This window comes from Brassica napus, chromosome A10, assembly GCF_020379485.1.
Source record: "Brassica napus cultivar Da-Ae chromosome A10, Da-Ae, whole genome shotgun sequence".
In the NCBI taxonomy this organism is placed as follows: Eukaryota; Viridiplantae; Streptophyta; class Magnoliopsida; order Brassicales; family Brassicaceae; genus Brassica; species Brassica napus.
This window is the reverse complement of record NC_063443.1, coordinates 9,209,194-9,261,749: the sequence shown is the minus strand read 5'-3', so window position 1 is coordinate 9,261,749 and position 52,556 is coordinate 9,209,194. Positions and strand designations below refer to the sequence as shown.

At 37.1% G+C, this 52,556-nt stretch overlaps 5 protein-coding genes, 1 non-coding gene and 1 pseudogene across 8 annotated transcripts; 6 read left to right on the top strand and 1 right to left on the bottom strand.

Moving 5' to 3' along the window:
• The first annotated feature begins 6,590 nt into the window (after window positions 1-6,590).
• TRNAF-GAA lies at window positions 6,591-6,663 on the top strand. The gene has a single exon. It is a non-coding gene; the product is annotated as a tRNA-Phe (tRNA).
• Window positions 6,664-9,480: 2,817 nt separating this feature from the next.
• Window positions 9,481-11,873, bottom strand: LOC106365721 (vesicle-associated protein 4-1). Of its 3 annotated transcripts, none has more exons than XM_022716742.2 (8): window positions 11,414-11,873; window positions 11,269-11,339; window positions 10,932-11,013; window positions 10,721-10,842; window positions 10,497-10,574; window positions 10,306-10,425; window positions 10,141-10,231; window positions 9,481-9,804 (listed from the first exon to the last, which is right to left on the bottom strand). In XM_022716742.2, the coding sequence occupies exons 1-7, from the start codon at window positions 11,589-11,591 to the stop codon at window positions 10,169-10,171; spliced, it is 714 nt and encodes a 237-aa protein (XP_022572463.1). In that variant the 5' UTR covers window positions 11,592-11,873; the 3' UTR covers window positions 9,481-9,804; window positions 10,141-10,168. The 3 variants fall into 3 exon arrangements, with proteins under 3 accessions (XP_022572463.1, XP_013660649.1, XP_013660648.1); XM_013805195.3 differs by having other exon boundaries at window positions 9,481-9,819; window positions 11,414-11,865; XM_013805194.3 differs by lacking the exon at window positions 9,481-9,804 and having other exon boundaries at window positions 9,961-10,231; window positions 11,414-11,863.
• A 4,652-nt stretch (window positions 11,874-16,525) lies between these two features.
• LOC106365722 (stomatin-like protein 2, mitochondrial) lies at window positions 16,526-19,477 on the top strand. Its single transcript, XM_013805196.3, has 9 exons — window positions 16,526-16,992; window positions 17,071-17,314; window positions 17,393-17,542; window positions 18,028-18,085; window positions 18,163-18,255; window positions 18,362-18,460; window positions 18,568-18,659; window positions 18,963-19,022; window positions 19,140-19,477. The coding sequence occupies exons 1-9, from the start codon at window positions 16,835-16,837 to the stop codon at window positions 19,278-19,280; spliced, it is 1,095 nt and encodes a 364-aa protein (XP_013660650.1). The 5' UTR covers window positions 16,526-16,834; the 3' UTR covers window positions 19,281-19,477.
• Window positions 19,478-19,721: 244 nt separating this feature from the next.
• LOC106365723 (flagellar radial spoke protein 2-like) lies at window positions 19,722-20,527 on the top strand. Its single transcript, XM_013805198.2, has 2 exons — window positions 19,722-19,981; window positions 20,102-20,527. Exons 1-2 carry the CDS (start codon window positions 19,871-19,873, stop codon window positions 20,396-20,398), a joined length of 408 nt encoding a protein of 135 aa, XP_013660652.1. The 5' UTR covers window positions 19,722-19,870; the 3' UTR covers window positions 20,399-20,527.
• A 1,084-nt stretch (window positions 20,528-21,611) lies between these two features.
• LOC106363940 lies at window positions 21,612-23,751 on the top strand (annotated as a pseudogene).
• Window positions 23,752-24,286: 535 nt separating this feature from the next.
• Window positions 24,287-25,761, top strand: LOC106362560. Its single transcript, XM_013802438.1, has 2 exons — window positions 24,287-24,907; window positions 25,000-25,761. Exons 1-2 carry the CDS (start codon window positions 24,287-24,289, stop codon window positions 25,759-25,761), a joined length of 1,383 nt encoding a protein of 460 aa, XP_013657892.1.
• A 4,959-nt stretch (window positions 25,762-30,720) lies between these two features.
• On the top strand, window positions 30,721-32,445 carry LOC106365724 (anthocyanidin 3-O-glucoside 2'''-O-xylosyltransferase). Its single transcript, XM_013805199.3, has one exon. It carries the CDS (start codon window positions 30,820-30,822, stop codon window positions 32,224-32,226), a length of 1,407 nt encoding a protein of 468 aa, XP_013660653.1. The 5' UTR covers window positions 30,721-30,819; the 3' UTR covers window positions 32,227-32,445.
• The last annotated feature ends 20,111 nt before the right edge of the window (window positions 32,446-52,556 follow it).

Sequence of the window (52,556 nt, the reverse complement as noted above, 5' to 3'; positions counted from 1 at the left end):
GTTTGCCTTAAATGTTAAAACCTTTAACGACTCAGGAAAAGTACAATATATATAGGTATTTTGATTTTTTTCTGTAATTTAGCGGACCAGTTACCATAGTTGATTATTCATAATCTAGTCATTATGATGTTCGTGTTATACAAGTCCTTACTTAATTAGAAAAAAAAATGTTAAGAAGAAGATTACCTAGTTACATTCCCAACAAGTAAAATAATTAACACACACACTTTATTTGCCTAGATATGAATCTGATATTATTCAGATATAAAAAAAAACTGACCGATCATTTCAAATGTACCAGAAGATATGCCTGAAATGAATATATAATATAAACATGTCCTTTGATAAGATGTAAAGAATCGTTTGGTTATGCAATTGGCCGAAAGCTTCATAAAGCGACATGCAAATCAACCGACACCTCTGGTTGTCTTTGCTCCTTCATAGTCTTCATGAGTCAAATTATTCTTCCCTTTCCCTAATAAAAATTCTTTGTTAACCAAAAGAAAATATATTCAAACATTGGATATGTTTTTGTGCTTTCATTTACATTATTTTCCAAATTTTATATAGTACCACGTGAATCTTGTATACGTGTTTATACAACTGATTAGATAGTTTAGCACTATTACAACAAGCCAGTTGGTGACGATCATACTTATCGCTAAAATGTTAACTTCTTTTGTTAAATAATCCGAGTGAAAAGGTCGTGAAAAAGGGCACACTTTCTTTTATCGAATATTATATAAACACTTAACTGAACGTTCAAAATGCGATAACATTTTCTAGTTGTATTCAAAAAGTTTTTAGACACAAAGTATCCCACATTAGATTAGATGTTGGAAAAGATCCTAAACAATATATAAGATAGATGGGTCACTCCACTTATCACTAATTGGTTTTAAGTTGAAAGTCCATCTAGCTTAACATGGTATCAGAGCCTGATCCACATTGATCTGGCCCAAAGTTGGCTCATCGATCCTTGCCCGAGCATTCCGAGATTGACGCTCATAGAGCCATCATCTCGAGGGGGCGTATTAGACACAAAGTGTCCCACATCGGATGTTGGAAAGAATCCTAAACAATATATAAAATAGATAGGTCACTCCACTTATCACCAATTGGTTTTAGGTTGGAAGCTCATCTAGCTTAACAAAAACTTCAACTAGTCGAATAATTCTCTGAACCATCAAGGAATATCATAGTTTTTATAAGCAAGGAGCAAAGTAGCAACACATCATCAAACCATACTCCTCATCTCGATATTGAAAAAAGCTACAGCGCTAAGACATAACTTATACTAGTGTGCTCCTCTAGCTTTTAGGATCGGACCATAAAGAAAGTTAAGAGAGAGAACTACCGATAAATTAAAGGTGACTGTTAGGTTCTTAACTTCTCACACAGGTCTGCTGCTTCTCATCTACATTCCATGGAGCCCGCCCGTATCCAGAACGAATAGAAGGAGAATAATTGCCATTTTTATGCTAACAGGCTGCTCAACTTTGTTTGGGTACAAATTTGTTTAGTGTATGGCACTCTTGTGGTTGTGGTTGTGGTTGGGCATAAGTCTTTTAGAGGTCACTCTTGTGGACCTTAAAGAGTTAAACGCCTGATATAATACAAACCAGAAATTTCAAAACTATAACTTAACTAGAGAAAAATAAAGAAAAGAAGAAGACCAACTTCAAATTTCTTACTATAGTAAGGACCAAACATGGCAAGCCTGTCATCTAATACAAACATACTTTAAACTGGATCACGATTCTTTGGAAAACTTATCGTCCACAAACCATGATTCATATTTCTAAACCATTTGTATATCATGAACAAAATAAGATTTATCATGAGCTATAATTATGTAACTTTCTTTTTATAGTCAACATCAATTTGGTCTACATGGCCGATATGTAGTCTCTATTTATACTTTATTTTGAGTCATTGTATATTGCTAAGGGGATTGATAACTCTACACATTTGTACCTTGTTGAATCTAAACGGGGAAAGATGTACTTACAATTTATTATGTTAAAGATTTACTTACAATTTTTTTTCTATTATTTTTACAATTTTTTGCTGTTTCTAAAATACACTAAATTTTCTATAAAGATCCTAAACATACTCTATCTATAGTTTTTTTTTTGCTATAAATACAGACATCTTCACCATCTATGCCAATAAAAAAAGACCATATCTCACTCAGAGCCGGTCCTAACAATTATTGGGCTGGAAGCAGATCTAAAAAATGTGGCCTATTTATATCCCTTATATATTAATTGAGGAACATTTGAAAAGATGTAACCTCAATTTTGTATTAATTAAAAGAGGCCCCAATGCATAGGTGGCACTCAATTAGGTAGTCAATTACATTCAATTAAAAGTAAGTAGGTCCACATTCGATTTTTATATGTTGTTAGATATATAAGTTGGTCAAACTATATGATATAATGATATGATATGATATTTTATTTCCTTAAATAAAACCTACGGAATTACCATAAATGACTAATATATATATGACAATTAATGAGTTTAATAATAAAGATTTGATAACAATGTATATCTCCTCCATCATTTTTTGTTTAATTTTATATTATTAAAATAAATTAAACAATCAAATTAGCTATAAAAATAAAATTTAGATTTTTTCGTATATGTTATATTTTGAATTTTTAAAAACGACAATAAATGACTAAAACTATTAAAATTATTATGTTAAAAATTAATGATCAATGGTTTAACATTTTTATTATAAGAAGATACACATGATTTTAAAACCATATGAGTAAAAAATATCATTTAATAATAAAATAAATAAATATATATATATATATATTAAACACTATATACCATAAGATTACATAAATATTTTAATATTAAAACTTTCAATGAATTTTCAAGAACATTTATAAATTATAAACTTATTAAAGATTTCAGATTGAAAATTTTGTTATCGATGATTTAAATATTTTGTTATAAAACGATATGAACGATCATAGAACCGTATGATTATAAATTCTTATTTAATAAATAACTATACAAAATATACTATTCCTAGAAAAATAGGTTGGTCCATCTTAACTTATATTACACTTTTTATTAAACTAACTATCGAATTGATAAATAACGTACCAAAAAATGTTTTGCACTTTCCTTAAATAAAAGCTACGAAATTACCTAATATGATTAACGTATATGTGAAAATTAATTATAATGAATAATAAATATTTGATAGCAATTTTTGTATCTTAGTTCTTTTTTTAATTTTATATTATTAAAATATATTTAAAAATCACATTAAATATATAATAAAAACATTTATAATTTTTCTTATATGTTATATTTTGAATTTTTCAAAACGTCTATAAATTATTAGAAATTTGAAGATCCACACTCTGAAAATTTTGTGATCAATAGATTATTTTTTTGTCATAATAAGTTACAAATGATCATAAAATTGTATTAATATGAACTTGTATTTAATATTATCTACACATTATTTTAAAACCATATGAGTAAAAAATATCATTTAATAATAAAACATATATATTTATATATATATATATATATAGATTATACTATATACCATAAGATTACATAAATATTTTAATATTAAAACTTTCAATGAATTTTCAAAAACATTTATAAATTATAAACTTATTAAAGATTTCACATTGAAATTTTTGTTATCGATGATTTAAATATTCAGTTATAAAATGATATGAATGATCATAGAACTGTATGATTATAAATTCTCATTTAATAAATGACTATATAAAATATACTATTCTTAGAAAAATAGGTTGGTCCATCTCGACTTACATTATATTTTTTATTAAACTAACTATCGAATTGATAAATAATCTACCAAAATTTTTTTTGCACTTTCCTTAATTAGAAGCTACGAAATTACCTAATATGATTAACGTATATATGAAAATTAATTATTATGAATAATAAATATTTGATAACAATTTTGGTATCTTAGTTCTTTTTTTAATTTTATATTATTGAAAGATATTAAAAAATCACATTAAATATATAATAAAAACATTTATATTTTTTCTTATATGTTATATTTGAATTTTTGAAAACGTCTATATATTATTAGAAATTTGAATATTCCCACTCTGAAAATTTTGTGATCAATAGATTATTTTTTTTGTTATAATAAGTTACAAATGATCATAAAATATAACGCATATGAATTTTTATTTAATAAATATTCAAACTAAATAATATATATATATATAAACACTAATGATTTAAAGCAATAAGATTGGCTGATCAATTTAGTCGTCCAGTTGAAATCTTTCAAAAGTATGTGAAAGACTAAAGTCAAAGTAAATATGAATTTAGAATATTAGTTATATTTTACTAACCAAATACCGAAAAAAACCGAACCGAACCAAAACCAACCCGATATTCGGATTGAACACCCGTAATCCAAATGAAACCAAACTATTGTTTCATTCTCCAAAATATAATAAAAATAATGACTTAATCTCGCGCAAGGCGCGGGTCTTATCCTAGTTCACCTTTATAAGAAGAAGAAAAAATTTAAAACAATGTCAATAGTATATGTCGAACTTTCCACCTCCTATGCATTAAAACTCAGCATTACCACTTGACCTATTGAATAATTTACGTTATTATGTGGCCGGTATTGTTAATATTCAGTGGCGGCCGGAAGCACCTGCTTCCCTTGCTTCTGTCCAAGGCCGCCTCTGAATTCTCACTCATCTCTTATTTATTAAAGTTTATAATGACTATCAAGTAAAAAAATTTCCATCTTAAAATCAGTTTAATTTTCAATATAGTGAAATTTTCCATAGATAAGAATGTTTTAGTAAATCTAATAACAGGGCTTTATGGAAAATTGCAAATCTGGCCCAGCTATAAGGAAAAATCTTAAACTCATCTCTGTTTATAATTTGATCCAAGTCCAAGTATATAATATTACACCATCTAATTTATATACTAATATTTTTTTTTACATGACACTTAATTATATGATTACAAATATTAAAAAATATTCATTTTTAAATTAAGTCCATAACTGTTAAAAAGTAAACAATATTTCGTATAACATTGCAATATAATTATTTTTATTTCTTTGTAAAAAATACCAATACCAAATATCTGACAATATTAGTTCTAATCGAAAAATTCTTATCCTAAATCAATAAATTACTCTGTTACCACAAAATTTATTTAACAATAATGATCGCTAAAAAAATAAAACCAACTATTACTTATATATACATACTAATCACAACATCATATAATTCTTCATATAAATTTAAACTAATGAAAATAATAAAATAAAAATAAAAACCAAATATTTATATATGTTATAAAATAAACGGGGAAAGATGTACAAAAGAACCTGTAGTGGTCTTTTCATTTTGGTTGCTTCCAATTGAGTTTGGAGACAAAAAGGTACATAACACCAAAACTTAAAACTGAACTAACTTTGGTTTGATTCTATAACGGAATTCGATTAAACCAAAATAAAATTGAATAGAAGAGTAAAAATCGGCTCGAATCACACACAACAAATAGGCATACAAGAACCACAAACCAACTGTCTAGTTATTGAGAACTCCAGTAAGGTTGTCGAAGGTTTAAGAACAAGATACTGGTATTTTCCTTATTAATATAAATCATAGAATTATCAAACCTTTAGTATCCAATTGATAACGCAAGAGTTTGTTTTTCTTTTTTGCTTTAGTTGCAGTAAGAAGTAATAATGTTATATTATGAAGGACCAAATAAGCCACAACCAACAGGTTTGAACGTAGAAAATGCAACAGCATTTTGCAATTGTATCTTTAAAAAAACTATCAAACTAGTCCATTAATTCTTTTACCAGGAATATCATAGTTTGTGAATGCAAGAAGCAAAAGTAACAACAAATCAAACTAACTTTTGCAGATAGTGGGAAGGAATATAATATCAACTTGAGTATCAGGTTATGGAATTTCTTGTCTTGTATTATCACGTAATAGGTACATATATATCAGAGTACAAAGAGGAATAAGGAAAGCTAATATACAGCACTAAAGAGAGAGCAGTTATAGTGCATAATCTTAGGATGACTAATATATACTTTCTATATCTTTACATTGAGTTGCATCATTGTTTGTGCAGGAACAGTTAAACTATAGAGATCCACTCGACCCAATGGTTCCTCAAGTGCAAACAAAGTTGATGGTTGTCGCCAGTCTCAAAGGTACTTTTTGTCATAACGTTTAACTAATTTAGGGCAGGTGTCAAGGACGTGAAAGGCATTGATTGGCATCTCTAGCTTGCTAAAGTTATGTATCTGTTTTGTCTTTCATTACATAATTTACATCTGCTTCAGCGTCCTTCAAAAATGCTTCCACCATTAAAGAAGACGATGTAGATTCTCGAAGAGCAGAGCCTGAAGATCTAAACAAAATCGACAGCAGTTCAGTATGGACTATTCCTTACACCATTATCTTTGATGCTGGACAAGGAAATATATTTTACTTTTGTAGATCTTGGTTAATCAATGCAAGTAATATTTTAAAATGCGTCAAAATACTAAATCTAAAACGATAAAACACAAAGCGGGGATAGCTCAGTTGGGAGAGCGTCAGACTGAAGATCTGAAGGTCGCGTGTTCGATCCACGCTCACCGCATTGTTTTTATTATTTTTAATTGTTTTCTACTGAACTCTCAAGTTGTGAGCTGTACATCAATTCTCTTGCTCTTTGATTTATGTAACTAAGGATAATCGCAAAGCTCATCTCAAAAGAAATCCTTCAAAACTTGAAGGACAACAACTACACTAGGGAAATTTAAGATTGATATGTCAGATCAATTAGTAGGAACTGAATCTTCTCATAACTTTAAAACTGTGGTGCAGACACAGACTTAGATCTAAACTACTAGTTTAGATTTTGAGGTTCACTATAGTAAGAATGCAAGCCAGTATCAATATAACTAATGAAGGTTTGACCAGACAAATCAATATATGCGGTTTGGTTGATATCTTTCATGAACTCTGATATGATCATCACATAAGCTGGTGACAGGTCACATGAGAAGGACTGAGCTGGCACATGCATAATAAGAAATGGAGAAAGCAGTTATACCTGAGGGAAAGAATAATAGTATCTTGAGAAAATGATTGTAACTGAGATAGGCATGCTAATTTGTGCATCCTGTTGCTTGGCTTCTTTCTCTGTTGAGATGCAAAATTGGGTTGGACTTGCAAGTCCCAGAGATTTGGATTCGACATTGTATATTGTTGGTTTCATTGCTAAAGTGATTGTGTCCTTACCAAACTCAAGGTAGTTAGAATGCATGTCCGGAAAGGAAGTAGCAAGTTAAACCTGATTGCCACTTGGGCTACATGAAGAAGGATGTAACAAGGAGGCATGATTCATTCAAGGCTTTTAAGAAATTTGTTCTATAGCAGGGGAGAAACATGTTTTGATATTGAGTTTTCCCGGTTCAAATATAGAAATATGGAGCTTAGTATTACAATCTCATAGAAAAGCTCTTTTAGCCAGAGGATTATAGATATGTCAAAGCAGGCAAAAACTGGCGGGTGATGTCCAAATAGTCCAGTAGTGGACAGATCTTTTTTTGCGCAACAAGTAACTTGAATAAGTTAAAGGAACATGAGTTTAGCTCAACGGGACATTACATAGGTGGGCCTTGGCAATCGAATCCGCAGGCCCATTTAACGATCTAGAAATGTAAGAAAATCGACAAACAGAAAAGAACGAAGAAATCGAATCGATGTCCGACAAGACGCCGTAGAGTTCTGTCGGTCTCCGTTTCGTGGTGATCGTCGTGACGAGCGCTTGAACATCTGATCGTAGCCAGATTGAAGTGAATCCAAGCGCGAGGCCATGAAGCAAGGCATCCCTCATAGCAAGAGCCTCCGCAAGAATAGGTGACGCAACGTGGTAATGGGATTTACCTCCTCTTCAAGGTAGTGGGAGAGATACTAGAAAAGGTAATACCAGAACCCTCCCCTGATACTTGAGAAATGTAAATTCATGGTTGACATATAGTGAAGTCATCATAATTCTATTTACTCCACCTACAACCCTCCACTAATACTGAGGAATGTCCTTGCCTTCCATGTTTTTAAGACAATATTTTCGATATATACTAAGTTACTAAATTATAATCCGAGCGCATGCACGAAGTGAGTTTTTTATACTAATGTTTGTTCATTAAATAATTTTAACATTTTGCAACACTACAATTTTTATCGATTGTAAAATGATGAATACAAATGTTGGTCTCTAAAATGTATCATCGTTATTGAAGAGTTAACGTATTACAATTCCTTTTAATTATTTTAAGACTTTATATGCATAAAAGTAAATTAATTTTTGCGGCTGACATAAATCACAAAACCATAAAAGAAACATCGATTGTAAAACGACGAATGGGATTAGGTTTTCTGCTCTCGATTTTTTTTTGCTATTGACTCTCCATAAGTTATTTTACTTTATATTTCTATAAAATTGTGCTTTCGTTTTCGTTTATGTTTCACTGATATGAGTTATGTTTCTTCTTTTAACTTCTTCTGTGAATTCAGTGAATTACATAAGTGTCAATTAAAAAAAATGGACATCTGTAAATGTTAGTTCCACTTCAGATACATATCTAAGAATCAAAATTTTGAAAAAAATCACCGGCAAACTCTATTCACAGGTTAGTGTTCAACTCTAATATATCAAACTGTTATAGAATATAAGTGCAGAATCGAAATATAAATGTTTGTCTAGTATATATTCATCAGTTCGGTCTAAAAATCATATAATTCTAAAACAACAAAGTAAATTACTTATTTTATTAGCCTACGATTTTGAGGTTTAGTTACTTAAGAACATACCGATAATATATATATATATATAATAAAGTATTATATATATATATATAAAATACTTTATTATTCTAGTATATGTAAACTATGTATAAAGTGCAGACTTGAAATCAAGAGCAAAAAACCTAATCCACTGTCTAGTATACATATTTTTTTTTATATTTTTATACAATATATAATTTAATTAAATGATATTAATATATATATATATATTATGAATATCTATTAATGAAACTTCATATTCATACGTTTTATGATCATTTGTATCTTGCTTGAACAAAAAAAAAGTTAAATCATTGATCACAAAATTTTTACTGTGAAACTTTTACCATTTTTAGTAATTTATAGTCATTTTAAAAAATTCAAAATATAACATATAAAAAAAATCTATTTTATTATATACTTAATGTAATTGTTTAATTTATTTTAATAATATAAAATTAAACAAAAAAAGAGGATACAAAAATTGTTATCAAATATATATTATTCATAATCATTAATTATCATATATATGTTAACCATATTAGGTAATTTCGTAACTTTTATTTAAAGAAAAAAATGAGAATATTACTTTATACGTTACTAATCAATTTAATGGTTAGTTAAATAAAAAATATAACATATATTTACGTATGGACCAACTTATTTTCTGAATGATTCTAATAATCATCTTAGTGATGACACGTGGCTACGAAAACATGTTGTAATGCTTCAGGATTAATATACATGCGATTTTGATTAGTAAAAGATAGAATAGCTAAAAAAAGCATCATCTTTATATATTTTGTCATGCCGGTTCACTTGTGTGTTTATCGGTTAAGATTTCGTTCGATAAGTGGAAGTAGTGCCACCAAGTCTGCTTTGTGTTGTTGTGTGTTAAGTCGTCATCATCATGCTAGTTGAAGTTGTTAGAGCTGGCAGATTTGGTGATCTGGAGTCAGATCATCTATCAACGGGGGATAACAACTCTACATTAGTAAAACGAATCAAGTATGCAAGAGAATCACTAGTGGTACTACATAAGTCAGAAAGCACAACACGAAAACTGATAAACTTGACTACTATGGTTCGGCTCTAGCTGGATTAATAAAATCGCTTAGACGGAAACAAAACTTGATGATGAGTAACCAGCGTGAATCACACAACAAACAGAGGCATACAAGAAAAGAAAAAAAAAAAAGGGTAGTCATCTAGAAATAATAAAAACACATAAATAGACAGATACAAATTTATGTACAGAAGAAGGAGAAGAGGCGTATCTTTTTACCTCCGCTAATAACAAATCCATGTGCAATTTAGGAAGAAGAATCTATGGAATCGACTTGTTGTCGAGCAAGGTACTTCTCTCTTCGCTCCTTCTGATAGATAACACAAACTTTGGTTACTAAAAAAAATCTCATGGGGAGAAAGAAAGAGAGAGCCAAATATTTACCCATTCGTCAATGACAAGACCCTCCCCGACAACACGAGGCCCTGTCTCTGGTGGAGGCTTCTTTCTTACTTCAACAGCAGCTTCAGCTTCCTCCAATTGACGTGTCAGTTTCTCCAGTGCCTGATAATATTCAAAACTTTACAATATATATATATATGTGGGTGGATGAAAAAACTAGTTAGAAAGCTTACAGCACTTGGGCGGTCCGCATCAAGAAAAATGACCCGAAGAACCCGCTCCACGATTACTTGATCCTTTTGCTCATCAAACTGCACCATAAACAAACACCGGAGGAGAGATGCATCATGATAGATATGAGGGGCCACAACACATCTTATGCCTACAACTTATCTTTTGAACAACCTACAACTACCGAACATAACCTGATAAAGAGAGTAAGAAATGAGGGAGATACCAACTCGGGCACAAACTCAACACCCGGTTTCACTTTGAGGCTCATAATCTTAAACTTAGCCTTGCTCTTCTTGTTCAACTTGTGTTTCTCATTGTTCTCTGGGTGTTCCACGAACTTGAACACTGTCAATGGCAAGAATCAGAGGCGGCGGCTTTGTAAATAAACTAAACAAAGAGGACATGTTTGGTTTCCTTTCCAGAAATCTGAATACCGGTTGCAAAGACGCTCTCCCCTGGAGCCAACACACCACCAGGAGGACGCATGTAACAACTCTTAGGTGCAGTTGTTTGGAACTAAAACAAAGAGAGAGAGAGAGAGAGAGAGAGAGAGAGAGAGAGAGAGAGAGAGAGAGAGAGAGAGAGAGAGAGAGAGAGAGAGAGAGAGAGAGAGAGAGAGAGAGAGAGAGAGAGAGAGAGAGAGAGAGAGAGAGAGAGAGAGAGAGAGAGAGAGAGAGAGAGAGAGAGAGAGAGAGAGAGAGAGAGAGAGAGAGAGAGAGACTTCGTTACAATGACAGACTAAAACAAGTCAACTTGAATGATACATGGTACCTTGAATGCAGTGTGAGATTTGCTAGTGTTCTTAAGCTTAATTGCGCTTCTCACTTGTTTACCAGCTTCATCTGCAACACACACACACAATCCTCTCAGAGAAACGAAACTATTTTTTTAATATAAATAAAGAGGACGGACGTACAAGGGAAATAGAGATAGCTGGAAGGATCTAGTCGGAGACGACGGCGAGCCGGCAGAATTGATCTCGCGAAGGACGGCTTAGAAGAAGAGGCGGTGGTGGTTCTCCTCTGCCAGAAGAACGGGCATAGCAGCTTCTTCTTCTCCTCAGCATTCGGATTCTGACGGCCAGTGATCGCCATCGAGAGTTATAATCAGTTTCCCGGTGACCGGAGAAAACAGATAGGACGAATATCTTCTTTCTTTCTATCAAGAGAGACAAAAGTGTGCGATGTGAATTTTACACTTCTGAAAGTAATTAACAAGAATTGGCGTTTTGTCTTGGAATTTTACGACTGCTCCAGCGTCACGAGTTTGTTTTTTTAAACCGGATTTCAGATTATTTTATTTTTTTATTTATTTCTTTCTCTAAAGTTTCAGTGAAGTCCGTGCAAAATGTCAAGGAAAATGCGCCAAGGTGCAAAATGTTTGTTGTGTGAAAACGAGTTTTGACAAATCAAGTCCACCAAAGTTGTTGTTGTTGGTTTGGCATTAATAGAAAGGGATTGAAACTCGGTGAGTGGTTGCTGTTACACTAAGGGGCTGTTTGTTTCACCTTCTATCATCTCCATCCAAATGATCTATCTATATGATCATTCCAGATTTTATGAGATTGTTTGTTTGTATATCTAGATGATTCATCTAGATAAATCATATCTTTGGTTTGGCATTAATACGAAGGGATTGAAAATCGGTACATTACTTCCCTCATTCGTTCTTTTGTAAGTATTAATATGAAGTTAAGTTTAGCTATCTCTCTTCTCAATGGAGAGAAGAACGAAAGTTATTTTTGTATTTTAGATTTCTATTTGGGATTCTTTTATCTGTTTTGTAATTTTTGTCACTCGGGTTTGTTTTTCCATTTCATCGGATTTTATATGTTTTCTCTTCAGCTTTATGTTTGTTTTCTTTTTTTGTAAATTAGTTCAAGTTGATGACTGGAATTAAGGAATTTTCTTCGAATTTTCTTACAAAAAAAAGAGTAATATTCTTTGCTAATCTTTACTGGAGCAAATGTTCTCTTGCCGTTAAAAGAATTATATTAGGTGGGTTTAGTGTCGGTTGATTTAGATAAGGTAAGGATAAGAAGAATCAGAATCTTTTATGTAGAAGGGAAGCGCTCAGGTGAACGTTCTATCTCCACATCTATCGTAGTTTTATGGACTTTATGCTTTGGTGAGCGGTGATCAGTGTCGGCCCTGACCTAAAACCGGTAAAGTTAGAGCTTCAGGCGTCAAAATATATTAACGATTTAAGGGCATCAAAATCGTAGAAATCACTTATAGTCCAGTGGTTGAGTACCACAATCTAAAGTTAAAGGTTCTCAGTTCAGTTCCGTAGGGGTGCCATTTTTTTAATTCGCTTTAGGTAACAATTTTTACTGAGCCGGTGATTAGAAGTTGATTCGGCCCATTCATCCGGCGACACAACAAAAGAAAAATACATGAAAAGCATTTGTATGAACTATGATTTAATGGTATAATAATTTGGGAACCAAGTTGAGCATAGTTGACGTTGTAACAGGGCATGCCACATTCATGTTTTAGCTAAAATAATGGTTTTGAAAACCGGACCGGACCGGCTTGTCCAACCGGTTGAACCGTGAATCGTCTATGTGACCTAAACCGCTAAAACCGGTTGAAACCAGTCAAAACCAGTGACCCGGTTTAGAATAAGAATCCGATTTTCTAAATTACATCAATTATTTCCATTTGTGTGTTACAGTTTAATGCAATATTCAGTGGTATAGGAACTATTTTTATTTTTACTTTCTTTTTAATTTCAGAGTAAGGAAATTAAAATTTGCTAAAACAATTCTCATTTACGTGCATGAAGAAATATAAGGAAACTTATGATTTATAGAAATAAATCAACAATCTATATATTTGCCCTCACGGTGTGGTGGTGTTGGAAATGGCGATGTGGGTATGTGTTCGGTGAGGAAGGGAAGTGTCGAGACAGAGTAAAGTTCGTAAGAGACAAGGCCAAAGAAGTGATGGTAGCAAATAAGAATCTGAGAGTCCAATACCCTGGTGGGACAAGGGTGGAGAAACATGATTCTCATCTCCTGTCCTTCCTAGTATGTTTGTGCTATGGCTTCATATCAAGAGACTGGTTAGTCAAATTTTCTCATGTGTATAGGGAGGCTAATTATCTAGCAGATAGATTAGCTAACTATGCGTTTTCTTTATCGCTTGGATTGCATTACTTTGAGTATGTTCCAAAGCCTATTGCTTCTGTTTTATTGGAGGATTGTAATGAGATTTCCAGAACTCGGCAAATTTGCCTGTGAAGGTTTTATTTTGAATAAAAAGTAGGAGACTCTTGTCTTCTGCATCCTACCAAAAAAAAAATTAAATGTAAATGTACTTCCAAATCATATGCTTTTCAAAGTATGTTTTATTCTAGTTCTTTTTATAACATTTTAAAATTATATATATATATATATGAGTATATATATATATAAAGAAAAAATCAAAACCCCGGTTCGACCGGTCCGACCAGCTATCCAATGATAATGCCGAGTCAATGTAAGGTCCGGTTTTCAAAACATTGGCTAAAATTCAGCAGAATGTGATCATTATGGCTTATGTAATATGGGCATTATCCATGTGTCTAGAATGGCCATGTTTTTCTTTTGTTGCTAAAATGTAAATTTCATTACAAAGTTCATTATGTTTAATATAGGATAATTTGGACAATGTTTATTGAATAGCATTTTTGAAATTGTTTTTTCTAAAATATAGATCATTTTGAAACAAATTTTGAAACGAATAGAGTATTTATCTACTTATACTCTTCTTTAGCGTTAGTAGGCTAAAAAACATTTTTTTCACTTGATTAGCTAAACATTATGGTAAGTCAAATTCTAAGATTAAATCTAAGCGTTCCAACATTTTTTTTTGAGAACGGCATGGTACTTAAAAACTAATGTATATATCACTTTAACTTTATAAGTTCAATAATCAATTTTATTAATTTTTACATTTAATCACTATTCTATCAATAACAATATAAATGAATTAAACCAAATATTAAAAACCAAATAATATGTTTAAAACATTAAATAAAATAAATTTGAACAGAACACGAGTTTAAATTGAATGATAAAAATCAAATAAACCAAAAGAAAACAAAAAAAAAACGACGATTCTAATACATTAAATCAAGGCATGAGACTTATTATTCGGGATCCAGATCCGATCCGAAATCTGCTCTGAAAATAAGATATTCGGGGTGTCCAGATGTGATCTGAAAATAGGATATTTTATCCGGATCCGAATCTGGATAGTAAAATTTAGGATCCGTCAAAACCAAATTCGGATCATGATATCTTAACTTTAGGTCTAGATATTCGGATCCAAAATCTGTATTTTTAAAATATATTTTTGAATTTTATTAGTATTTATATTTGATATATTAATATTTATACATAAATTAATCTTATAATATTATATTTTAATTTTATAATATATATATATATATATAAATATTTTATAAATATTTAATTTATGTATTATTTAGTATTTTAAAAATTCTGTCTTTTTAATATTTTTTAATTATTTTTTACGGACCCGATCCTTATCCAAATATCCGTGGATAGTATAATATCTAGAAAAATATCCAAAATCTAATTATGCATGCTATGTTTTCAGAAAAATTCCGGTTTTGTTTGTTTCTTTGTAACTATAGAAATTAGGGTGCATACCCATTGTAGGATTAAATGTAGTGTATACACATAGCAAGGCAAGGGCTAAGATATTCTTTATATGATATGTATAAAAACAAAAAATACCCTTCATACATGTTTTATTTTCACCTTCACTTCCATCGTTGATCTCATTCTTCTAAAAATATTTTTATTTTTACAAAATCAATAATAATCTTTGTTATTTTTCTTTAACTTATGATCATTTACAAGTTTTATGAAGTTCTTGTAAAAGGAGTACTTCATACACCGTATAAACATTATATCCAACAATTGCCCATAGTCTTATCACTTTTTTCACATCTTTGTTTGAGTTTAAACTTTTGCTATTGTTCGATATATAAGGATTAAGAAGCAGAGAATGCTTAGAACTATTAGAGAAGATGAACGGTGTACACTTTGTTATACTATTTTATTTGAGAAACATAGAATAGAAATGGTTTTCTTAATGTTTCAAGAGCATATAAATTTGATAGTGTTTGTTTAGCAGATGGTGCTTCAGTATGAAGCTTTTTGTGTCTTTCTTTCTTCTTTTTTTTTTGTTCTCTTCTCCTCATTTTCTATTTTCCTTTTTACTTTCCCCATTCTCTTCCTCCTCCTCCGTCACAATCAGTTATTACAAAAGATCTCACATGTAGCATCGTCATGTTCAGTTGCTTCATCACCACCATTATCTTCTCCTCCTCTACCATCGCCACTGTAGTCTCATCACCTTTTTCCACCACATCTTCTTTTCCTCTGCCACCTTTCGTGGTGGTTTCTTTTCCTCCATCAACCCTGGCGACACCCCCTCATTCTTCTGCAAATTGTATTTTTTCATAAGCTTCATGATTCTTAACATTCACCTTTCACCTTTCACAATCAAATTTAGCACTTTTTGTTTTTAATATATTTGAGAAAATAGAATAAAATTATCTTCTTACGATCTCTCTTTATGAATTTAAGAAAAATGTTCGAAAACTTTTATATATGCAAGACTATAATTCTTCTCTTTTTATGTCTTGTCCCTTTTCTTCTCTTCCCCTTCCTCTTTCTTCTCTTTCTCTTATTCTTCTTTTTCGTGATTTACTATTGGTGTATATGGATTGTTTAGTACTATCTATTTAATAGATATAATATAGTTTAATATAATATTTTCAAGCTGTCACACAAACTTTGATCTCCAATTAGTTAGGCATTGTTGGCATATACAAATAAAAAGTTTATGTGTTTGTGTCTAGTATTCAATATTATGTCATAATCATGTACAATATAGTTATATAATAGATGAAACTCAACTTCGTAACTAATTAAATTCTTTGTAGGACTATAATATATAGTATATAGCATAGTATATATAACAGTTTTAGTTTTAGAGTATCAACATCAAAGAAATTTTGGTCATGTTTATGTGTAAAAAGTATGCATGGAAATTAAGGTGAAGAAGATTAATAGTAAATCATGGAAGACATTTTAGGTTTTATTTTAATTTGGCTTCAAGCCAACATATATTCGTGATAAGCACTCCTACGAGATAGTTAGGTAAACTAGTTAAAATAAAAATGACAAACCCATATTTCTTTTTACCTCTTCTCCAAGTTTTTCATCCATGTGTATATATATGTATAGTCCCATTGATAAAAATATAAAATATTTCAAATAATAAAGATTTAAAGAGGGTTTAAGTTTGTTACAACGATGAACCAAATTATCCATTCTAGATCAGTGGCTACCACCGCCCTAAGATCCATCAGCTACCTCCGTCAATCTTCCGCACTTTTTCACTCGCTCCCCGGCGCCACCGCCACCACTACCCCCGTCCGCCACTTCAGCTCCCCCGGTCATGCTTTCAACAGGTAATTTTAAGCTCAGTTGTCTAGATACTTGGATCTGAGTAAATACGTTTTTTGTGTAAATCTCCTTCCTTGTTGAAGCTACCAAATCAAGCCGCCGACGAACTGGGGGATCCGTATCGTGCCGGAGAAGAAAGCGTGCGTGATTGAGCGTTTCGGCAAATACGTCAAGACTCTGGACTCAGGGATTCACTTCCTTGTCCCCGGCGTGGATCGTATCGCCTATGTTCATTCCCTCAAGGAGGAAGCGATTCCCATTGGGAACCAGACTGCGATTACCAAGGATAACGTCAGCATCCACATCGACGGTGTTCTTTACGTCAAGGTTGTTATTATCTTTATTTGATTTGATTACTTTGATGAGTTCTTTCCGTTTGATGTTTTGGCTTTTGTGTGTTTGCAGATTGTGAATCCACATTTGGCGTCTTATGGCGTTGAGAATCCCATCTACGCTGTTATGCAGTTGGCTCAAACCACTATGCGTAGTGAGCTTGGAAAGATTACTCTTGACAAGACGTTTGAGGAGCGTGATACTCTGAACGAGAAGATTGTGGTTCGTCTTTCTTTTCCCCTTACCTGACCTTAACTTTTAGTGATTGCTGGGTCTGCGTGTAAGCAGGCCCAGCCCTGGCCCAGTGCTGGAGGTGTGTTTTCACAGGCCCATTTCATTTTTTGACTTTTTCAGCTTAGCTTAGAACTCATTTAAAAAAATATATATATTTGTACGAAGAAATGGACTTCAAAAAATTTGTGTAGTACATGACCTATTTTATGTTTGAGACGGGCCTGCGTGTAAGTTTAGTTTGTGTTAGATTAGAGTTTCGTCATTATGCATTTATAGTACCTAAGATTGCAGTTGATATTGTTTAAGCTGTTTTGTTCACTTTTCCGTCATTACTGGCTGTGAGTTTTGAGTTTACGTTGCAAGCTAAGAGTATAATAGTATAGCGTTGGGGAATGTATTATGCGTTACTAGTTTATGTATTGGATACCACAAGCATATGATATGATGATTTTGAGACGGGATTATTGTTGCAGGAAGCCATTAACGTTGCTGCAAAAGATTGGGGTCTTGAATGCCTTCGTTATGAGATACGTGAGTGAATTTTTCTGTTTGACTCTTTTGATGGTCTTTTACCTGGATACCCTTCTTGTAAATAAATGTGTATCCAGGGGATATCATGCCTCCTAATGGAGTGAGGGTTGCTATGGAAATGCAAGCTGAAGCTGAACGTAGAAAGAGAGCTCAGATTCTTGAGTCTGAAGGTAATACTTCCATGGCTTATCTTTGCAAACCTATGTTCTGTGGTTTAACTGTGTGCTTGCTACAGCTCAATCTGTTTCTCATAATTTGGTTTACTTATTTGAATAGGAGAACGCCAAGCTCATATCAACATCGCTGATGGTAAGAAAAGTTCTGTAATCTTGGAATCAGAAGCTGCAAAGATAAACCAAGTCAACAGAGCATCAGGTTAGTATTAACTATTTAGTAAGCCATGGACACATCATAATAAGATTGTCAAGCCATTTTTCAATTTGTTTCATCACAACATGTTTTTTTTTTTTAATGCGTTCCAGGTGAGGCAGAAGCAATAATAGCTAGAGCACAAGCAACAGCCAGGGGGCTGACCATGTTGTCTCAATCCCTCAATGAAACTGGTGGAGTTGAGGTTAGTACATGAGGTTAAACAGCAGTTTCTTTACATGATTTACACAATTTTGAGATTAATGAATTAACCTGATTACTTAGGTCTTAACACGATTTGCACAGATTGTTACTTATAGTTTGATTTCACACCTGCAGCCAATGCATTGAGGCATCTAACCTGTTTTTCTCATAAATGGTTCTCTCTGTCTAGATAGTAAATTGAGATTACCGTGGCTTATTAGAATTGCAAATGTTGAGTTTCAAGTTAAACCTTTTTTTGCTTTCGAAATTGGGAACTCAAGCTTAATCGTGGTTCAAAATGCAGGCTGCGAGTATGAGAATTGCAGAGCAATACATTCAAGCTTTTGGCAACATCGCTAAGGAGGTAAACAATTATTATGAAACTCGTCATACTGTGCCAGATTCTATCTACTAACTAATTTCGTCCTCACTTGGGTATGAATCTAATAGTGTAATAAACTTTTTTTTGTCTTCTTGTCAGGGTACAACAATGCTGCTTCCGAGTTCTGCTGCAAATCCTGCTAACATGATCGCTCAAGCTTTGACAATGTACAAAAGCCTCGTCCCCAATGGTGGTATTCAGGAAAGTTCAGCAGTAGTATCCTCTTCTAAAGCGAAATAGAAAGACGTGTGGTAGAAGGAAGAACTAGGAAACAACTTTTGATTATGATATGAGAAACATTTCTCTTATCTAAACTCTAATTTCTGAAACGAGGTTTTTGCACCTGATTTGATCCTATAATGTTGGTCGTTTTGTTCTTTTACATCTTCATTGCATTGCTTACCATTAATAATCAAGCCAACTCTTATTTTCCTGTTCTTGTTAGTTTGGTTGGTATTGTCAAGTGTACAATGACACAAGGAGAGCTTGTGGCAAGTTTTTAGACTGGCTAAAAAAGAACGGTGTAGAATAAAGCTATAGTTTTTTTTTCTGTTGAATAGGTCGTAGACAGAGAAGAGCCTCAAAGAATCTATTGGTGACATGAAAAATTTAGTCATTTTCTTGAAATAGCATTGGTCTTGGGTGTCCGTACAACCATTATATATATCTCTTTGATGTCTTGTCATACATTTGCTCAGCCCTCTAATAAGAAAATAAATAGTTTTGGCCTTTTAAGAAAAGGATCAGAAAAAGAGTTCATTTGTTGGCTCCACAGTTCTTCCCATTGTAATTTGTATTCGTTTCAAACCGATTCTTTCTTTTTTAACACCATGGGAGGCTGTGCGAGCAAACCTAAGGAGTCTGATATCCTTGAAACCTCTGCCACCACTGAGAATGTTGTTGTCGAGTCCAAGAACGTCGAATCCGAAGCAGTGTCCCAGGTTTTGTGGATCAATAGAATTATTTTGGTTTTTATCATTTTGTTTCTGAGCTAAATAAATAGCTAATGTTTTGGGGTGAAAGATGTGTAATTCTTTTTGTTATTTTATTGGGGCTTACAGGAGAAGGCAGATGAAGTTGTTGCAGAGAAGACGGAAGAGTCTACTGTAGATGGAGCAGAGACACAGAAGGAAGCTGAACCAGCTGAAGCTGAGGTAGCCAAGCCTGTTGAGGCTGAGGCGGCCAAGCCTGCTGAGGCTGAGCCAGCTGCAGAGGCTGTGAAAACCGAAGAAACGAAAGAAGCTGCCGTCGAAGCTGTTGAGGAGAAAGCTTCTGGTGAGACTGAGGCACCAAAGCAAGAGGAGGCTGCACCAGCCAATGACACCAAAACCACCGAACAGCCTCTTGTAACCCTTTAATCTTCATATTCATCTCTCTCAAATCTCAATCCGTTGTAATCAACTCTGTAATTTGTATTTCTCACAAATGTTGTATTGCTAATGTTCCCACTTGTTTGCATTTGTGATATCCTAAAAATATTTGTTACATTTGTGATTCTTCCTTTTCGATAGTGGTTAGAAGAAACTCTATCGGAAACAGAGAGAGAGAGAGAGAGAGAGTCGGAAGAGAGAGTTTTTAGTTCAAATAGGCATCAAGAATCTCTTAATGGCAAGGTCAATCATCAGTGATTTCAAGTACAAAGGATGTAACAGATGTGATATGAAACATCACCTACTTATTGCATATATACATACTTGTTTAAACTTAAGATTCAAAATGATCGAAGGTGACAAAACCATTCATGTGAAGATATTTTCCACGAGTACAAAATGGTGTTGAATACAAAACTGTGGAAACATTTAAACGAGTTCACTTGTAAGACTATTTACCACAGTTTTGTATTCAGCACCATTTTTTTACTTCTTAAAATTTCACATTATCATTTCTTTTTCTATTTATAATTCAAAACTTATTCATTTTTATATTACGCTATGGCTTTTTCTATAATTCATAACCTTATTCTATTATTTTTATTTCAGCTTTATGTGTTTTTGGAAATCTATAAAAAAAAATATTTAGTTGCATAACCAAGAATTATTGAAAATAAGGTGATTATTATTATTAAAAGATGATATTAAAAAAATAAAATTAAGTGAGCGAAGTCCATATTTGTAGAGTAAATATATGATGAACCTTGGTAAAATATTTTTATTTTAAAAGTTGTTTTCTTATAAAATAAATGATTCAAATAGTTAGATTTAATAAAAAATCTAAAAGTTTCATCAGTCAATTATAACTTAACACTTGTATTAATTTATATTTGTTTTTAAAGAAAATTGGTTGATATTCACTCTCTAATTTATTGATTTAAAATAATGACATCATTAATATTGACCCATTTTCTTTTCATTCAACTTGTTGAATCTATTCAACACAAATTAAGCAACGTATTTGTTTTCTCTTTTTCTTGTTCTCTTTTTCAACACCAGCATCATAGTGATTCAATAGTCGGGTAAATTATTCAACAATTTTATTGTACATAGTCTAGTAAATTTTGGTGGATGCTAATGTAATTTACACGTCATCTCAATGCCAAAGTTGTATAAATATGTGCGACTGCCTGCTGCGTGTAAACACAATTATTCTACAACCAAAGTAAAATACAACTTCCCCTTATTCTACAACCAAAGTAAAATACAACTTCCCCTCTCAGTCTCTCTGTCTCTTCTTTCTATCTCGCTCTAAAATCGTCAGCACAGTATAAGACTTGAAGGTAATCTTACCAAACTCAGTTTTTCTATCTATACTGAGTAGATGTTCCAATAAATAGCAGAAGAAATTCTTACTTTCGTTATTATTTTAAATATACGTATTCTTCACTTCTTTCTTTGAGTGTTGCCAAGAAAATTCAAATTTAATCTGATGATGACATGGGGTAGGAGTGATGCTTTGATTGTTTACTTCTGTATTTTCATTTCACCTAACATGCTTACTTTGTTGGGGATTAATCACTTAACATGCTTATTTTGTGTATTTATTTCACTTGACATATGCTATTTATATTTCTGTAAAGCTTAGCAAAATGAGTTTGTGGTATATCATCGTTGCAATCGTCTTCTGTGCATTTCTACTCGTTGCAAAGAACACCAGAAAGACAAAGAAAAAACTACCTCCCGGACCACCAAGACTTCCTATAATTGGCAACTTGCACCAATTAGGATCCAAACCTCATCGTTCCATGCTCAAGTTATCTGCAAAATATGGATCTCTAATGTCCCTCAAGTTCGGAGACGTGTCTACCGTCGTGGCGTCAAGTCCGGAGACAGTGAAGGATGTCTTAAAGACGTTCGACGCAGATTGTTGTTCGCGACCTTATTTGACTTATCCTGCAAGAGTTTCATACAATCTAAATGATCTCGCCTTTTCTCCATATAGCAAATACTGGCGGCAAGTACGGAAGATGACGGTTATTGAACTCTACACCGCAAAAAGGGTCAAATCTTTTCGACATATAAGAGAAGAAGAAGTTGCTTCCTTCGTCGATTTCATAAAGCAGTCTGCTTCACTGGCCAACCCGGTTAACTTGAACAAGAAGTTAATGAAATTGTCTGGAAGTGTGATTTGCAGAGTCGGATTTGGGATGAATCTTAAAGGGAGCAAACTCGAGAATACTTATGAGGAAGTCATTCAAGGAACCATGGAGGTGTTGGGGAGTTTTGCTGCAGCAGATTACTTCCCGGTCATTGGTAAATTAATCGACAGGATCACAGGGTTACATAGCAAATGTGAGAATTGGTTTTTAAAGCAATGGATGCATTTTTTGATCAATCTATAAAGCATCACCTAGAAGATGAGAGCCTTAAGGATGATATCATTGCCTTGCTTCTCAAAATGGAAAGGGGAGAGACTGGACTTGGGGAGTTTCAACTTACACGAAACCACACCAAAGGAATTCTTCTTGTACGTAATGGAAACTTCTCAATCTTGATTAACTTCATCGTTTACATGTTTCATGCATGCAATTTTAATCTTGTTTTATTGATTGTTACAGAATGTGCTTATTGCTGGAATAGACACTTCTGGCCACACGATAACATGGGTGATGACTCATTTGATTGCAAACCCAAGAGTTTTGAAGAAAGTCCAAGCAGAGGTGAGAGAAGTTATAAAAAATAAAAATGATATCACAGAAGAAGATATAGAGAAAATGGAGTATCTCAAAATGGTGATTAAAGAATCATTTAGGATAAACCCACTTGTGCCAATTCTAGTTCCAAGAGAGGCCTCGAAAGATATAAAGATGGGAGGTTACGACATTCCAAAGAAGACATGGATCCATGTCAACATATGGGCTGTTCACAGGAATCCAAACGTTTGGAAAGATCCAGAATCGTTCATCCCCGAGAGGTTCATGAACAATGAGATCGACTATAAAGGTCTAGACTTTGAGTTGTTGCCGTTTGGTAGTGGAAGGAGGATGTGCCCTGGTATGGGTATGGGTATGGCTTTGGTACACTTAACTCTTATCAATCTTCTTTACCGTTTCGATTGGAAGCTTCCAGAAAGAATGGAGGCAAAAGATGTTGATCTTGAAGAATCATATGGACTTGTCTGTCCTAAGAAAGTTCCACTTCGCCTTATCCCGGTTCCAACAATATGGACTTGACTTCAGTTTATATTTTCCTAGTAAAAAAATGTAACCTTTGGAGTTTTTAAAGGTCTTACTAATATAAATAATCATTAAAGACGTTCTTTGATGATCCACCGTTTAGCACATTTTCTCCGTAACCATAACTTTTTATGACCGTTAACCCTTGTTCGACTAGTCTAACAAATAAATGAATCTGCAGGAGCAGATTAATTTAGAAATATTATTAAGTTTCTCATTTCTTACTCCCTATGTCTCACAGCAATTGTCATTTACGATTTGAAAATTTGTTTATAATATATGTTAAAAATGTAAAATAACGTTTATATTGAATCAAATTTAAAAAAATGCTTAATATAAAATGGAGAAAGTATTAGTTACCTAGTCTCTTAATCAACTTTATCCCTTAAATACTATTAAAAACAATTAAGAGACCCATTATGGGTATGTAGGATAAAGATGCTCTAAGTTTCTTGAGCACAGATTCTTAAGCACTTATATTAATATTTTCGTTTAATTTATTTACCTGATTTAGATTTAATATTTGAAATAAAACATACTAATAAAAAAGAGACAGCACAAGAAATAAGATGGCCTGGGTTTCCATGACATCACGAAGTTCAATCAATCACTCTTAGGTAAGCAGGCTTGGCGGATCATGTCTAACCCAAACTCACTTGTGGCAAGAGTTCTCAAGAGTAAATATTTTGCAAATGGGGATTTTCTGCATAGTAGTCTTGGGACTAGACCGTCATACGCGTGGAGAAGTATACTTCATGGCAGAGACTTACTATGCAAAGGACTGGTTCGAGATATTGGGAATGGGGAGTCTTCTAATGTATGGTCTGTTAACTGGATCATTGACCCGTTACCTAGACCTCCCAACTACAGAACAGATAGTGTTATCGATCTAACACTTAAAATATCTGACCTGCTACTTCTGCACTCCAGTTCATGGGATGTAGCACGATTGAGACATGCCTTTACGGACTATGATACAGAGATTATCCTCCGTCTGAATCCAAAACTGTCTCAGGAAGATGGGTACAAATGGGGATTTACCAAGGATGGAGTGTATACATCTCGCAGCGGGTATAAGTTTCTTGACTCTCTCCCTGATGAGAATGGTGAGCTTCAGCCGACATTACCTCTGTTGGAGAAAAAACTCTGGTGCTCTTTGTGGAAGATTAAAGCACCTGCAAAAATTAAACACTTTCTCTGGAAAGCTCTAGCAGGTGCGGTGGCTGTCATGGATAGGCTACGTAGTAGAGGGATTCAGGTTTATCCAACTTGCAGAATTTGCAACAGGGAAAGAGAGACTATATGTCATCTTTTATTCATGTGCCCCATGGCCAAGGATGTTTGGGAAAGATCCTTAATCACGCTGCCTCCTGCAAGTTTCTCGACCTCTATCACCTCTTGAGTCAGAGCAGCAAGAACCCGATGGACAACAGGATTAAGGCGTTTCCTTGGATCATCTGGCACCTATGGAAGGCGAGAAATAAACTGGCATTTGAGGGTTCTCAATACTCTTCTGTTTCTGTCTTATCTAAAGCCAAAGAGGAGGCTAATGTATGGTGGGAAATCAATTTTCCACATGTGGAAGAACCTCCACCTCAGTTGCTGGATCAGAGAGCTCGGAATTCTTGGTCTAAACCCCCACCCGGCATCTTGAAATGCAATTTTGGAGTTTCTTGGGTTAATAACCAGTCCCCATGTGGTGCAGCGTGGATTCTCCAGGACGATAAAGGCAAGACCATTTTGCATAGTAGAAGATCACTACACAGTGTTGCCTCTGAAAGAGAAGCGGAATTATTAACTGTTCAATGGGTGGTCGATGACATGATCAATACCCATCAACAGCGAATCATCTTTGAATCCTCGTGTGCGTTGGCAAGGGACACATTCCTAAATCCTATGGAATTTCGAGCACTATTGCCTCTGACTAATGACATCAACTGTCGACTTCATATGCTGGAAGATTGGAGCTTCCAACATTGCGTGCAAGATAAAAATACCATTGCCCAGGACATAGCAGTGAGTGTAACTGCTGGTCACCGTTATCAATCATATATTGCTTATGGGGAACCGTCTTGGTTGTTAAAACGCATTGCGTGTGAGGCAGAGGCTTAAGTTGGTAGTATTGGTACTTTCCAAGATAGCAGGAGATGCGGTGGAAGAGTCTTCTGATTTCCTTTTATATTTGGCTACTTTTCGTATTGTTGCATCTCTGTTATATGTTGTCGTTGAGGTGGATTGCCTCTAGGCCTTCATGGTCTGTACTTTCAAGCTTTCATGCTGGTCTTTTTCTTAATAAAATAAAACAGTGTTAAAAAAAATAAAAATTCATCTCTTCCCACTTAATCAACATCTTCATAAGGAGACTCATCTTGCCTTTTCTATCTTCTTTTTCATAATTTATCATATTTTATTATTAACTTTTTTTGAAGAATTTGATTGAGAAACTACCACTAAGAGCATGATTAAGCGGGGTTTTTAATTTGAGATTCTTAACTCATATTTTGACTTCTTTTTTTTTTACACTTTTCGGTTAAGAACCGGCTCTTATCTCTTATTTAAGAAACGGTTCTTATTTTTTCTTTGTTAAAAGCTAAAAAACGGTTCTTAACCGAAGCTAAGAACTTCATCCTAAGTGTTCGGGTTAATCATGGTCTAATCCTTCTCTAAGGAACCTCAAAGTCTAAGAGTTTCTATTTTCTGATGATGGCGAATCTTTAACCTAGGATCGCTCTTTCATTATCTGTAAAAAAAAACCATTATCCACCTTTAAAAAGGTTATTCTGGTCAAAAGGTCATACATCCCTATTTCTTTCCATCTTTTGTTTTTCTTTCTATTTGGGTTTCATTACCCATTTTCTGTCTTTCTCTCTATTTGAGTTGATTTTTTTAAGGACCGAATTGTATTATTAAGCTTTAGGGCAGAATCAAAGGCTGTACCATAGTTTTTGACACTAAAATAATAAGGGAAAATTGCCAAAAGAGAACAAAAAAATTAGGTTGTTGTCTCTTTAGTATAAAACTAATTTTGTCTAGTTTTTCTCCTTTTTACCCTTTGTATTTCTGAAAACTAATGAAATAAATAATTTTATGAATCAAAAAAATTATTAAAAATATAAACAATTAATAAAACATCCATATACACAAGCTGGTAATTTTCTTTTGCTCAAAAACTTGGTAAATAAGATTTTTAAAATACGTTCTACTAAAAGTAGAATGCGTCTTCTATGAAAAATGGTATAGTAGAAAACGATTTCTAAAATAAACACGTTCATCTACTTCTTTTAGAACGTTCATTTTACTATTTACTAAATTTCTGAAAAAGAGGAATGCACATTCTACTAATCGTAAAGGTATCCACTTTCCTTCCGAATGCATCTTCTACTTTTATAAAGTATTCTAAATTTCGAGGAATGTGTTTTCTACAATGTAATCTTACGTCTACTCAAAGTAGAAAGTGTATTCAGAATTTTTATCATTCTTCTAAACTTTTAGAAGTCGCCTTCTACGGATAAGAATACTTGATTTTTTGCGAAAATTAATGAAATTTCAGTTAAGAAAATATTCTAAAAATCTCTTAGAAATATTTTAACTTTCTAAAACGTGTTATGGTCGATTTTACTTAAAAAATTTTAAAAAAACGATTATTCCTTCTCTTCTTCATCAATCTATGGTTTTTCCATAGTTTTTCTTTTGATTCTTCTCACAAACTCTTGTTCTCTATGATGCATATCTATACCTCTTTTTTTTTCGATTGCCTTTCAACTGTTTTTTACCTTTTTTCCATTAACTTTTTTTTTTAAAATTCAAATTAACTTTTAAATTGTGTTTAATTAGATTAAATATAGGGTTAGTTTTGGGATTATGAGAAAAATTATACTATTGAGACAACTTTATGTTGGTTTTATACTAAAGGGACAACAACCTTGTTTTTTTGTTCTCTTTTAGCCATTTTCCCAAATAATAATAAATAAACAAAAATCAGGAAAAAGGTAGAGTCGGTCATTGCTTAAGAAACTTAAAAAAAAAACTTGAGAAATTATGTGTCACATGTTCCTTTGTAAATGATTATGCTGCTTTTCAAGATAATTATACTCCCTCCGTTTTTTAATATAAGTCGTTTTACAGCTATGCACGTAGATTAAGAAAACCATTAATTTCTTATATTTTCTAAACAAAAACATCATTAATTATTTATCTAACCACAATTCAACCAATAGAAAAATAGAAGATATATTACCATTGGTCATACAACATTAACTATTAATAAATTTTACATAGAAAACCGAAAACGACATATAATTTGGAACAAAAAAATTTCTCTAAAACGACTTATATTAAAAAACGGAGGGAGTATTTATTAAGAAAGTTGTGCACGGCGAGTGGATTCATTAAATATTTTCGAATTAATAATTTTAGTGGCAAAAGTTTAATTATGTATTTTGTATAGAACATTATTTATGTGAAATCACATTATATTGAATTTTAGGAGTTTATACTTCAAAACATTTGCAATTAAGTGAATTACGTGATAAATAATTTGTCTTTTTTTTTCTTTATAAAATATGTACCGTTTGTTCGCTTGACAACATCGGATTAACAATGTACGTTTTACACTACTTGCACCAAAAAACGTAAAATAATACAGATTGTAGGCGTTTAGTAATAACTTCAAAACTATTATTAGATAGTGTATTTATAAAGAGTTATCTAGATTTAGATTTTATAATAATTCTAGTGTTATTCAATTAAGATTTTTCAAAATTATGTTCAAAAATTTTGTTATTAGTTTATGAACTTCTAATAAGTAGTTAAAAGCTTATAACGATTTAAGTTCATCATTGTACAAAATCAACAAAAGTATTGTGTTGTTCAAAAAAAGAAAAATGAGAGTAATGATTTAAAGTTCGTTGTTATTAGTTTATTGATTTTGAATATGTTTCTTCATAAAATCTGTTTATCATAGGATTACATATTGATCGTGTATTCTTTAATATGTTCTAAAAATTGGTCTATGTGTGCCTAGGCCCCCGCCTAAGCGGTAACTCGGTCCTATACAAAACAATTTTTTAAAAATTTGATTTATACCAATTTATATGATTCAAATTTGTTTAAACGGTTCTAAATCAATTAAAATTGGTTAAAATCGATCTTAATTGTCTATATATGTTAAATTAAGCAATAATATTATTACAAATCTACAAATTTGTCTACTTTCTTCTGTTTTGTATATCTAATTTTGATAATTCATCACAATAATTTTATAATTAAACTTAAAAACTAAAATATGTCATATAAATGTATAAAATATATAAAATAAATCAATAATTTGGTAACGCCTAGGCCCTGCCTAGGCCCCGAATAATCTGTCTAGTCGCTAGTCCTCTATGAATAACACTTTTTATAATTAAACAAAATTTAATTGTGTTTTGTAAAAGTATTGTGATGACAACTAAGATGCCAACTAAAGACCCAAATCCAATTGTAGATGAAACGGTAAAGACTAACGGAAAGTGGACAAAAATGTTGATCAAAAGCAAAAAAAGGAAGTTTCAAACTTACTAGCCATGAGAAAAAGATCAACTGCTGCAATACGAGAGAGAGAGAGAGAGAGGCAACGAAAGAAACAGAATATGGATTTAGCAATAAAAGAAACGGAATATGGAGAGGATAATAACACACAAAATAATATTATAAAATATTTGAAATCTGTTAGTTGACAAAAAAGAAGAAGATAAACTCTGTAGAAATTTAAAACTATCTTCAATTAAAAAATCTAATAATCTACAAAACTCTTTAACGTTACGTTTTAAAATAACTAAATCTTTTTTTTCCCGTCAATAGTTAATTAGATTAAGGGTCAAAACCCAACAAAACAAAATACTAAACACATACATTCAGGCCCACAGCCCACCAAGCGAAACCCTAGAGAAACCAGAAGCGATGCCTCCGCTTCGATCACGGCCTCCACCGCTTCCAGCCATCGCCGGTGATCCAAACGACGATCCACCGGGAAACACCATCAGTCACTAACTTCACAATCTCTTAGCAGCAAACGCTTATAATCCCGAGCTCACTGTAGTGGAGAGATGCAATCGGCATACCGAGATCTCATCCGCCTCTTTTTATCACCGGAGCTGGGAATAAAGCTTCGCCGACCTATCAACCTTCAACACCTAATAGCTTCGACCGTCTTCCGACGAGAGCTCCTCAAACCACCCATTAACGAAACAGCAACAGACAAAGATAAAACCAAACCCTAAAAACCTAGAGAACCCAAAAGCCGAGGAGGCAAGGCAAAGTCCGCCTTCACCCCCCCCCTCCCCCCCGAAACCTGAAGCCGGCGAACGCAGAGCTGAAGAAGCCTCCACTCCCCGGAAACTAGACCGGCGGCGATGAATCTGTAGAAGCCTCCACCTCCCGGAAAACCTTAATCAGACAAACCGACTTCACCACACCTCACCCTTTATCCGATCGCGCCGTTACTCCAGTCCCCGCGCCACTGCGTATGTCTGTTCACTCCGCGAGTTAACGACGGCGGTTGGGATGTGGACCAGAGCTTCGACAAGGCAAACAGAGAGAGGAGGTAAAGGAGAAGCCGGTGAACTTTTCTAAACGGAAGGATATGGGCTCCGGCGTCGGCACGGACGCTCACGCGCCGACCGTACGCCGGACCCAAAAACTGAGATCTACTTTCTCTCTCTTTTCTCTCCAATTTTTTTTTAAAATAACTAAATCAGTAGGACTCTTTTTAAATTGAAAATACTGTTTAGTTTTTCTTTAAAAAAATCATCAAAATTATTTTTAAATCACAAACCAATAGCAACCCCTAAAATATTTATGTAGTCGACATGAGAAAAAAAAAATAGGGCCATTAACTAAAATGGGCTGAATCCAAAACCCAAGGCACAACACATAAAGTCCGGTCTTGTCTTTTTGTTTGCTGACACGATACACCTCGTGTTTGCACTTACCACTTACCCGGCAGCTATACTTGCCAAGTCACTTCATTGGCTATCAGCCACCACTAGGAGGGACCCACCAATCCTGGTTCGTGTATTTATTTACATCGAAAACACGCAAACACATAGGAAAAAAAGTTTTTTTTATTTATATATAGTAGTAAAAGAAAGTACAAAAAGGTACCAAAAAGCAGGAAGAAAAAACAAAGCAATGGGCGATTTTGGATCCGATGGATCGTCAAGCATGAGCATTGTAATGTATCCGTGGTTAGCATTTGGTCACATGACTGCTTTTCTTCACCTCTCCAACAAGCTTGCAGAAAAAGGGCACGAGATCGTTTTCTTGCTCCCCAAGAAAGCTCTAGACCAGGTTAAACCTCTTAACCTCTACCCAAATCTCATCACTTTCCACACCATCTCAATTCCTCATGTCAAAGGGCTCCCTCCCGGTGCTGAGACCAACTCCGACGTACCATTTTTCTTGACCCATTTGCTTGCGGTTGCAATGAACCAAACCCGGCCCGAGGTAGAGACAATTCTGCGTACAAACAAACCGGATTTGGTTTTCTACGATTCCGCTGATTGGATACCAGAAATCGCTAGACCGGTCGGTGCTAAAACTGTTTGCTACAATACCGTCAGCGCTGCGTCAATAGCCCTAACTCTTGTCCCTGCTGCGGAGCGAGAGATCATTGATGGGAAGGAAATGTCAGCGGAGGAGTTAGCTAAACCGCCTCTAGGTTACCCGTCTTCAAAAGTCGTCTTGCTTGCGCGCGAAGCAAAAACCCTAAGCTTCGTCTGGAGGAGACACGAGGGCATTGGTTCTTTCTTCGATGGGAAAGTTACTGCGATGAGAAACTGCGATGCGATCGCTATAAGAACTTGCCGTGAGACGGAAGGCAAATTCTGCGATTACATCGAGAGCCAATACAACAGACCGGTTTATCTAACCGGACCGGTACTCCCCGTAGACGAACCTAATAAGACTTCCTTAGAGCCTCGATGGGCTGATTGGTTAGCCAAATTCAAGCCTGGTTCTGTTGTGTTCTGCGCTTTCGGTAGCCAACCCGTTGTAGAAAAGATAGATCAATTTCAAGAACTCTGTTTAGGGCTTGAAGCAACCGGTTTACCGTTTCTGGTCGCGATAAAGCCGCCTTCAGGTGTGTCAACGGTGGAGGAAGCGTTACCTGAAGGGTTCCAAGAGAGGGTTCGTGGACGTGGCGTTGTGTACGGAGGTTGGGTTCAGCAACCGATGATATTGGACCATCCTTCAGTGGGCTGTTTCGTTAGCCATTGTGGGTTTGGTTCGATGTGGGAGTCTTTGATGAGTGATTGCCAGATGGTTTTGGTGCCGCAGCACGGTGAACAGATATTGAACGCGAGGCTGATGGCAGAGGAGATGGAGGTGGCGGTGGAGGTTGAGAGGGAAGAGAATGGGTGGTTTTCACGGCGGAGTTTGGAGGATGCCGTGAAGAGTGTGATGGGTGAAGGTAGTGAGGTTGGTGAGAAAGTGAGGAAGAATCATGACAAATGGAGATGTGTTTTGAGCGACTCTGGGTTTGCTGATGGTTATATCAGCAAGTTTGAACAGAACTTAACTGATCTTGTGAAGTCATGAATGATCATTTTTATTCTTTCCACTTGGCTTGGTTTAATTTGGTTATGTTCGTGTTTTAGCCATGGTTTAAGATATATTTGTAAAACATGTTTTATTTCTTTCGCAATTCTCATAAAATTAGCTGATTAGGGAATTACTTCCTGAAGCTGATAAATCTATATTGTATTCCCTTTATGGAAATTATCAACAAATTTTAATGTCTCTGTCGATATTAAGTGACTACAAATTCTTTGCAAAAAAAAAAAAAATTTGACTACAAACTTAATTTCTATGATATTTATTTTAGTTTTTAAATAAAAACAGAGGATTAGCTTGTAAGAAAAACAAATCACAGAATTTAATCAATGGACAATTGTATAATTGTTATTGTCGTTACATTACCACTTTCAGTTATTCATTAGTAATGCATAATGATTTTTCTTGTGGTTAGGAGCTCCATTTCCACTTTACCTTGCTTGTAAGAACAAATGATTTCAAATTCTTGTATCGTTTTTCTATCTAAGGAGAAGAGATCCAAGAATAAAGGCACGCTTTAGTCTGCTAATGGCAATCTTGTGTTCTAAATTACAAAGCTTTGATTGGACCTTTATATTTGATATTAAACCTTTGGGTTTGATTTTGATCTGAATCATAATATGTGGTGTCGAAACGTCACCTATGTCCATTTTGCTTTGTACCAAACCACTTTTTAGTATGAAAAGCACAAAGTCTATTTTAGCAACAAAAAATAGAAGCACAAAGTCTAACAGCGAGAAGGCAGGGCGCGACGTTTGGGAAGAATGCTAGACCTTTTGTTCAAAAGCACCATATTCACTTCTTTTTCTTTTCTTGTTAAAAGGAATCCATGGTTCCTACCTCTTGTATCTTTTTCCTATTTATAGAAGGGTTTTTAGCAATGAAACTCCTCACCTAAAGATGAATTGTAAATAAATCCGTCAACTAAAAATTTGATGAAAAAATCTTCAATTTTAATTCCGTTAATGTATGTCACCCTTCGTGACGGTACTTTAGACGGAGGGTGACAAACATTAACGGAATTTAAGTTGAGGGTTTTTTTCGTCAAATTTCAATTGAGGGATTATTTTGCGATCCCTTTTAAGTTGAAGGGTTTTATTACTAAATGATATTAAATGTTTAAAAGTTTTTATTATCATTTATGCATTATTTAAAACTCTTACAATAAATTTGTAAGCCTTTAAAAATAATTTAAAATTTTTTATACATTACTTTATCAATTTTATAATCGAATTACAAAGCTTTATAACTATTTTAATACTTTTACAAATGATTAATAATGTTAACATTGATTTTATAAGATTAAAGATATAGTTGTTCGCCATACTATAAAAACATGAAGTAAATAAATAAAACAAGAAATGTAAATTAAAGATATTGCTTTATTGATTAATATAGTAGGAGTATAATATATTAGTTCGGAAATAAAAGAGGAGGAAATAATTGTGCATTATTTTTCCGGAAGCAGAAAGAAAGCATGACTCGAAGTCCAAAAATTGTGTCAAAAAGAGAAAGAGGCGGCACCATACTTTAAGAAGGAATGTTGAATTATGGTGCCAGCCTTCTTTCTTTTTTACACGATTTTCGGATTTCAAATTGTGTATTTTTCCTGCTTTCGGAAAATAATGCAGGATTATTTTTCTTCTCTTTGATTTTCGAGCCAATACATTATTTTCTTACCATATTAATAAATAAAACAATATCTTTGATTTAATTTTCTTGTTTTATTTATTTACTTTATGTTTTTGTATTATGGTGAAAAATCATATCTTTAATCTTATAAAATCATTATTAAATATTATTAATAATTTATAAAAGTATTAAAATATTTATAGAATTTTATAAATCGGTTATAAATTGATAAAGTAATGTATAAGAATTTATAAATTATTTTTAAAGACTTGTAAATCGATTGTAAAAGTTTTAAATAATGCATTAGTGATAATAAAGAGTTTAAAATATTTAATAACATTTAGTAATAAAACCTCTCAACTAAAGATGGATTGCAAAATAACCCCTCAACTAAAAGTTCAACGAAAGAAGCTGTAAACTTGAATTCCGTTAATGTATATCACCATCCGTCTAAAATACCGTGACAGAGGGTGACAAACGTTAACAAAATTAATGTTGAGGATTTTTTTTGTCGAATATTTAGTTGAATGGTTTATTTACAATTTATACAAAAATCCTTTATAGAACAGCGAAAGAATAAAGGCAGGCCAACGTACTTGCAATCTTGTGTTTAAAACTACAAGGACTTGATTGGGACCTCTATCACATTCAGTCTCCTTTTGATATCAAAATTCAAAACTAAATATGCTCTTTCGTTACTCGATCCTAATATCATTGCTTTCTTTGTTGAGATGTCATATTTTTATTTGTGTTGCGTTGAAACTCTGAGAATATCATATGAGGATTTGAAGTACATCTACAGAAAAAAGTTAAATCCTAAAGAGCTTCTGATTTAAAATTCTTAGTATGTTTGAAGTGTTGTTAGATAATGCTTCTGGTTAATGATGTGGAATCTACTAGTGAAGCATGCGTGGCCCCCAACAGGAAATTTGATCCTAAAAGGCTCAAGAAATATTAAAAATAAAAGAATTTTTACAACCTAATCTGGAGCATAAGGGTGGAAAGAGACAACAAAGTAGTTGTCTGTTTCTTATCATCGCATGTGCCTTATCCATAGCAATGCCGTATTGATTCAAATCCGAATGGTATTGAGACTAATTTGATTTCAAAACTCATGTTTTCATCCCATGTTCTGAATTGTATTCATTATGCAGGTTTTTTTTCCAGCGTGTGATTTTTTTCATATTATTCTCCTTGAAAATAATATAGTGCTTGCAACCCCACCCCCCCCCCCCCCCCCCCCCCCCCCCAAAAAAAAAAAGTTTGTAAGAAGTTTAACATAAATCTTATGATAATATCCGAATCTTGAAAACAAAATATATCAGAGTACTAAACAAAGTCTTCAAAATAATGTTTACGGAGCGGCACGTTTTGGCCTGGCTTGCCTCTTATCAAACGGTTATTTTGTCCCAAGCAACATGCTTCTTCAGTTCTTCTGTATATTATAATATTGTCATCTACATGGGACGTTACTCAAAAGGATAATCAAACAAAAATCCTTGGAAAACATTAAAACAATGGAGAAGCCAAAATTTAAGACTGTTCAAGAGGTAATTTGCGACGAAGGACTACCGGAAAGATACCTCTACACATCCACTGGAGACATTGAAGGTCAATCTCTTAACTGTTTGGTGCCGGAGATGGATATTCCGGCCATAGATCTTTCTCTCCTCCTCTCTTCTTCTGATGATGGTCGAGAGGAGTTGCGTAAACTGCACTCCGCCCTCTCTACATGGGGCGTTGTTCAGGTGTGGTATGTAGGAGATGGATCTAACCATCCCTCAAGGCCCAAGGAATAGAAGGCCTGGCCCGAACCAATAAAAGCGATGGCTCGGATAGTCGGCTTAGAAGATCAGTTTCTCGGCTCATTTCTAGAGTACCTCGAGTCGATCATCGTCGACTAAGAGGCATCCGGCTCGGCGATCGCTCGGATTAATGCGGGCCTTTCGGCCCAATAAGGAAGGCCCACGAAGACGACTTAAACTAGGTCAAGAACGACATATCAGAGAACTATATACGGAGAAGGAAGAGGAACGAGAAGGGGATCCGAAATCATCTGACTAACATCTGGCGGCTAGATTAGGGTTTTCACCTTTGTTTCATCTTGCCGTTATTTGTACTTTTCCGGTAGCTCATCGAGTTGCCGGCTTCTCTTCTGTCGCATTCTCTTTACTTCTCTTGTAACCGACTGAACGTCTCTTCCGACCATAATAAAACGTCTTTGTTAATCCCACATCCTTTTATCACCGTTTTCCGATCAAACAGTTGGCGCCCACCGTGGGGCTTTTAGCAAAGTAACGTTAGTACTATGGTTGTCAGCAACGACAGTTCTTCGTCTGGCGAGGAGCGCGAAGCCCTCGAGGTGATGCCGGCTCCCGAGGTAACACCTACGCCTACACCAGTAACTCCGCTACCCCCTCCTGCGTCCATGGAAACCATCTTGGCACGCCTCGCCCTGCAGGAAGCGGCGCAGAAGGCGGCGGTCGACCAAATCACAGCGATAGCAAAAATACTCGCCCCTATCGCTGCAAACGCCGAAGCTTCAACGGCGCAGTACCGTCGACACCTGTTCGCCACTGAACGAACCACCAACGTAGCACCTGCGCGGGATAACAACTACCAGAGCGCCGGTAACAGCAACCTGAGCGCCGGTAACGACATCAACGCAGACACCGCAAGCGAGCTAGCCGCGTTGAAACAGTCGGTCCTCGACATCAACTCAAAGATCCACTAGGTGACGACCTCGGCGCCCCAAATCGAGCACGTACTCGCGGAATCTCTTCGCACACCCTTCACGCAAAGGGTCACCGGCGTACGGCTCCAGAAGATGGAGAAACTTCGTCTTCCAACCTTCAAGGGTCTCTCCGACCCTTCTACTCATGTCACGTCCTTCAACATAGCGATGCGACGCGCAAATCTGACCGACGAAGACAAAGACGCCGGCTTTTGCCAACTCTTTGTCGAAACCCTAGAGGGACCGGCCCTTACTTGGTTCACAGGCCTCAGAGAAAACTCCGTCGATTGTTTCCACGACCTCTCGACGGCCTTCCTGAAGAATTATATCATGTTCACCAACCAAGAAACGACCGTGTCCGACCTGTGGAACCTCACTCATACCAGCGGCCAAAGCCTCCGGGACTTCATGGAGAAGTTCAAGGCTATCGTCTCGAAAGTTGATATTCCTGATCCTATCGCTGTCGAGTCTCTGATGAACACTTTGCACGTTGACTCCACGTTCCGTCAGGATCTCTACCGATACCCGACGAAATCTGTGTCTGACGCCATCGCTCGCTCAAACAACTTCATCCGCATGGAAGAAGACACAAGAGCAAAGATTGCAAAAGAAGCAGCAGCGAAACAGCGACCCGCCCGAACAAACGACACCCGCCCTGAGCCCCGCCAGCACTCATCCGATGGGAACACCACTCAGAAGCGAGGCTACGTTAGCTCGGTCGACGACGAGGAATCGCCAAAAACAGCAGCCGTCACGCGAGAGAAAGCCTGGAACCACTGGGATCGAGACTCCGCCTCGAAGCAATCAAAGTCGTCCGAACCAGCGAGTTCAAACTCCGAGGAGCCAAAGAAATGGTGCCTCTACCACAAAAGGGATTCCCATGATACGAAAGAATGCAAAGTCCTCATCGGGCAATTTTTCGACGGGATCACTAACGGGACAATTCAAATGCCCACCTCTCCAACGACACCGAAAAACACCAAAAGTTGGAGTAAGAACAAGGAGAAGAAGGCACAGAAGTCTCAGCAGAACACGGCCCCTAGCGAGGAAAGAGCGAGCCCTGAGCGCACTCCTGTCAACAACGTCGGCCCCGCCAACGATTCATCAGAAGACGAACATCCGCGTCGCCGGCGACGAGTGGAAGTCATACTCTCTCACCCTTGTGACTCCTCTGACGACGACTCCTCGACAACGCAACCAGATTTACGCGACAAACTGAACAGCAAAGTCGAGCAATCTCTCACTTCCCCGACAACAGACAAAGATCTGCGCACCCTATTGAAGCGAAAGAACGCTACAAACGAACACGTCGGAAGCGCCGACCTCCGCGCGACCATCTCAAAATCCAGCGCCAGGAGAATAGGTCAACACGGCGACCTTCGCGACCAGCTCAATTCAAAGGCCGATGACCTGCGAATCCAACTCAACCGTTCAAAAGGGTCCGATCTGCGACGACGTCTCGAATCAAAAAAGAAAAAGCCCGCAGAAACTCTTCAATTCGAGAACACAACCGATGACTTAAGGAAGCAACTCGAATCAATGCGAGCTACCCGCAATCCGCACATTAGCGTAATCATGGGAGGATCACCTCCTTGCGGCGACTCAGTTCGAGCTGTCAAAGACTACAAACGACAAGCCACCACCTCCAAGAACTGGCCGCCTCCAGTCGAAAATGATCACCAGATCACTTTTTCGGCCCTGGATACCAAGGGCATCCATACACCACACAACGATCCTCTCCTCGTCGACCTCGACATCGGAGAATGCCTAGTCGCAAAAGTCCTTATCGACACCGGCAGCTCGGTCGATCTCATCTTTCGCGACACACTGGACAAAATGGGAGTCGATTTGAGAGATATGAAGCCTTCCTCTCGCACGCTCACCGGCTTCAACGGGGCCTCGGAGCAAATGATCGGAACAATTCGTCTTCCAGTATACGCAGGTGGTATAACCCGTACCGTCGAGTTCTCCGTCATCCGAGCCAAAGCACCCTACAATGCCATCCTCGGAACACCATGGTTGCATTCCATGAAAGCCGTTCCCTCGACGTACCATCAATGCGTCAAGTTCCCCGGCAAAGACGGAAAAACACAGACGATTCGGGGAGATCAACAAGCCGCGAGAGAACTGCTGATTGCAACCGTAAAGATGCAGCAACAGGCTTCCCTCGTCAACTCCGTCAGTAAACCACTCAGCAAGATATACCCCCAGAAGGAGGAAGTTCGCGAAGTCGCAATCGATGAATCCGACCCAACGAAAATCATCCGAGTTGGCGTCTACCTGTCCGACGACATATGTTCAAAGATCATCTCTTTCATCAAATACAACGCTTCAACGTTCGCCTGGAAGACCTCCGACATGAAAGGGATCGACCCCGCAGTTACCTCCCATGAACTGCACGTCGACCCGACTTTCAAACCCATCCGACAGAAGCGACGCAAACTCGGTCCGGAAAGATCCAAGGCAGTGAACGACGAAGTCGACCGGCTCCTCGACGCGGGTTTTATCACCGAAGTTCGATACCCTAAATGGTTAGCCAACCCGGTCGTCGTCAAGAAGAAGAACGGCAAATGGCGCATATGCGTCGATTTCACGGACCTCAACAAGGCATGCCCAAAGGATAGTTACCCACTCCCTCACATCGATCGTCTCGTCGAATCAACTGCCGGTAACGAACTCCTAACCTTCATGGACGCTTTCTCGGGCTACAACCAGATCTTGATGCACCCCGATGATCGCGAGAAGACAGCATTCATCACCGACAGAGGGACTTATTGATACAAGGTGATGCCCTTCGGGCTAAAAAACGCCGGTGCGACTTATCAGCGACTCGTTAACCGAATGTTCGCTGATCAGCTTGGCAACACCATGGAAGTGTACATCGACGATATGTTGGTGAAATCGCTCAAGGCCGACGACCACCTAAATAACTTACGCGACTGCTTCAAGATCTTGAACGACTATGGGATGAAACTTAACCCGGCCAAATGTACCTTCGGTGTCACCTCAGGGGAATTCCTCGGCTACATCGTCACTCAGCGAGGAATCGAAGCTAACCCCAAGCAGATCTCGGCGATTCTCGATCTTCCAAGCCCAAAAAACAGCCGCGAAGTGCAGCGACTAACGGGACGCATAGCAGCTCTCAACAGGTTCATCTCGCGATCGACCGACAAGTGTCTTCCCTTCTACGAGCTACTAAGGGGAAACAAGAGGTTCGTCTGGGATGAAAAATGCGAAGAGGCATTCAATCAACTCAAGCATTATCTCACGACCCCACCCGTGCTATCGAAGCCAGAAGCCGGCGACACACTGTCTCTCTACATCGCCGTCACATCCTCCGCCGTCAGCAGCGTATTGATTCGAGAAGATAGGGGAGAACAGAAACCAATCTTTTACACAAGTAAAAGAATGACGGAGCCTGAGACGAGATATCCAACACTCGAAAAGATGGCCCTAGCTGTCGTCACCTCGGCAAGAAAACTGCGACCTTACTTCCAGTCGCACACGATCGAAGTACTGTCCAACCAACCACTCAGAACGGTTATGCAAAATACTAACCAATCGGGGCGGTTGACCAAATGGGCGATGGAGCTGAGCGAACATGACATCGTATACAAGAATCGCACAGCAGCAAAGTCACAAGTCCTTGCCGACTTCTTGATCGAGTTGACGCCAGAGCTGGAACAAGACCTCATCCTACCAAGCGTAAACTGGATCCTCCACGTCGACGGTTCATCCACGAGTAAAGGATCAGGAGCAGGAGTGCAATTGCAATCACCAACAGGAGAACTCATCCGACAGTCATTCAGTTTCGGTTTCGCGGCATCAAACAACGAAGCTGAGTACGAATCCCTCATCGCGGGACTCCGTCTCGCCAAAGCGGTGAAAGCCAAACGAATCAGCGCTTACTGCGACTCTCAACTCGTCGTAAGCCAGTACCTCGGTGATTACGACGTCCGCAACGACAGGATGGACGCCTACCTCAAACTCGTCCAAGACCTCACGCGAGACTTCGAGTTCTTCGAACTCACGAAGGTTCCTCGCGGAGAAAATGTTTGTGCCGACGCCCTCGCCGCTCTGGGAAGCAAGCTACATGACCAGGTCAAAAGGACAATCCCGATCCATAAAATCGAGAAACCAAGCATCGATACGAAGGCAGAACAGGCCGCGATTATAGCAGCGATCAACGACGCGATGGACATTGACGAAGTGGAATCCCCCTCGCCAGATGATCACTCAACGGATTGGCGTAAGGAACTCATTGATTACCTCGCGGAAGGTTTACTGCCCGTCGAAAAATGGGATGCCCGGCGACTGAAACGACGCAGCACGCACTACGTCGTCATGGACGGGGAACTACACCGATGGACTGCAACAAAGGTACTACTCAAGTGTATCGCCGGCGAAGAAACGAGACTCGTCATGGCCGAAACACACGAAGGAGCAGCAGGCAACCACTCGGGCGGGCGAGCTCTCGCACTAAAAGTTAAAAACCTCGGATTCTACTGGCCAACCATGAACGCCGACTGCGAGACATACGCGCGCAAATGTGATAAGTGCCAGCGTCACGCCAAAACCATACACAGCCCAACGGAGTTTCTCCACACCTTGACTGCTCCATACCCATTTATGAGATGGGGAATGGACATCATTGGTCCGATGCCGGCATCCCGACAAAAGAAGTTCATCCTGGTCCTCACCGATAATCACGGACAATGGTTCGCAATTCATCTCGCATCACTTCAAAGGCTTCTGCGACAGATGGCGCATTCGACTCAACATGTCGACACCGAGAAACCCGCAAAGTAATGGTCAAGCCGAATCGACGAACAAGACCATCATAGACGGTCTGAAGAAACGACTCGACTTAAAGAAAGGTTGCTGGGCAGACGAACTCGATGGTGTCCTATGGTCTCATAGAACCACTCCTCGCGGAGCGACGAAGACTACACCCTTCTCAATGGCCTACGGCATCGAGGCAATGGCTCCTGCAGAAGTGAACGTGACGAGTCTACGCCGGTTACGAATGCCACAGAACACTGAACTCAACCGCGACATGCTCCTCGACGCACTCGACGATATCGAGGAAAAGCGCGACCAAGCGTTACTCCGTATCCAGAATTACCAGCATCAAATCGAGAGCTATTACAACAAAAAGGTCAAGTCGCGTCCTCTCGAAATGGGCAACCTTGTCTTAAGAAAGGTCTTCGAAAACACTAAGGAGTGGAAAGCCGGCAAGCTCGGAGCCAACTGGGAAGGACCATACAAGATAGTCGAAGTCATCAAGCCAGGAGTATACCGCCTCGAGACTTCAACAGGCGAAGCAGTACCGAGAGCCTGGAACTCCAAACATCTCCGCCTCTTCCATCCTTAGTCAAGAAAAACACCAACCCGAGTAAATGCGCCACAAAGGCCACTTTTACTCGCAAAACCATTGATCGAGTAAATGCGCCACAAAGGCCACTTTTACTCGCAAACCATTGATCGAGTAAATGCGCCAAAAAAAAAAAAAAAAAAAAAAAAAAAAAAAAACCGAGTAAATGCGCCACAAAGGCCACTTTTACTCGCAAAAAAAAAAAAAAAAAAAAAAAAAAAAAAACCGAGTAAATGCGCCACAAAGGCCATTTTTACTCGCAATCCAAGAACTACGAATGGCTTGATTCCCGCAAAGGGATACGTAGGCAGCCCAAAGGAAAAGGGTCCAGCCGAAATAAAAAAAAATATATAAACCCTCCCCGAGGAATCGATCTCCGAAGCAGACGATCACTTAAGCGATGCCTACACGAACACGCCCCGGCTCCTCGAACAAACGTATTGGCACTCGCATCCCACGTTGAATACGTCCTGATCAGACACATATTCACGGGAATCGACCGTGTTGCGACCTAAACCAACACGGCCGAGACAATGACTCCAATTCATCCTATAATTAACTAAGTAAGGTCTGGCCAACCAAACGCTTGAAAATTACATTAGGATCGACTCGGAACCGTCAAAGTCGAAAACTCTTAATTAACGATTTAAACTCAAAATGGCAAACGGTCGCGATTAAAAGAGATCGACCGAGACAAAGTCATGACGAGCGTAAAACTACAATGGTTCGATGTCTCGAACAGCATTTATACCGAACAAATAGAGTCACTTCGAATCTTGAGAAAATCGTGCATTTGACAGAAAAGGCTAAATTAAAACAGCTTAAGCGATTCAAAGAGTTCGAGGTGACAAAGACAATAACAAAAGCCCAAGTAGGCAGAATTCCAGAAATAAAGACAACAACAAAAGTCCTCCGGGACTCAAAAGAAAACAACATACAAGCGACGTTAATCCTCTCGGTCGCTCTCGCGGTCGTTGAGGGCAGAAAGTTCTGAAGCCCTAATACTCGACTCGCGAGCAACCGGAGAGACGTGCATCTCATCTGATCTCGGGACCTCTTCAAGCATCCCCACATTCTCTCCTTCATTGCCTCGACGGGATCCTTCAGCCGAAGTGTCCGAAAGTACGAGCAAAGGAGCATTATCTTCAGCAACAAGGTTCCCTCGGTTAGGCGTCTCTCCCTCAAACGCAGTCGAAGGACCCTCAACGTGGGAGGGGGGGTCTGCATGCTGTTCTTCGGTCAGATGAGTAAGCGGAGTGTGAAGAGTCAGCGCAATCTCAGGGTCGATTAAGCCAGCGTTGGACCCATACGGATCAAGACTCGCCAAGATTCGAGCATCCACGAACTGAGAGTCCAACACAAGAGGAGAGAGTGTGAGATCTCCCGCGGGTATCTCGCCCACTTTAAGCTTCTCGGCCTCTTGTTCGTATTTCCTCTCTTGCTCTGCGAATATCTCGATAGTAGATTGCGAGATGTCGCTCCCAACCCTCCTTAAGGCTTCAAGACATTTCCTGGTCCCAAAGGCTTGGCTATGGAGTAACCTAGCTTTATCATAGGCATCTCGCTGTTCTTCTCGGGAACGAATCCTCGCAAAGCGACGATTAGCTTTCGCAGCCATCTCGGCCTCGACTCTTCCCCTTTCCTTTGTGACCTCTAGGATTCTGGAATCCCTAAGGCGCTTCATCTCTCTTTCATGAGAGGCAGCGAGCGAAGCCTTCTCACTTTCGAGCTCCGCATTCTTCTGCTCTAGCTCATGGATGACTCCACGAGACGCCACCAAATCGGCTTTGAGCTCATCCCTTCGAGCAATTGCGCGAGTGACCATCCCGTTAAGTCTCTCGACGTTGGCCTTCGATGCACTTAGCTGACGAGCAAAAGCCTCCTCTTTCTCCGCATACTCCCTCTTGGCCTGCTCGAGCTCGTTCAAAGCCCCCTTCAGCGCAGTATCGTACTTGTCGATCACGATGTTCATTGCGCTATCCCCCTACAAGATGCGAAACAACGAAAACCGTGAGGAAATGGCATTAGGGGAATGAGGGAAGAAAAAGACAAAAGGGAGTCAAACTATTTACCAACAGCTTGGCCCTTGCAGCCTCCTCGTACTCGCCCCCGAAGATGAGATCCTCCACAGCGGGCAAAGGTTTCGCCCTTCCTCTAAACTGACGAAGGAGCTCCCCGCATTTCTCCGGAACGTACGCCAACGGAGCCGGCCCCTCGTAGTGAAAGTCAACTTTGTCAGGAAAGCTGACTCCGGGCACCCTCCTCAAAATGGCGTCACCGCGGGAAGAGGTACCAGTCTGGACGGCCCCGATATTGGGACGGGCTGGGACCTCTGCATAAGGAGATATCGGAGCAGGAAGTCGCTCCTCGCCGTCTGCTTCATCGCCACGCCTTCTTATCAGAAGTGGCGACCCCTCAGATTCCTCTTCGAGGTTGTCTGAGCCCGCATCTCCAAGAGAAGCCTCGGATTCTTGCCCGTCAACGGCCTCTTCCTCGTCGTCTTCTTCTCCAAGGGCCCTATCTGCGGGAACCTCTCCCTCGGGACGAAGTTCTTCTTCCTGGACGTCCCCCCCCCTCAGTTTCGGTCGGTCTCTCGAGATTCTCCGACCCCTCGTCAGCAGACTTCTTCTTTGTCCTCTTTCTCTTCTTCTTCGTCTGGAGTTCACCAGAAGGAGGAACGTCGCTCGTTTCCTCGACACTCCTCTCGGTTCCCGAGCCACCCCTCTTCCTTTTTTTACCCTTCCCTGCGTTGTGGGTATTAGAAGGAGGGATCGCGTCAGCGCGAGGAACCGCTACCGACGATCCTTCCCCACCGATCGACCCCAGCTGGGCAAACAGCATCGCACTCAAATCAGAAAGAGTTCCCATCCTCTTTGCCTCGGAAATTTGTTTTTGGACGTCTTTCGGGAAGATATCTAGTCGTTTGGTGCGAATAGGAAGAACGACCGGAAGATCAGATCTCCACTCTCCTGAAAACACAAGGCAGAGAGGTCAGGACGCAACGAGTGAAAATCGCAACTAAAAGAACATAACTTAGAGCTGCGAGAGAACGTACTTCGGGCGATTCGATCTTTAAGCTCACAGATCTTCTTAACGGTGATCTCCGACCAACGATAGGTTCGAAGCAGAGATACGGCACGAACACTCCTCAGGAAATCTTCGGGATAGACCGGAGAGGTAGGATGGCCAACTGCATACAAAGCGAAAAAGGAGACTTGATTAGAATCAATAAGTTGCTTACGGTTCGCGATAGAATATTCTACCGCAAGAACGGTTCCAAAGAACTCGATAATCGTTTTGTGGAGGTTCCTCGAAGGCCGAGCTGTCAGATTTGAGGAAGAAGTAAGAACGCTGCCAGTTCTGCGTCTTGTTCGGATGACCGGCGCACACATTGCAGTTCGGTCGCATCTTCACCGAGTAAGTGCCGTCTTTCATGTCAGTTATCGAGGTCATCTCTTCAAACGACCTAACGCTCATCGGCATGTCGATCTGCTCCGCCAAAATCGACAAAGTAACTGCTAATCGCAGCGAGCCATTCAGGAGTTGACTGATCGCGATATCTCGGCGTCTAGCGTATGCTGTGATCAGTCGAGGAATGGGAAACCAACATCGAGTATCTCCCTGAAAATAGGATTCGTACACCGTCTGATACCCGATCGGAGGAGACCAGGGCCTCTGCTCCTCCGTAGGAACAAGGAAGGTCACGCCTACAGCGCCCGCAGCCCGAAGAACCCTCTTCACGCTCCTCAGAGTAGATTTTGTCTTCTCTACGCCCTCCCAGTCTTGACCGGCCAAGAAGGCAGGACGCAATAAATCGGGATGGAGTTGAGGAAGCTCTTCAAAAATCCCTTCGGGGTAAAAAGTAGTCGGAAGTAACTCGGCCTCAGAATCATCGCCTCCCGAGAAGCCGCCTCCCGCGGGGAGAGTACTCGGGGTGACCGAGTCAACAGGCATCGCCCCGCTTTGCCCATCCCTCGAACATTCCATCGCGTCTCTCGCAACGACGCTTTCACCTCCTTCTCTCGCGAGCCTCGCAGCATCCGCGACCAGAAGTCTCTGGGAACGAGATAGATTAACCGTATCCATCATCGCCGCGCGATGAATCGCCTCCGGATCTTCGACACGATCCCCGTCGGGATTCCTTGTCGGACTCAACGTTGCGGCGACTCCCTTCCCCTTCTGCTGCCTCGATAACCTCGGACCCGACGACATCGCGGAACGGAACAGTGAAGAGCGCTTTGAGCGAATCTAACAAATGCTTAGAGAGATAAGGAAAGGAGAGAGAAAGTACCTTTGATCGCGGAGGAAACTTGAAGAAATGAGGGGGGGATCTGCGTATTTATAAGGAAAAGAGAGGGGGGGAACTCGAGGCGTCATCATTAGGCCTATCCGGGCCTAAATGGGCCTCGAAATTCTCCCTAAAAACCCAGCCGGCTCTCGCGGCGTTTCTACTTCTCGATGCATTTATGAAGGAAAAAGGGGGAAAAATTCGAGGTATCATTATTAAAGCCTAAACGGGCCTAAATGGGCCTCGAAATTCTCCCTAAGATCCCGATGGCTCCCGCGACTTTCCGGCTCTTCGTCTTAATTAATCGACGGTTATCCTAAAATCGGTTAAATCGACAATTAGCCAAGACGCGCTGGTCAAAATCTGGAGCCTGCGACTCAACGACTCCGAGAGAAGGCATTACCACAGCCTTTTATGCGACTCATCGACCCCTCGCTTTAACCTCCCGACAGGACTCCTACTCCTTTGAACCTCCATGTTCTAGAATCCATCATGAGCTAAGCGACTCTTCGCTCACTGATGGACTGGGGGGACTTACTGTAGGAGATGGATCTAACCATCCCTCAAGGCCCAAGGAATAGAAGGCCTGGCCCGAACCAATAAAAGCGATGGCTCGGATAGTCGGCTTAGAAGATCAGTTTCTCGGCTCATTTCTAGAGTACCTCGAGTCGATCATCGTCGACTAAGAGGCATCCGGCTCGGCGATCGCTCGGATTAATGCGGGCCTTTCGGCCCAATAAGGAAGGCCCACGAAGACGACTTAAACTAGGTCAAGAACGACATATCAGAGAACTATATAAGGAGAAGGAAGAGGAACGAGAAGGGGATCCGAAATCATCTGACTAACATCTGGCGGCTAGATTAGGGTTTTCACCTTTGTTTCATCTTGCCGTTATTTGTACTTTTCCGGTAGCTCATCGAGTTGCCGGCTTCTCTTCTGTCGCATTCTCTTTACTTCTCTTGTAACCGACTGAACGTCTCTTCCGACCATAATAAAACGTCTTTGTTAATCCCACATCCTTTTATCACCGTTTTCCGATCAAACATGGTACACACTAATTTATAATTAAATCCATAAATTTCGGTACATGTTTCGGTGAAGACATGATTTGTATCTGACGTAGGTCATGAATCATGGAATTACAGAAGCGCTTCTGGAAAAGATTTACGAGGTAACTAAGCAGTTCTTTGCGCTTTCGACTGAAGAGAAACAAAAGTATGCAAGAGAAACTGGTAGTTTCCAAGGATATGGAAACGACATGATACGGTTGGATGATCAAGTTCTCGATTGGACCGATCGCTTGTACCATACTACTTACCCCAAAGATCAACGACAACTTAAATTCTGGCCTAAAGTCCCTACTGAATTCAGGTAAAAATAAAATCCATTTGGCCGTGGTTAGCTTTGTAAAATGGAACTGTATTATGCCGAAGTGATACCAAACTTCTTTTTCTTATAATTTATTTATTTTATGTATATTTTCAAAACTACAATAATATTTTCCCACTCTGCCTATAATAATTTTGGATAAAAAAATAAAATAGCTAATTATTTGTTTGTTATTGTAAACGCTTTAGTTTTATATGAATTGGAGTGTGTCCCACCGAAGTGGAGGGAAGAAGAAAGTCACTTAACAAGCTAGTGTGAGGTGTTTGGAGAGTGGGCTGAGGTATCTTCTCAGTGCAATAATGATGTAGTGGAGGATTCAAACATCAGGTCTGAAAGAGATGGAGGTGCTCTCCACAAGGCTTATCATGGAGCTATCACGCGTTTACAATCAAGCTTAGACCTTCCCTATACTCGGTCTCAAGGTTGAGGGGGAGCGTAGATGAGCTTGCACGATAAGAGAAGGAGTTGTTAAGCTCAGCAAGCCATGGATTAAAGTGGTGTGTGAAGAGCAGCCACTCCTCACTATTTATACAAGGGAGTAAACCTGATCTTTATCTCTTCATATACATTCATGATAGGTTTATCTCTTGAAAACATCAATAACTTAGTCAACAACTGTTTCAAATACCACAATTTAAAGACCATGAAATATGTCTTTGTTCAAGTTTTTTTGTTTTTATTTATATATTTTTACATATAGTAATTTGTTTAGTGTTAGTACTTGTTCCGTTTCAAAATATTGCATGTTTTGAAATTTTCACGCATATTGATAAAATGCATTAAATTTAATATTAAACACATATTTTGTGATTATCTATTTCACGTAGTTTAATTATGAAACCTACAATTAATCATTTTTAATTGATAAAAATATACTGAAAATATTTTTAAAAAAATTGAAACAATTTTTTTTTTCTTCATCAGGTTTTTAAAGAGATGGAGGCAGATACTTTAGCAAGTCAAAAGACATTTTTCATGTTTACTTTAACCACATTTACCATAATTTTAAAGGGGAAAATACATTTATAATCTAGGTTAACTAATTTAGACTTAGTAATTTGAGTTGAGGGGTATAATAAGATTTTTGGAATGTGGAGTCTAGTGTTCTAATAAATATATAAATAAACACTAAAACAATTTAATTTAATTTTAAATAGTTTCATTTTTTTTTGAATTTCAAAAAGCAAATTTGAAAAAAAATAAAATAAAATTCGAAACAAATTCCCAAAAAAATCGAATTTAAAAAAGTGAAATTCAAAAACATAGAAAAAATTATCCTTTTATTTTTTTTTGTTTATATTACTATTTATTATATATTTATATAATGTAATAGTATAAGAGTATTTGTCTCTTAATGAATAAGATATTTTTGAAAATATCTCTTTATTGATGTTAAACATGAATAAGTGTACGAACAAAGTGGTAAACATGAAAATTCACCAAATAACAATCACATGGGAACATCCAATGATTCCCCGTAAATTTCAGATTAACTTACTAACGTATTACTAGTTACTCGCTAATAATAACGCATAACTTCGTATCAAGCCCGGTTCAGGAAAATTAAAGGCTGGAAGCAAAAAAAAATATTGTGGGCCTATAACTTTTAATAATTTAATAAAAAAGAGGAAAATTTTAAAAACCGCCAGAGTTATTCGAACTTGTCACATCTGCAAGTATCAATCTGTACATAAACCAACTGAACTACAAGAGATTTTGCATAAACAACATGCCTAAATTTTACTTATTTTGTTTAGGGCCGGAAGCTAGTGCTTGTCCCGCTTGTAGCCAGGGCCGGTATTGCTTCATATAATTTTCGCTAATTAATTCCTCATTAAGTTTTACGATAAACCTAAGAACATTTTTTTGGCGCTTGAAATGATAAAGTTTATAGTAATAGAAACATGAATCCACAAAAGACTTTGCGCATTGTTGTATAAGAAAGAGCTTTCTAGTCAGAAACAAAATTAAAAGATTTAAATTCACCACAAAAGGAGTCTGTGCCCCCTCTAATAAATATGGAAGACACACATGGTGTTCTGTAGATGGAGCATGGAAAGAAACAAAATGTTTTTACTGATGGTTTTGTCGTAAGGAAGGTTCTACCACTACAAGTAAACAGCGACATACTGAGGGAAAAAATCGTCGGTATGTCGTCGGAATAACGCTATTCCGACGACATACCGACGAAAAAAGTCCTCGGAAATAACTCCTCGGAATTTCATTTTTCCTCGGAAATTCCTCGGAAATTTCCGACGGAATTCCGAGGAAATGAATTTCCGAGGAAATTCCGAGGACCACAAGTTCGTCGGAATTTCCTCGGAATATTCCGAGGAAGATGTCGTCGGAATATCCCGAGGGATACACTTCCTCGGAATTCCGAGGAAATTCCGAGGAAGATGTCGTTTGTTAAAGTGTATAAGTGTTTCTCTTATGTTGTGTGGTTTTCGTTCATGCAATCGTAAAAGTGTTTGTTATTGGGTAAAACACCAAAGTTTGACTTCATAATCTCGTTAAGACACTTAATGAAGGTTATATACGTGTTATTCAATCCGTAAAACGTTGTTTTCGGTTTAAAACCCCAAGTTCCTCGGAATTTCCTCGGAATTTTCCGAGGGAATTCCGAGGAAAACTCTATCGTCGTCGGAATTTCCTCGGAATATTCCGAGGAAGATGTCGTCGGAATATCCCGAGGGATACACTTCCTCAGAATATTTCCAAAATTAAAAAAAAAAATAGAAATTTATTTTTTTAAATTGAAATTCGAAAATATAAAATTAAAATAGAAAACATATTTAAAATACAAAAAATATAAAATAGTTTTTATAAATAAAAAAAATGTTTTATAAATACAAAATTAGTTATAATAAATATAAATATTTTTATAAATATGAAATCATCTTTTTATAAATACAAAATAGTTTTTATAAATACAAAAAAAAAAAAAAATAGTTTTTATAAATAAAAAAAAATGTTTTATAAATACAAAATTAGTTATAATAAATATAAATATTTTTATAAATATGAAATCTTCTTTTTATAAATACAAAATAGTTTTTATAAATACAAAAAATAATAAAATAGTGTTTATAAATCAAAAAAATGTTTTATAAATACAAAATTAGTTTTAATAAATATAAATATTTTTATAAATATGAAATCATCTTTTTTATAAATACAAAATAGTTTTTATAAATACAAAAAAATAAAATAGTTTTTATAAATAAAAAAAATGTTTTATAAATACAAAATTAGTCATAATAAATATAACTATTTTTATAAATATGAAATCATCTTTTTATAAATACAAAATAGTTTTTATAAATACAAAAAATAATAAAATAGTGTTTATAAATCAAAAAAATGTTTTATAAATACAAAATTAGTTTTAATAAATATAAATATTTTTATAAATATGAAATCATCTTTTTATAAATACAAAATAGTTTTTATAAATACAAAAAATAATAAAATAGTGTTTATAAATAAAAAAATGTTTTATAAATACAAAATTAGTTTTAATAAATATAAAATAGTATAAAAATTAAAAAAATAGTTTAAATAAATCGCAAAAACAGTTAATAATTACAAAAAATAGTTTTAAAAATATTTAAAATGTTAAATAATTACAAAAAATAGTTTTCATAATATTAAAAATGTTTAATAAATATAGAAATTTATATTTTATATATAAAATACATAAAACGTTTTATAACCACAAAAAAATGATTTTAAATATTATATATATGATTTTTAATCTTAAAAAAAGTTTTATAGATTTTAAAAATGTTTAATAAATATATAAATGAATTTAAAATGCAAAAAATAGATTTTATATACAAAAAACGTTTTCAATATATATATATAATTACAAATTCGATTTTTATAACCACAAAATTAATAAAAACTAAAAAAAAAAAATTCAAATCAAGTGAAATACATAATCAAACTCGATTTTACACAAATCTACCATTCACCCTAACAAAATCTATAAATCTCATTCCAAAATCATCAAATCTACTTAAAAACCATACAAATCTAACCTAAAAGAGTGGGATAGGGTTCATACATGAGGATTAGGGTGGAAATCGCGAGGGAGAAGAGAGAAAGCGCCGTAAATCGCAAGGGAGAAGAGAGGAGTCGACGAAATCGCAAGGGAAAGAGAGAGTGCGGCGGAGAGAAATGGGGAAGAAGGTCGGGCTCGACCTAATAAAATGAGGGGTCCGACGGAAATTATCCGTCGGAATTTCCTCGGAAATATTTACTATATCCGTCGGAATTTCCTCGGAAATCATTAATTCAATTTTCGCGAAATATTTGGCGGCTTGGTTTACCCGGTTAAATGAAAATATTCCGAGGAACCAGGTTTCCTCGGAATTTCCTCGGAATTTACCGAGGAAATTCTGAGGAACCAGGTTTCCTCGGAATTTCCTCGGAATTTACCGAGGAAATTCTGAGGAACCAGGGTTTGGGGTTTCAAAACATCGATTATTTTCGCCGTATTTCATTTCTTATACAATTATAATGCATACCATTGAGGATTCTTTGTATAGATGATCATAAACCATGAAATAACAAAATTTCAAAAATAATTGTAAGTATTCCCTTTACCGTTTGTTAAAGTGTATAAGTGTTTCTCTTATGTTGTGTGGTTTTCGTTCATGCAATCGTAAAAGTGTTTGTTATTGGGTAAAACACCAAAGTTTGACTTCATAATCTGGTTAAGACACTTAATGAAGGTTATATACGTGTTATTCAATCCGTAAAACGTTGTTTTCGGTTTAAAACCCCAAGTTCCTCGGAATTTCCTCGGAATTTTCCGAGGGAATTCCGAGGAAAACTCTATCGTCGTCGGAATTTCCTCGGAAAATTCCGAGGAAATTCCGAGGAAAAGGAA

Excerpts from the sequence above, each read along its gene's own strand:
- LOC106365721 (XM_022716742.2), bottom strand. The coding sequence starts at position 11,591 with ATGGCGATCACTGGCCGTCAGAATCCGAATGCTGAGGAGAAGAAGAAG. Across the intron at positions 11,340-11,413 it reads CAGCTATCTCTATTTCCCTT|ATGAAGCTGGTAAACAAGTG; the intron begins GTACGTCCGTCC and ends TGTGTGTTGCAG. Across the intron at positions 10,426-10,496 it reads ATGCGGACCGCCCAAGTGCT|GCACTGGAGAAACTGACACG; the intron begins GTAAGCTTTCTA and ends GAATATTATCAG.
- LOC106365722 (XM_013805196.3), top strand. The coding sequence starts at position 16,835 with ATGAACCAAATTATCCATTCTAGATCAGTGGCTACCACCGCCCTAAGA. Across the intron at positions 17,315-17,392 it reads ACGGTGTTCTTTACGTCAAG|ATTGTGAATCCACATTTGGC; the intron begins GTTGTTATTATC and ends GTGTGTTTGCAG. Across the intron at positions 19,023-19,139 it reads TTGGCAACATCGCTAAGGAG|GGTACAACAATGCTGCTTCC; the intron begins GTAAACAATTAT and ends TCTTCTTGTCAG.
- LOC106365723 (XM_013805198.2), top strand. The coding sequence starts at position 19,871 with ATGGGAGGCTGTGCGAGCAAACCTAAGGAGTCTGATATCCTTGAAACC. Across the intron at positions 19,982-20,101 it reads AATCCGAAGCAGTGTCCCAG|GAGAAGGCAGATGAAGTTGT; the intron begins GTTTTGTGGATC and ends TGGGGCTTACAG.
- LOC106362560 (XM_013802438.1), top strand. The coding sequence starts at position 24,287 with ATGTCTAACCCAAACTCACTTGTGGCAAGAGTTCTCAAGAGTAAATAT. Across the intron at positions 24,908-24,999 it reads TACGTAGTAGAGGGATTCAG|ATCCTTAATCACGCTGCCTC; the intron begins GTTTATCCAACT and ends TGTTTGGGAAAG.
- LOC106365724 (XM_013805199.3), top strand. The coding sequence starts at position 30,820 with ATGGGCGATTTTGGATCCGATGGATCGTCAAGCATGAGCATTGTAATG.